The 71,533-nt window shown below is 44.0% G+C and overlaps 2 protein-coding genes, 1 long non-coding RNA gene and 1 pseudogene across 15 annotated transcripts in view; 2 read left to right on the top strand and 2 right to left on the bottom strand.

The window, feature by feature from the left end:
- Positions 1–6,202, bottom strand: part of LOC103345341 (uncharacterized) — a 190,676-nt gene extending 184,474 nt beyond the window's left edge. Inside the window, exons 1-2 of the long non-coding RNA XR_007915471.2 lie at positions 5,848–6,202; positions 5,664–5,758 (exon numbers count right to left, since the gene is read on the bottom strand). This is a non-coding gene — a long non-coding RNA (uncharacterized lncRNA). The remainder of the gene's footprint in view (positions 1–5,663; positions 5,759–5,847) is intronic.
- Positions 6,203–40,423: 34,221 nt separating this feature from the next.
- Positions 40,424–42,435, top strand: LOC103345347 (SRSF protein kinase 2-like; annotated as a pseudogene).
- An 8,866-nt stretch (positions 42,436–51,301) lies between these two features.
- On the top strand, positions 51,302–56,998 carry LOC103345344 (anosmin-1). Of its 9 annotated transcripts, none has more exons than XM_070048641.1 (8): positions 51,302–51,461; positions 52,673–52,720; positions 54,120–54,182; positions 54,297–54,521; positions 55,224–55,353; positions 55,670–55,854; positions 56,038–56,162; positions 56,357–56,998. In XM_070048641.1, the coding sequence occupies exons 1-8, from the start codon at positions 51,336–51,338 to the stop codon at positions 56,424–56,426; spliced, it is 972 nt and encodes a 323-aa protein (XP_069904742.1). In that variant the 5' UTR covers positions 51,302–51,335; the 3' UTR covers positions 56,427–56,998. The 9 variants fall into 9 exon arrangements, with proteins under 9 accessions (XP_069904742.1, XP_008247487.3, XP_069904745.1 ...); XM_008249265.4 differs by having other exon boundaries at positions 56,340–56,998; XM_017338018.3 differs by having other exon boundaries at positions 51,310–51,461; positions 54,269–54,521; positions 56,340–56,998.
- On the bottom strand, positions 56,879–67,180 carry STS (steroid sulfatase). 5 transcript variants are annotated; one of them, XM_008249263.4, is made up of 10 exons: positions 66,924–67,180; positions 62,076–62,234; positions 61,622–61,743; positions 61,353–61,475; positions 60,659–61,082; positions 60,112–60,248; positions 59,806–59,943; positions 58,876–59,035; positions 58,549–58,627; positions 56,879–58,280 (listed from the first exon to the last, which is right to left on the bottom strand). In XM_008249263.4, the coding sequence occupies exons 1-10, from the start codon at positions 67,091–67,093 to the stop codon at positions 58,173–58,175; spliced, it is 1,620 nt and encodes a 539-aa protein (XP_008247485.1). In that variant the 5' UTR covers positions 67,094–67,180; the 3' UTR covers positions 56,879–58,172. The 5 variants fall into 5 exon arrangements, with proteins under 5 accessions (XP_008247485.1, XP_008247483.1, XP_008247484.1 ...); XM_008249261.4 differs by having other exon boundaries at positions 58,549–58,670; positions 66,924–67,175; XM_008249262.4 differs by lacking the exon at positions 66,924–67,180 and adding an exon at positions 64,905–65,045 and having other exon boundaries at positions 58,549–58,670.
- Positions 67,181–71,533: the final 4,353 nt, after the last annotated feature.

The following is a 71,533-nucleotide window of genomic DNA, read 5'->3' as shown; positions in this document are numbered from 1 at the left end:
TAATATGGAACTGGGGTCAGCATTGTGGCATATCATGTAAAGTCCCCATCTGAGATGCTGGTATCCCAAATGTGCTCTGGCTTGAGACCTAAGTGGTCCACTTCCGAGCCAGCTCTCAGCTAATGGCCTGGGACAGCAATGGAAGGCAGCTCAAGTACTTGAGGCCCTGCCACCCACAAGGGAGGCTCAAATGAAGCTCTTGGCTCCTAACTTCCATCTGGCCCAGGCCTGGCCACTGTGACCATTTGAGGAATGAATCAACAGTTGGAAGATCTCTTTCTGTCTCTCCCTCTCTTTCTCTAATATCCAGACTTTCAAATAAATCAATGTTTTGGAGAATTAGTATTGGGTCAAAAAGTCCCTCAAACAGCCAAAGCAATACTGAAGAACAGCATTCTGGTATCACTACAATATCTGAATTCAAGACAGATATTTATAACAGATAGTATACTATAATATCTGTTAATACATATATAACAATATATATAATTATATTATATACATATTATTACATGTTGTATATTACATATTATTTATTGTGTCATATATTATATGTATTACTTTATAATTATAACAGATATTGTAACCACTGGCATTTAAACAGATAGACCAATGGGACAGAATAGAGGTCTCAGCAAAAAACCCATACATCCACAGATAATTTACATTTGACAAATACTCCAAAAATACACTAAAGAAATAAATCTTTTCAGTAAATGGTCCAGAGGAAACTGGGTATTCATACGCAGAAGACTGAAAGGAGACTGCCCCAACCTTACCTTAAACAAAAACAAATTTAATCAATGATCTAAATGTAAGACATAAATCTCATAAAGAAGAAGGGGAATTCTATACAACATTGACGTAAACAATAGCTTTGGATAAGATCTCAAAAGTACAGGCAATAAAAACACAAATATATAATTTTGATATCAACTAAGAAGATTCCTAAAACCAAAAACAAAAATATAAACAAAACAGCCACCAAAATGAAGATATAACCAATTGAATGAGCTAAAACATTTGCAAACTATGCATCTGACAAAGGACTGAGACACAGAATAGGTATGGAACTGGAAAAACGGCATAGTAGCAACAAAAAACAATATAGTTAGCTGGAAAAAGGATTTGAATAGGGGCCAGTGCTGTGGTGTATCGGGTAAAGCCTCCTTCTGCAGTGCCTGCATCCCATATGGGCACTGGTTTGAGTCCTGGCTGTTCCACTTCCGATTCAGCTCTCTGCTATGACCTGGAAAAGCAATGGAAGATGGCCCAAGTCCTTAGGCTCCTGCACCTTTGTGGGAAGACCAGAAGGAAGCTCCTGGTTCCTGGCTTCAGATCTGCACACCTCCAGCCATTGAGGCTTTCTGGGGAGTGAACCAGCAGATGGAAGACTTCTCTCCCTCTCTCTCTCACTATACCTCTGCCCCTCTGCAACTGCCTTTCAAATAAATAAATAAATCTTTAAAAAATTAAGTGAAGATACAAAAAGGAATTCACTTTGTTTGTTTCTACATAATCTACCAGAAAAAAAGTCATTGGGTGTCGCTCCCCCTCTTCGTGGAGGAACGACACTAAACCCTGCGCTGTTCTTTTGTCTGCTCGGCCCTCCCCGGGTTTGCTGCTGGTTCTTCCCGGGTTGGCTACTGTCCCTTCCACCTCCGTGGAAGGGCGGTTCCCCCTGCCACATTCCCCACTTCCGCAGGGAAGCGGCACACCGCCGGCCGGCTCTCTCGGGGGCTGCACAGGTATTCCCCTTAGATGTTCCTGGTGCATGCCGTCTCTCTCCTCCTTTATAGTCCTCCTCCGCCAATCCTAACTCGGCTGCCCACACGCCGAGTACGCTGCTCTCCTCCAATTAGGAGCAAGTCCTACAGTTTATTGGCTGAACTGGAGGCAGCTGTGTAGAAGCTGTTTTCTTCTCTCCCAGCGCCATATTGTGGGAGAGCAGATGCATAGAATAAGTCTTAATTCCAGTAACAGTATAGTCCGAGTTGCTCCCCACAATTGGGCCCCTGCACCCATGCAGGAGACCAGGAAGAAGCTCCTGACTCCTGGATTTGGATCGGCGCAGCTCCAGCCATTGCAGCCATCTGGAGAATGAACCAGCGGATGGAAGACCTCCCTCTCTGTCTCTACCTCTCTCTGTAATTCTGTCTTTCAAATAAATAAAATAAATCTTAAAAAAATAAAGTGATAAGTGAGAAAACTAGGGAAACTTTATAAACAAAGACAGGCATGGGTGCTGGGTGGAGCAGTTTATACACCACTTCTGATGACCACATCCCATATCAGAATGTCATGTTTGAGTATAGCTATCCCAGTTCTGATGCACTTTCCCTCTAATGCATGCTGTGGCAGGCAGAAGTTCATGCTTCTAGTATTTGGATCTCTGCCACACATGTGGGAAACCTGGAAGGACTTCTTGGCTCCTGTGCTCAGCCTGAATTAGCCACAATTGTTGCAGGCATTCAGAGACTGAAACATTAGATATAAGATCATTCTCTTCCTCTGTTTCTAGATCTTTTTCAAACAAATAAAAATCAGTAAGACTTTTAAAAAGAATTATAATAAAGGGGAATCAATTTCAAATATGCTGCATATTACTCCAAATACAGCAATCATCATCTTAAATGTGTATTAACTAATTACTCCAATTAAGAGACTGACACAGTTCATTTAAGACCAAGACCCAACTTTGGATCATCTACAGGAAAATTATTTAAATTTAAAGAGACACGGAGGGGATTTGAGGCCATGTTGCTCAAAGGAGAATAAATTTCAATTCCATAGGAAGAATAACTTCAAAATGTATATTGTACAACATAATAATAGTTAATAGCAATGTGTTCTAAGGAAAATAATGAAGAATTTAGATTTTAAGTGTTCTCGCCACAAAAAAGGCATATGATATTTTATATATATCAACTGAAGATACATAAATATATTTTAAAGGCAAACATAAAGACATAGACTAAATATAAAAATAAGTACCATGCAGCCCCATGAAGATGCCAGTGGAAAGCAAGTATTGGCTCTTTCTGATGCCCTGTTCCCGTTCTGATGTTGTTTAGGGATCCTACCCAGAGTCATCTCATTAACATAGACTTAGCTACCATCTGAAATGTGTGTGTTAGGCAGGAACAGAGCCAGGCCTACCATTCAGGAAATTCCAGAGGTCTTAGGATCTCTGAGCCAAAAATGACAAAGTCAAATAAAGTTTTTATTATACCAGGCATGAAAATAATCTCAAATTTAAACTTTCTCAGCCAACAGAAGCTGATCTTCCTAGACATTCAAAATTGACAAATTATACTCTGATTAAACCAAATCTGTGGATGCAAAATGCATGTGCATTTGCTTTTCAAATCTGGCACCACTTAGCTAGGTCAGGTCTTTCTTTACCTTTACAAAAGATTTCCTTTCTGCATAAGGCAGATAGAACCTAGAGGGCATAACTCATTTCTGTCCTGCCCCTTCAATATCAGCATCAAATTAGCTGACACTAATATGTCCCCCGAGGTAGGAACTGCACTTGGGAGAAGAAATTTTAGTGTCCCAATGGGTTAGCAACATTGATGGAGGGTATACAGTAGATACCATTTGCCTTGGAGACATCCAATGTCCCCCTTCTTACTCCTGTTCTTTAGGAAGAAACAGCCAGGGGCTGGCACTCACCTGATACTCCTAGGGATCTGGCCCCTGGAAAATCTGTCATCACCCACAACTCAGGACAAGGGAAAGAGAGGCGTGTGTTAGGGAGACATTGCCCTGTAAAGCTTCCAAGAGGATTCTCAAACTGATGACATTTTAATAAGATGTCTGCATTTAAGGGAGATAAGAAGAAATGTACAGTATTTTAAAAAATGTATTTTTATTTGACAAGTAGGGCTGCAGAGACAGTCACAGAGAGATCTTCCACTAAATGGTTCACTGCTCACATGCATGCAAAGGCCAGGGCTGGCCCACGTTGAAGCCAGGAGGCTGGAATTAAATCAGATCCTCCTATGTGGGTGATTGGGACCCAAGTACTTCAACCATCCCTGCTTCTTCCTCAGGTGAGCATTAGGTTGGAAGCAGAGCTGGAATGCAAACCAGGGCTCTCTGACAGGGACTGTGGGAGTCCTAGGAACATCTTAACCACTACTACAAATACCCACTCCAAACAAAATTTCTTTACACTTGGGTGTCAGGTAAGCATTCTTGGCTTTCCTCTAATATGATAGGTTCATAGACAGAAAATAAGTGTTTTAAAGAGTTAAGAAATTTCCTAGTGGGGAAAAAAGACAATACTATTTTAGCAATAGTATTTTAACTGAAACTGAATGAAATATGCCATAAAGAAAATCACTGATGCTGTTGTGAACTTCAAGGAGCAGTTAACATTTGGCAAAGTGGGAGAAGATTTGGACATTTACTGATTTTTTGTTTGTTTTTAAAGATTAATTTATTTATATGAAAGGCAGAGTTACACAGAGGCAGAGAGAGAGCGAGAAAGAGAAAGAGAGAGAGAGAGGGGGGTCTTCCATCTGCTGGTTTACTCCCCAAATGGCTGAAATGACCAGAGCTGGGCCAATCCAAACCCAGGAGCCAGGAGCCTGGAGCCTCTTCCAGGTCTCCCACTTGAGTGCAGGGGCCAAGGATTTGGGCCATCTCCAAGTGCTTTCCCAGAGGAATTAGCAGGGAGCTGGAGCATAGGTGGAGCGGCCAGGACTAGAAACTGTACCCATTTGGGATACCAGCACTGCAGGCAGCGGCTTTACTCACTATGCCAGGGAAATGGCCCTGAGATTTTTTTTTAGGGGGGGGGACAGGCTTCATACTCTTTATTGAACATGGTTTATCCCTCTGAAACTCTTTGTGGATGGCTACGTGGCACAGCCGGTTAACACCCTGGCCTGAAGTGCCAGCATCCCATATGCGCACAGGTTCAAGACCCGGCTGCTCCACTTCTGATCAATCTCTCTGCTATGGCCTGGGCAAGCAGTAGAAGATGGCCCAAGTGCTTGGGCCCCTGCACCCATGTGGGAAACCCAGAGGAAGCTCCTGGCTCCTGGTTTCAGATCGATGCAGCTCCAGCTGTTGTGGTCAATTGAGGAGTGAACAATCGAATGGAAGACCTCTCTCTCTCTCTCTCTCTCTGCCTCTCCTCTCTCTGTGTAACTCTGACTTTCAGATAAATAAATAAATCTTTTTTAAGAAAAAAAATAAACTTACAGGGATTTTTAATTCCAAGTATAAGAATTTAATCTACAGGACCAAGTGGGATATTCCAAGCAATGATTAGGCTCAATCCATTCATATGATTAATGGACTATCTCCAGGGGGTCTGCTATAGAAGCCACTTTGCACTGGCCACACCAGCACTCCGTTTACTTGGCCACATGGTCTCTGCGGCACCCCAAGCCTCTGCCAACAAGAAGCCATCGCTAGATGCTGCCTCACAACCTTGAGCAGAACCTTGAGTCAAATAACACCCTTTTTTCATAATTTACCCGGTTTGAGATCTTGTGTTATTATTAACATAAAGCGACGCAGGGCCCTAGGAAGAGCTACACTGAAAGGACCGGGTTACTGACATTAAACCTTGTTTGCAATTCAGGAGACTCCGGTCATCCCTAGAGAGAAAGGTGGGACAGAGGACCCGCAAGTCAGCTTCTCACCCATGACAGCCAGATCTGAAGTCTGAATTCGAAGTCCTTCCTGTCCTCATCAACAATGTCGGCGGATTCGGGGCTCCAGAGCTGAGCCACCGTCACTGCAAACAGGGCCAGGACAAGACCCTCAGGGCTCCGGCTGTGGCCCAGCTCACATCCTGCGGGCCTGAGGGGACTGGACCTCACTCACCATTTTCCAGCTTCTGAGGAGTCCTGGTCCTGAGGTCTCCGTAACAGGGAGCGGAAAGGCTGACCACGGGAGGCCGCGACCAGGAGCAGAGCCGGGAAGCCAAGAGCAGCGGAGCCCAGAAAGAAGATTCACACAGCATTGCCCAGGCCAACCTGCTTGGGTAGTTCACACAATGGCGTGCACTTATGGCGTCAGAGGAGACGCAGCCAATCAGATGCAGCCTGCGGGCCTTTCTTGGGACTGTGCTGTGTTGCGGGAATACAGTGGGCACCCTGGGCTCAAGTGTGAAGCTGTCTCTCCTTTTCCTGGGACACGACACTGCCACAGCAGAGGGCGCCGACACCTTCCAGACCATCTCCTGAGCTACTTCCCTGTTCCATTGTCTGTGATCCTGTGAGTTGGGGCTCCTAATAAACGTTTCTATGAGTTACAATATACCCAGTGTTTGGGTTCTAGGTCTTTTCTTTATATTCTTGTTTTATTTTTCTGTGAGTTTGAGATTTTTAGTACTGATTTGAAACGGTTGAGTATTATTTCTTGGTCTCACTGATCTTTATTTGTTTCCTAGTCTGTATTTTGTCCTTCAAAAATGTTGTCTATTTGTTTTTGTTGTGCCTAGTAACACCTTTCATTGTATATATTGCCCTTGAACCTAAGAATCTTGCTTAACCCTCTCATCAGTTTCTATTTGGTTATGTTCTTTTATATATATTAAAATCTTCTTGGTGAAAAATTGACCCTTTTACCTAATATTTCCTGTTCCTCACTCAATTTCCATGACTATACCTCCAGAACAATGTCGATGAGACAGAAGGAGAGGTAGATCCTGCTCAAGTTCTTCCCTGTTCCATTCAACCTATATCAGGGCTCCTTCATCACCAACACTTCTTTCTACAGAGTAACTTTTGCCCCACCCTGGAATGACATCATTTCTTGTGTTTCCCACTTTTGGCAGTTTTGGGTACCACCCTGTGTCTTTCCAAAAGCTGCTGCTTCTGTCAGGTGTCTATGCTATTTACCTGTACCCTGTGTCTTCCTTTTGTCTCTGGGCCCCTGTGAATCCAATCCAGCCCACTATCTGCATCCCAGTGGTCTTATATATTGTCACATCAGTTGTGCCTCAAATGTCCCCATTTGTGTGACAATTTGTTTATCTATTCATTTACTGCAGGGCATCTTGGTTTCATACCTGTGAAATCCAATATGAATAAAACTACTGCATTTATGTTCAAGATGGATAGTGTGGAATATGTATTTTCACATCAACTGGGTAAATCGATATGGGAATCTTTGCTGCACTGTATGGTGATACTATTGAAGACTTTACAATCACACCTCCAGATGTCTTGTAAAGTACCATTATACATTCTGACCAATAATGAATGTGATTTTTTTCTATATTCTTGTCAATTTTACACTGCTGTGTTAATTTATTATATCATCTCAAAATATTTAGTGCATCCATCTTATTGCTGGTTTAATTTGATTTCTTTCTTTACAGTCCTTTCCCTCATCTCATAATTTTATGTGCTTTTTTTCTATTCAGCATATAATCAATGTAAAGACAATTCTTCATTAATTTGCTGTTTTTAAATTTGATAATTTATCACCTCATTGGTGAGTTCTACAAAGTCTTCATTAATTTTGCATTCAATGACTGCTGCTATTGTTAAATATTTGTTTATTTATTTATTTATTTGAAAGGTCAAGTTACAGAGAGGAAAAGACAGAAAGAAATACCTTTGACCCACTGCTTCACTTCCAAAATTGCTGCAATGGCCAGGATTGGGTTGATTCAGTAGCTTCATCTCCATTTCACTCATGGATACAGAGTTCTAAATACTTAAGCAGTCCTCCACTGCTTTTCCATATATATTAGCAGGGAGCTGGATTGGAAATGGAGCATTCAGGACATAAATGCTGAATGGCATAGCATCAGCACTGATGAATGGCATAGCAATCTGTGGCTTCACCCAATATCCTATAATACCAGCCCCATATTTTTGCTAATATTCTCTCCCAGGATAAGATGTATCTTCCATTATTTTATAAAATGCTTTTTGAATATAAGACATTTTTAATTTAATAGAATACATGTTACGTGACCAGCATTGTAGCAGAACAGGTAAAGTCTTTGCCTGCGGTTTTGGCATGCCCTGTGGACACTAGCACGAGTCCTGGCTGCTTCACTTCTATTTCAGCTCACTGATAATGGCCTGCAAAAGCAACCAAATATGACACAAGTGTTTGGGCCCCTATCACCTATGTGAGAGACCTTGATGAAACTCCTCACTGCTGGCTTCAGCCTGGCCAAATGCTGGTTGTTACAACCACTTGAGGAATGAACCAGCATATGGAAGAAATCTCTCTTTCTTTCTCTCTCCATCCCCCTCTATCTCCCTCTGTGTGTGTATATATATATAATTCTGACTTTCAAATTAAATAAATTTTTATAAAATCAAATTATGCATTATATTTTTATGGATCATATATTCAGTGTTGTATATAAAACTAATGCAATTAATTTCTTTTATTTTACCTATGTAAAAGTCTATTCACTATGTTGAATGAGTTTATATGTTAGGTCCAAAATATGTATCTCTGTTTTTTTTTCCACTTGGTCATCCAATAACACTATATCCAATTGTTGGAAAAATACATATTCATCAAGAGCCAGCACTGAGGCATAGTGGGCAAAGCCACTGTCTGGAGGGCTGGCATCTCATATGGGCACTGGTGCATGTCCTGGTTGCTCCTCTTCCTATACAGCTCTCTATTATGGCCTGGGAAAGCGGTAGAAGAAGGCCCAAGTGCTTGGACATGTGCACTGAAGTAGTAGACCTGGAAGAAGCTCCTGGTTCTTGGCTTTGGATCAACACAGCTCTGGCTATTGTGGACATTTGGGGAGTGAACCAGTGAATGGAAGACCTTTCTCTCTGTTTTTCCATTTCTCTGTTTGTAAGTGTACTGCTCAAACAAAAAAATCTTAAAAAAAAATACATGTTCTTCTCTGTACCTTTCACTAAGATCAGTGAAGTATAAATATTTACCTCCATATATTTATGCATATTCCCCTTAGCCACATTACTTCTTTACCCAGCATCACAGTCTTTTCATTACTGTATGTTTATAATAAAACATGAAATCAATAATTGTTTATTTCTCATATTTACTGTTATTCAACAATGTCTGCAATTCACAAATTCAGAAAAGTGTTGATCATTGTCTACATGACAGCTTACTGGAATTTTTATCAGACTGTGCTGAATCTTTTGGTCCATGTGGGAAGAATGAATACCTTAATACTATTGTGTTATTCAGTCACTAAGAAAACATAAAATCCATTGATTTAGGTTTTTTCATAATTTTCCCATACATTTTCTATGTATTTTCATGTATTTATACTTCATTAACATCTCCTCCTCCTCCTCCTTTTCTCCTTTTTCTACTCTTCCTCCTCATTCAGTTTCTTTTTTTTTTATCTTTTATTTAATGAATATAAATTTCCAAAGTACGACTCATGGGTTACAATGGCTTCCCCCCCCATACCGTCCCTCCCACCCACAACCTTCCCCTTTCCCACTCCCTCTCCCCTTCCATTCACATCAAGATTCATTTTCGATTATCTTAATATACAAAAGATCAGCTTAGTATACCTTAAGTAAGGATTTCAACAGTTTGCTCCCACACAGAAACATAAAGTGAAAAATAATAGATGATTTTTTTAAATGATGATGAAATCAGATCAGACCTATTGTCATGTTTAATCCCAGTGTGAGTCAAGTTGGGAGTTGATAATTTCTTTCTTTCTTTCTTTTTTTTTTTTTTTTTTACAGAGGATCAGTTTAGTGTACATTAAGTAAAGATTTCAACAGTTTGCACCCCCATAGAAACACAAAGTGAAATATATTGTTTGAGTACTCGTTATAGCATTAAGCCTCAGTGTATAGCACATTAAGGACAGAGATCCTACACGAGGAGTAAGTGCACAGTGACTCCTGTTGTTGACTTTACAAATTGACACTCCTGTTTGTGGCATCAGTAATCTCCCTATGCTCCAGTCATGAGTTTCCAAGGTTATGGAAGCCCCTTGAGTTCTCCGACTCTTATCTTGTTTAGACACGGTCATAGTCAAAGTGGAGGTTCTCTCCTCCCTTCAGAGAAAGGCACCTCCTTCTTTGAAGACCTGTTCTTTCCACTGGGATCTCACTCACAGAGATCTTTTTGCCAGAGTGTCTTGGCTTTCCAAGCCTGAAATACTCTCATGGGCTTTTCAGCCAGATCTGAGTGCCTTTAGGGCTGATTCTGAGGCCAGAGTGCTATTTAGGACATCCGCCATTCTATGAGTCTGCTGAGTATCTCACTTCCCATGTTGGATCACTCTCCCCTTTATTTATTCTATCAGTTAGTGTTAGCAGATACTAGACTTGTTTATGTGCTCCCTTTGACTCTTAGTCCTTTCATTATGATCAATTGTGAACTGAAATTGATCACTTGGAATAGTGAGATGGCATTGGCACATGCCACCTTGATGGGATTGAATTGGAATCCCCTGGTATGTTTCCAACTCTACCAATTGGGGCAAGTCAGCCCGAGCATGCCCCAAATTATACATCTCTTCCCTCTCTTATTCCCACTCTTATGTTTAACAGGGATCACATTTCAGTTAATTTTCAACACGTAAGAATAACTGTGTGATAATTACAGAATTAAACCAGTCATATTAAGTAGAACAGACAAAAAAACTACTAAGAGGGATAATGTATTAAGTTGTCCATTAGCAGTCAGGGCTATGCTGATCAAGACACCATTTCTCATAGTGTCCATTTCACTTCAGGAGGTTTCCTTTTTGGTGTTCAGTCAGTTGTCACTGATCAGGGAGAACATATGGTATTTGTCCCTTTGGGACTGGCTTACTTCACTCAGCATGATGTGTTCCAGATTCCTCCATTTTGTTGCAAATGACTGGATTTCGTTGTTTCTTACTGCGGTATAGTATTCTAAAGAATACATATCCCATAATTTCTTTATCCAGTCTACCGTTGATGGGCATTTAGGTCGGTTCCAGATCTTGGCTATTGTGAATTGTGCTGCAATAAACATTAGGGTGCAGACCGCTTTTTTGTTTATCAATTTAAACTCCTTTGGGTAAATTCCAAGGAGTGGGATGGCTGGGTCGAACGGTAGGGTTATATTCAGGTTTCTGAGGAATCTCCAGACTGATTTCCATAGTGGCTTGACCAGTTTGCATTCCCACCAACAGTGGGTTAGTGTCCCTTTTTCCCCACATCCTCGCCAGCATCTGTTGTTGGTAGATTTCTGCATGTGAGCCATTCTAACCGGGGTGAGGTGAAACCTCATTGTGCTTTTGATTTGCATTTCCCTGAGTGCTAGTGACCTTGAACATTTTTTCATGTGCCTGTTGGCCATTTGGATTTCCTCTTTTGAAAAATGTCTATTGAGGTCCTTGGCCCATCTCTTAAGTGGGTTGTTGGTTTTGTTGTTGTGGAGTTTCTTGATCTCTTTGTAGATTCTGGTTATTAACCCTTTATCTGTTGCATAGTTTGAAAATATTTTTTCCCATTCTGTCGGTTGTCTCTTCACTCTCCTGACTGTTTCTTCTGCAGTACAGAAACTTCTCAATTTGATGCAATCCCAATAGTTGATTTTGGCTTTGACTGCCTGTGCCTCCCGGGTCTTTTCCAGAAATTCTTTGCCTGTGCCAATATCTTGAAGGGTTTCTCCAATGTTCTCTAATAACTTAATGGTGTCAGGACGTAGATTTATGTCTTTAATCCACGTTGAGTGGATTTTTGTGTAAGGTGTAAGATAGGGGTCTTGCTTCATGCTTCTGCACGTGGAAATCCAGTTTTTCCAGCACCATTTATTGAATAGACTGTCCTTGCTCCAGGAATTGGTTTTAGATCCTTGATCAAATATAAGTTGGCTGTAGATGTTTGGATTGATTTCTGGTGTTTCTATTCTGTTCCATTGGTCTATCCATCTGTTTCTGTACCAGTACAATGCTGTTTTGATTACAACTGCCCTGTAGTATGTCCTGAAGTCTGGTATTGTGATGCCTCCAGCTTTGTTTTTGTTGTACAAGATTGCTTTAGCTATTCGAGGTCTCTTGTGCCTCCATATGAATTTCAGCACCATTTTTTCCAGATCTGAGAAGAAGGTCTTTGGTATCTTGATTGGTATTGCATTGAATCTATAAATTGCTTTTGGGAGAATGGACATTTTGATGATATTGATTCTTCCAATCCATGAGCATGGAAGATTTTTCCATTTCTTGGTATCCTCTTCTATTTCTTTCTTTAAGGTTTTGTAATTTTCATCGTAGAGATCTTTAACGTCCTTGGTTAAGTTTATTCCAAGGTATTTGATTGTTTTTGTAGCTATTGTGAATGGGATTGATCTTAGCAGTTCTTTCTCAGTCATGGCATTGCTTGTGTATACAAAGGCTGTTGATTTTTGTGTATTGATTTTATATCCTGCCACTTTGCCAAACTCCTCTATGAGTTCCAATAGTCTCTTAGTAGAGTTCTTTGGATCCTCTAAGTACAGAATCATATCGTCTGCAAAGAGGCATAGTTTGACTTCTTCCTTCTTGATTTGTATTCCTTTGATTTCTTTTTCTTGTCTGATGGCTCTGGCTAAAACTTCCAGAACTATGTTAAATAGCAGTGGTGAGAGTGGGCATCCCTGCCTGGTGCCAGATTTCAGTGGAAATGCTTCCAACTTTTCCCCATTCAATAGTATGCTGGCTGTGGGTTTTTTATAAATTGCTTTGATTATATTGAGGAATGTTCCTTCTATACCCAATTTGCTTAGAGTTTTCATCATGAAAGGGTTTTGAATTTTATCAAATGCTTTCTCTGCATCAATTGAGATAATCATATGGTTTTTCTTCTGCAGTCTGTTAATGTGGTGAATCACATTGATTTGCGAATGTTGAACCATCCCTGCATACCAGGGATAAATCCCACTTGGTCTGGGTGGATGATTTTCCTGATGTGTTGTTGTATTCTATTGGCCAGAATTTTATTGAGGATTTTTGCGTCTGTGTTCATCAGGGATATTGGTCTGTAATTTTCTTTCAGTGCTGCATCTTTCTCTGGCTTAGGGATTAAGGTGATGCTGGCTTCATAGAAAGAATTTGGGAGGACTCCCTCTTTTTCGATTGTTCTGAATAGTTTGAGAAGAATTGGAGTCAGTTCTTCTTTAAATGTCTGGTAGAATTCAGCAGTGAATCCATCTGGTCCTGGGCTTTTCTTTGTTGGGAGGGCCTTTATTACTGTTTCAATTTCTGTCTCAGTTATGAGTCTATTTAGGTTTTCGATGTCTTCATGGTTCAATTTTGGTAGATTGCATGTGTCCAGGAATCTATCCATTTCTGATAGGTTTTCCTGTTTGCTGGCATACAGGTCCTTGTAGTAATTTCTGATGATTCTTTTTATTTCTGTGGTGTCTGTTGTTACGTTTCCTTTTTCATCTCTGATTTTATTGATTTGGGTCTTTACTCTTCTTTTTTTAGTTAGTTGGGCCAATGGGGTGTCAATTTTGTTTATTTTTTCAAAAAACCAGCTTCTCGCTTGGCTGATTTTTTGTAATGTTTTTTTTGGATTCAATCCTGTTAATTTCTTCTCTGGTTTTAATTATTTCTCTTCTCCTACTAGATTTGGGTTTGGTTTGCTGCAGTTTTTCTAGGTCCTTGAGGTGCGCTGAAAGCTCATTTATTTGGTACCTTTCCAATTTCTTGATATAGGCACCTATTGCTATAACTTTGCCTCTCAATACTGCTTTTGCTGTATCCCATAAGTTTTGATATGTTGTGTTGTTGTCTTCATTTACTTCCAGAAAGTTTTTGATTTCTTTTGATTTCTTGAATGACCCAGTGTTCATTCAGGAGCATGTTGTTCAGTCTCCATGTGTTTGCATACTTTCTGGGGTTTCCTGAGTTGCTAATTTCCAGCTTCATCCCGCTGTGGTCTGAGAAGCTGCATGGTATGATTCTAATTCTTTTAAATTTGCTGAGACTTGCTTTATGGCCTAGTATGTGATCAATCCTAGAGAAGGTTCCATGCGCTGCTGAGAAGAATGTGAAGTCTGTAGATGTAGGGTTGAAAGTTCTGTAGATATCTGTTAGATCCATTTGGGCAATAGTGTCAATTAAATCTGCTGTTTCCTTGTTGATCTTCTGTCTGGATGATCTGTCTATTTCTGAGAGTGGAGTATTGAAGTCCCCCAGTACTATTGTATTGGAATCTAAATCTCCCTTTAAGTCCCTTAACATATCTTTTAAATAGACCGGTGCCCTGTAATTAGGTGCATATACATTTATAATAGTTACATCTTCCTGTTGAATTGAACCCTTAATCATTATATAGTGCCCCTCTTTGTCTCTCTTAACAGTTTTTGTGTTAAAGTTTATTTTGTCTGATATTAATATGGCTACACCTGCTTTTTTTTGGTTTCTGTTGGCATGGAATATCTTTTTCCAACCTTTCACTTTCAGTCTGCATGCCTCTTTGTTAGAGAGATGTGTTTCTTGTAGGCAACAAATAGTTGGGTTTTGTTCTGTGAGCCAGTCAGCCAAATGGTGTCTTTTAACTGAAGAATTTAGACCATTAATGTTCAATGTGACTATTCATACGTAGTGACTTTGCCCTGCCATTTTCCTGGAAATATTTTCTAGTATATGCTTTGAGCTTCCCATGCTCTTTTACTGGTAGGTGTTCTTCCTTTCCCTTCTTTCATATTGATGGCCATGTTTCTGTGTTTCTAAGTGTAGCACATCTTTAAGTATCTTTTGCAGGGCTGGACGAGTGGCCACAAAGTCTTTCAATTTCTGTTTGCTATGAAAGGTCTTTATTTCACCTTCATTCACAAATGAGAGCTTGGCAGGATATAATATTCTGGGCTGGCAGTTTTTCTCTCTTAGCACCTGTGCTATGTCTCGCCATTCCCTCCTAGCTTGTAGGGTTTCTGATGAGAAGTCAGCTGTGAGTCTGATTGGAGATCCTCTGAGAGTAATCTGACGTTTCTCTCTTGCACATTTTAGGATCTTTTCTTTATGTTTCACTGTGGTAAGTTTAATTACCACGTGTCGTGGTGAGGATCTCTTTTGGTCATGTTTATTGGGGGTTCTATGAGCTTCCTGTACTAGGATATCTCTGTCCTTCTCCAAACCTGGAAAGTTCTCTGCTAGTATCTCACTAAAAAGGCCTTCCAATCCTTTCTCTCTCTCCATGCCTTCAGGAACTCCTAGAACTCGAATGTTGGGTTTTTTAATAGTATCCTGTAGATTCCCAACAATATTTTTTAGATTTCTAATTTCCTCTTCTTTTCTTTGGTTTGACTGTATGTTTTCCTGTGCTCTATCTTCTAAGTCCGATATTCTCTCTTCTGCTTCACCCATTCTGTTTTTAAGGCTTTCTAATGTGTTTGTCATTTGATCTATTGAGCTCTTCATTTCATTTTGATTTCTCTTCACTATAACACTTTCCTGTTCTACTAGTTTCTGAGTTTCATTTTGACTCTTCCTTAAAATTTCATTTTCACGAGAGAGATTTTCAATCTTGTCCATTAAGGATTTCTGTAGTTCAAGGATTTGCTTTTGAAAACTTCTAAATGTTCTTATCATAAATTTTTTGAAATCCGTATCTTGCATTTCTTCTATCTCATCATCTTCATACTCTTGGCTTGGGGTGTTTTGCTTATTTGGAGGCATCATAGTGTCATCGTTGATCTTGCTCCCTCTATTTCTGTGTTTGTTACTCGGCATAGTTAATTCTTCTTGCGTCACTGTGCGTTTTTTTTTCTTTTTTTTTTTTTTTATACTGTGTCCGTGTTAAGTGGACTGCCTGCTGTTGGAGGAGCCTTGGAGGCTTGAGATGGGTGCGGCCTGAGAGCTCTGCCTGGTTCTTCCTGGTTAAGGGTGTGCAGAGGTGACACCCTCAGGTTATGCGTGGTAAATCTCTCTCTTTTTATTTATTTATTTATTTTATTTATTCAGGGGGTAAGTAACACCGCAGGGCAGGGCTGTGCAGAATTGATGGTATTTAGCTTCCAGTCTTTGGCTCTTCTGGACTCCCACTGGGTTGCCTAGGCTACTGAATTGTAGTGACTCAGTTCCTTAGCTCTCCCCCATTGATATGTAAATCCAGAGAGGAGGCCTGCTCTTTGTCTCTTGGGAATTCTTCAAGCCTTGCAGCCTTGTAACCTTTGCAAGGTTAGGGGGAAGAGAAACCCCGAAGCTTTTTTTTTTTTCCTTCTTTCCGGTAGTGAGTTTGCTGCACTTTCCGGCCCCCCTCTAGATTCTGACCCCCGTTTCCCCACCAATGTCTCGGGTTATTGAGCTCACCTCCCCTTCCAGCGCCGATGTGTGGACTCGGAGCCCTGAGCGTCCCAAGTCTTCCCGCTGTTGTCTGTGTGGCATGTACTCCCCTTGGAGCACTGGTGCGCAGACCCTGGGGCTTCTGGGGCTCGGTCCCGCGACTTGGCTTCCGTGCGGTGGGCGACCTTGTTCTCCCAGTAGGTCCTCCGATTCATGGCTGCTCCATCCAGAAGGGTTTCCCCTGCAATTTTTTTTGGTTCTATTTTCTGCGGCTACCGTAACTCCCCTTTTATTAAACTAAATTTTCCCGGACTATCGGTGCGCGCCCTCACTATTCCGCCATCTTGGCTCCGCCCCCCTCATTCAGTTTCTGCTTCTACTTCTTTTGCTTCCTTTTTTCTCTCTATCACACTATATGTCTGTATTTCCACTTATATATCTAGCTTCCCTTTCCCTTGTTTCTCTTTTTTTCTGTATTGTTAATAATATTGCTTCCTGGGCCAGTGCTGTGGCACAGAGGGTTAAAACCCAGGCCTGAAGTGCCAGCATCCCATATGGACGCTGATTCAAGACCTGGCTACTCCACTTCTGATCTGGCTCTCTGCAATAGCCTGGGAAAGCAGTAGAAGATGCCCCAAGTCCTTGGGCCCCTGCACCACCATGGGAGACCCAGAGGAAGCTCCTGAATCCTGGCTTCAGATTGGCACAGCTCTGGCCATTGTGGCCAATTAGGGAGTGAACCATCAGATGGAAGACACCCCCCCCTCTGTATTTGCTGTCTCTGAGTAACTTCGACTTTCAAATAAAAATAAATAAAATCTTAAAAAAATTGCTTCCATTTCAAATCCCAGTTGTTCATTGTTGGTATTTACAATAGTAGTTTATGTTATATATGAACACTTAATCCATTTCCTATTATCTTCGTCAATTCTCATTGTGATTTGGGTTATGTGATCTACATCTTCTTGAAACCTTAAAATGACATTGAACTATCAGAATAGTAGTGACTTAGAGAGAACATGGGATGAGAACCCAGGACTACCCCTTAAACTGTTAATGAAACTTGGAATAAGTGTATTTTCACAATGCAGATGTGTTTGAGTGTATTGTTTAAATTGACCACTTGATTTAGAAGTTTTCTTGGAGATATACAAGAAAAATATTTTTATATGTTTTCCAGTGGCATAAAGTGTTGCATATATTTTGACAAAATGTCCAAGTCCTTTGAAAACAAGGAGTCGTACATCATTATGCAGAATGTTAAGCTATTTCTTTGGATGCCTGCATCCCATATCAGAGTGCCAGATCAATTCAAGCTACTCTGCTTCTAACCAGTTCCTGCTAATGCATCCTGAGAGGTGAAAGTTGATTTACCAAATGCTTGGGTCCAGCTACCTAAGAGACCCAGATGTAGTTCCAGACTCTTTACATTATCTCACCCAGTCCTGCCTATATTTGGGTATTTGGAAATGGAACTAGTGGGTGAGGAATTCCTTCATGCTCCTATCTCTGTCTAATTCTTTCAAATAACAAAAAAAATTGTCATTGTTGTGCAAATAACTTTGAAATCTATAAGCATGAGTCTTCAAAAAGTCCATGAAATGCATATTATGAAAAAATGTGGGTTTTAAATTAGCCCAACAAAAACTTACATCACTGAAATACTTTTTGAAAGAGAGAGAAATATTCCAATTCTTTGTTCACTTTCTAAACACCATAATAACTGGGGTTGAGCCTGATCAATGCCAAATTTGAATCTACCACCTATTGCCTCCTGGGGTGTACATTATCAGGAAGCTAAAATTAAGAAAAGAGTTAGACATGATACTGGATGCAGCTTTCCAAAATCGTGATTAACTGCCAGGCCAAATGCCTGCTCTGAAATTTGTCTTTTAATTCCATTTTCCTGGAAGATTTTACATGCCACTATCCTTACTTTTGGGGGCTCTAAGACACACAAGTTGAGATTAGACCTTATAATAAAAATTTCCAGTGAGTTTTTAGACTTTGGACATCTTAGTGATAGCAAGAAAAGGAATTGAAACAATTGAATCAATAAATGAGAATGCCAAGATGGTATGGAGTCAAAGAAGAGAATCAGGGCTGAGACAAAGTCTAGTTCAGTTCCAATAATAAGACACTGGGAGGGAGTAGCTAGATTAAGTTTAAGAGCCAGAAAGCATGAGATTTCAAAAAAAAAACTTTGTAAAATTGAAGATCCCAAAAGACAATCATAATTATGTTTTTCTGTTGCTAATAGAAAACAGGGGCAAGTGCCGTGACATAGCAGGCTAAGCCATCGACTGTGACACTGGTATTCCATATGGATATTGGTTCATATCCTGGCTGCTCCATTGCCAGTCCAGCACCCTGCCAATAACCTGGGAAAATAGCAGATGTCTCAAGTACCTGGATGCTTGCCACCCACATTATAGATCTGGAAGTATCTCCTGGTCCCTGGCTTCACCCTGATCCTGTGATGGCTGTTGTGGCCATCAGGGGAGTGAATCAGCAGATTGAGGATCTCTCCCTCTCCCTCTCCATCCCCCTCCCCTCCCCCTCCCCTTCCCCTCCCCCTCCCCCTTCTCCTCTCCCTCTATCTCTCTCTGTAACTCTGACTTTGGAAACACATCTTTCAAAATTGAGATACGATAGGAATGCTCAGTAGGTCTGTTTATTTGGAAACATCTGGTCTTTTAAGATTTACTAACATAGAGATCAGCCATTCCAGTGGGAGAAGTTACTAGTGATGCTTTTAAGTCAAAGCATGAAGAGTGTATGAAGAAAGGGCAGCTGTTCTCGCTGCATCGTTAGGAAGGGAAGAAGGAGATGGTACTGAAGTGTTGGGCATTAGGTGCACGGGTGGTTTCTTTCCCATAAAGAAGTCACACACTGCATTTACATGGTGAGAGGAGAACTGGACAAACAATGGAGAACTTAAAGATGATGGGAATTTCATTTGTAATTAGCTACATGAAATGTTAAGAAAGTAAAAGGAATACAAATTAGTAAAATAACAAAAGAATATATCATGGTTAATTTAATTTTGAAAACAATAAAATGAATAAAAATGTGAATGAATTCTGATATATTTGTAATTTCTATGGCAGCAGAGTTTTTTTGTGTTTTTTTTTGTGTTTTTTTTTTTGTTTGTTTTTAGTCATTCCATCTGTTTTGTTAACTGGGAGAAATATCATGAAACCGAATTTGTGGAAGAAGGGTTGAAATATTTATGGAGCATAAAGAAATAGTATAATTTGCTAGGTATAATAATGTTTATAGGTGTACATTAATATCACTTAGAGAATAATAAATCTAATTAGATCAGGGTTGGTATCCTAATAGATACTCTGTCAGGTGCATGCATGGAGTAGGCAGATAGATTTGAAATCATGAGGCTCAGGTGCTTAATTAGCAGATATGGTGAATGAGAATATGCAGCCTTGATAAACATATGAGAAAATGAATAATTGAAATAAAATAGGAAGTATAAAGGAGGAGAGGCTGGATTTATGGAAGGAAAGTGGACCCATTTCAGGAATAGAACCCTGTGATGAGAATATTGAGTCAGGGCAAGAACTGTGTGATGGCCGGCACCACGACTCAATAGGCTAATCCTCCACCTGTGGTGCCAGCACACTGGGTTCTGGTCCCAGTTGGGGTGCCGGATTCTATCCCAATCAATCCTCTTCCAGTCCATCTCTCTGCTGTGGCCCAGCAGTGCAGTGGAGGATGGCCCAAGCACTTGGGCCCTGCACCCACATGGGAGACCAGGAGAAGCACCTGGCTCCTGGCTTTGGATCAGCGTGGTGCGCCGGCTGCAGCGGGCTGGCTGCAGAGGCCATTGGGGGGTGAACCAATGGAAAAGGAAGACCTTTCTCTCTGTGTCTCTCTCTGTCCACTCTGCCTGTCAAAAATAAAAATAAAAAAATAAGAACTGTGTGAATAAGCTAGGAGGTGACATCTAGATAATATGTAGGTCTGTTGTGCACCCCTCAAGGTGAACATGTTTAGGAATCAGACTTTTTGAAACAGGGAAACTTAATTTCCAATTTTTACCATTCCATATTTTAGCTATGGATTTTTGTTAGAGAACAGAACTTTGTGATTTGCAGTTCTAATTTGGAATTAGCTTACTGATTCTTATAGAGTATTATAGAGGATTAAATAAGCAAATAAATAAGAGGATTAAATCCTTATAGAGGATTAAATAAGCAAATATATGTATAATCCCATGAACAGAGTATACATTTTTCTTTAAGACACCTCAGTACCCATTGGTGAAGTTCATCTTACTCCTTGTTTTAACACGCAGCCACCATTGATTCATGCAGCACATATACTTACTTGTAGGGCACTAGGCACAACTCTAGTTATATGCTTTAGATACTAAGATGAAATGCAGGATATTACTGGTTAGAATGATTATTAATTTAGGACAAGGCTTCAGTTACCACTTCAGAATAACAGATGGAGCCAAATACACTTCCCCAGAATCTTTCTCTAAGTACTAATGTAGGATACCATGAACAGGTCATAAGTCAAAACACCAGCTTTGTAGTCTGGGGACACTCACCATTTCCTATAAAGAGAATTTAGGACTAGACTTATAAAATAAGAATCTCTAAATCGGGGTCTGGGTTGTGATGCCATGGGTTAAGGTGCCCCTTTCAATCCTGACCTCCCATATAGAGTGTCTTTTGATTCCTAGTCTGGGTTCTAGTTGTTCTGTTTCTTATTCAGACCCTTGCTAATAAACTTGGGAAAGCAACAGAAGATGAGTCAAGTAGTTAGACTCCTGCCTCTCATGCAGACAGTCTGCATGGAATTCCTTGCTCTTGGCTTCAGGCTGGCTCTGCCCTATCTGTTGTGATCATTTGGAAAGTGAACCATTAGAAGGAAAACTTTCTGTCCACCTTTGAAACAAATAAAAGAATGAATAAATAAATCCATCTTAAAAATTAATCTCTGAATCTTCAACATGACCTACCTAATAATGAAATAGAGTTCACAGTCTCCTGGTCAGAAATCCAAATACCTGAAGGTATGGGTAGAGTTGTGATCAGAACTGAGGAACCAATATTATCTGAATTAACAGAAGAGGTAACCCAAGATTTCTGAGGTCAGAATTCCTAAGAAGGAACTGAGCACCAAAGGGGAAACTTGTTGAAATGAAATGGACACTATGAGAAACAGTGACTTGATCAGCTCTTGTCCTGACGGTTGATGTACAATGTAACACTTTATCCATTTTAGTACTTTTTTTTGTTCTAGTACCATTGGTTGAACTCTGTAATTAACACACAATTATTCTTAGGTGTTTAAATTTTAACTGAAAATGATCCCTGTTAGGAATTTGGAAAACATTATGCTGAGTGAAATAAGCCAATCCCAAAGGGACAAATACCACTTGTTCTCCTTGATAGGTGACAACTAACTGAGCACCAAAAAGGAAACCTGTTAAAGTGAAATGAACACTATGAGAAACGGTGACTTGATCAGCCCTCACCCTGACTGTTGATGAGCAACTTGATATGTTATCCCTCTTAGTAATTTTTGTTTGTTCTACTTAATACTTTTGGTTGAATACTGTAATCAATACACAATTATTCTTAAGTGCTGAAACTTAACTGAAAAGTGATCGCTGTTAAATATAAGAGTGGGAATAAGAGAGGGAAGAGATGTGCAATTCGGGACATGCTCAAGCTGACTTACCTCAAATGGTAGAGTTAAAAACATACCAGGGGACTCCAATTCAATCCCATCAAGGTGGCATGTACCAATGCCATCTCACTAGTCCCAGGGATCAATTTCTGTTCACAATTGATCATAATGATAGGACTAAGAACCAAAGGAATCACATAAACAAGAATAGTGTCTGCTAATACTAGCTGATAGAATCAAAAAGGGAGAGAATGATCCAACATGGGAAGTGAGATACACAGCAGACCCATAGAATGGCAGATGTCCTAAACAGCACTCTGGCCTCAGAATCAGCCCTTAAGGCATGCGGATCCGGCTGAAAAGCCCATGAGAGTATTTCAGGCATGGAAAGCCAAGACACTCTGGGTGAAAAAAAAAAAAAAAACCTAAATGAAAGATCTCCACGAGTGAGATCCCAGTGGAAAGAATGGGTCATCAAAGAAGGAGGTACCTTTCTCTGAAGGATGAGAGAACTTCCACTTTGACCATGGCCTTGTCTAAAAATTATCAGAGTCAGTGAACTCAGGGGGCTTCCATAGCCTTGGCAGCTCATGACAAGAGCCTAGGGTAATTACTGATGCCATAAACAAGAGTGTCAATTTGTTAAGTCAACAACAGGAGTCACTGTGCACTTACTCCTCATGTAGGATCTTTGTCCTTAATGTGCTATACATTGAGATTTAATGCTATAATGAGTACTCAAACAGTATTTTTCACTTTATGTTTCTGTGTGGGAGCAAACTGTTGAAATCTTTACTTAATGTATGCTAAACTGATCTTCTGTATATAAAGAGAATCGAAAATGAATCTTGATGTGAACGGAAGGGGAGAGGGTGTGGGAAAGGGGAGGGTTGCAGGTGGGAGGGACGTTATGGGGGGAAGCCATTGTAATCCATAAGCTGTACTTTGGAAATTTATATTCATTAAATAAAAGTTAAAAAAAAATTCCCAGATGGAAACGACTATTTTCTGATTTTGCTATTCTTACTTTTATTATACAACTTAAGTACTAATAAAAAAAAATGTAATGGCTATTGAAATGCCAAAATGTGTATTTAACTTTTTCAGATCTAATATTTACAAAATATAAATGAAACAACTCACTTAAAGAAGCTCATTGGTATTTGCAGTGGGTTGCAGGTGCTTCCTCCTGGCTCCCTGGTCTCCCATGCAGGTGCAGGGCCCAAGCACTTGGGCCATCCTCCACTGCCTTCCCAGGCCACAGCAGAGAGCTGGACTGGAAGAGGAATGACCGGGACTAGAACCCGGTGCCCAAATGGGATGCTGGCGCCACAGGCGGACGATTAACCAAGTTTGCCTGCACCAGCCCAAAAGATGATTTCATACAGCCCTTGCCAAAAAGTGACTCTAAAACCATGGGTAAACTAACTATTCATTGACTAAATAAAAGCAGTGCACCAGAGCCTTGTTAGTAAAATGGGAAGAGAATGTCATATTTTTACTGATTCATGGACAATGATAGATGGCTACATGGATGCCTATCTAAAAGGAAAAAATAGAAAATTCATGGACAAAAATTATGAAAATGATGATAAAATACATGGGGCAGTGCTTAAAATAGTATTATCTCAGTTTTTCATGTATATGCCCATGCTGCTATGAACTTGCCTGAACATGAGTACAATGCCCAAATAGACAGATGGGCTAAAATCACATAAAATATGGCCAAATAACCAGAATAATATTTCCTGGAAAAATGGGCTCATCATTGTTCAGGTCACCTAGGAGTCCAAGCTATGGCAAGGTGGGCCTTTGCCATAGAATTGTCACTTTACCTATCTCTTTCAAAGCAAGTTAAAAATGTAAAATATTTCCAAGTTTGTTGATTTGTAAATATCCCATTCAAAAGAAGACCCTGCAAAGGAATATCTAAAGCCCCAAATGTGACCATAAGTAAGGAATTTATTCTACCAATATTAAATTAAGCCAAAAGTTTGGATAAAGAGGCATGATGAATATAATCTTAAGGCCACTGAGGTAGTTACTGAAAATAAAAATGAATGAATGAATGAATGAATGAATAAAATTGTAATAGTCCCTTATTCAGGCCAAGATAAAATATTGCCTACTGCTCAATTATTTTTGAAAAGCTTTATTTATTTCATTTGAGATGTAGAGGTACAGACAGTGAGAGGGAGAGACAGGAGAGAAAGGTCTTCTTTCCATTTGTTCACTCCCAAAATGTCAGAGCCATGCTGATCTGAAGCCACCAGCCAGGTACATCTTCCCCATCTCCCACATGGGTTCAGGGGCTCATGGTCTTGGGCCATATTCTATTGCTTTCCCAGGCCTTAGCAGAGAGTTGGATTGGAAGTGGAGCAGCTGGGACTAGAACCAGCGTCCATATGGGATGCTGGCACCACAGGTGGAGGATTAACCTACTGTGCCTCTGTGCCAGCCCCAACTACTGCTCAATTCTTTACTCATGAATAAAAAGTATTTTTGCAGGACTGCTCTTTATGAGTTAGAATTTTGATTTGCAGATATGGACAATGAAAACTCTCCTCATTTCTTCTCATAATATGAGATGTTTTCAGGATGAATCAGCTCTTCCAGGACCAGACAAAAGAAACTTAATTGCAATGATCACTAAATGTGTTATGCTTTAAATATGGCCCTGAAAAAAGTAACATTAACTATGAGAAAAGTTCTTCATGCATCTATGAAACATATTTTGTGGCTGAAGAAAATATTACTGTAACTGTAGAGTCTCAATACCATCTGATGCAATTATACTTCACAGATTGTTTTTTTTCAAATACACCTTGAAAAGAAGATACTACCTTTAAACAACAATGTCAAATATTTCCAACAATGTTTAATTTTATTTTTGTATATTATAATTCTCAGTTGTCATTTTGCTTTGAAACATGTTCTTTTACAAAATGGGCAGATCACATTTAATTATTTATGCTTCCCCTAAAATACAAGAACATTCTATTATTCAGATCCCCAAATCATATGTAAATATAATTCAAAATGTACAAAAATACATGATGATTATTCTCCACTAAAGTAACCTTAACATTGAAAAACACTTTCTAACTATTTGTCCATCCCATAATAGCCAATCTGGAAATAACTACTAATGTTACTAAAGTTTCTCAATTTTATGATGTGTTCCCTACTAAATATGCCTATGTTAATTCACAATAAAGTGCATAATGTGGGGAGCAACTGAGACTAGACTAAATTACTGGAACTAGGACTAATTCTACGCATCTGCTCTCCCACAATATGGCGCTGGGGAGGAGTAAACTTCTATGCAGCTGCCTCTCGCCAATTTGACTGATAAGCTGCAGGAGCTGATCCTGCTCCTGATTGGAGGAGAGTAGCATGCTTGGCGTGTGGGCAGCAGAGTTGGGATTGGTGGAAGAGGACTATAAAGGAGGAGAGAGACAACATGCACCAGGAACATCTGAAGGAACACCTGAGGAACATCTGAGCAGCCCCCGAGAGAGCCGGCCGGCGGTGTGCTGCTCCTCCGCAGAAGCGGGGAAAGCGGTGGGGGGTGCTGTCCCTCCACGGAGGTGGAGGGGTCGGCAGCTAACCCGGGACAGTGCCATTCCTCCACGAGTGAGGGGCTGGCAGCCATCTTTGGGAAGGACCAGCAGCAAACCCGGGAAGGGCCGAGCAGACAAAAGAACAGCGCAGGGTCTAGTGTCGTTCCTCCGTGAATGGGGGAGCAACAGCATAATACCTGTTAACCACCAGGACAGGTGTTAAATAGAAAAAATATTTTTCTAATATATACCTGTAGAGGATTTGTTAACTTTAGATAATAAACAGGAAAATTATGTTGGATTTTTTTTGTATAGGGACCATATAACATTGCTGTGTATACTCAACCCAAGTGCTGTGTCAATTTCATGTTATTTCTTTTATATTACTTCAATATTTTCACTTTACCCTACATAATTGGAATATATACGGGCCCTGATAATCTTAATAACTATCTCAGTGTACAGCAATCTGATCATGGATTGACATGTGAATGACATAGTAGACAAATTACAACATACTTATTAATGCATTCTTCTAATCTATGTGTTTTACATTGTATCCTATTACTAACTTTTCTGTGCTATATAAAATATCTCCTCAATAGTTTTTTTATAAGTAATAACAAAAGAAAGCAAAGGATCAAGGTAAAGTAGTTCCTTTTGTTGGTTGTCTGCTGCACCTTGAAATTCTCCACTGGCAAGAATCTTTTTATACCTCCCCTGATTAGTTAGGTGGTGTCATTTCCTGGACCTCTAAATCCTCACTCCTTTGTAATATTTAATGTTTCATTATGATCCCTTGCAAATATATTATGGAATGCTTCCCTGGTATCTGCCTTCAGCTAATAGCAATTAAATTAATTATAAGTTAGAACTCACATAATTGCCAAAAAACTAAGATATTTCACCCTTAGTTATTAATGACAATAATTCTCATTGATATGATTTCCTTTTTTAAAGCACCTACTGCAAAAATTTTCTTTTCAATCTTTAATTCTTTAATTCTTTTTGTTAAACTTGTTATTTTTTGTAATGTTTATCCATAAACCAAAATGCATCCAACTGCAGCGCCAGCATCCCATATGGCTGCTGGTTCAAGTCTTGGGTGCTCCTCTTTCAATCCAGCTCTCTGCTTATGACCTAGGAAGACAGTAGAGGATGGCCCAAGCACTTCAGCCCATGCACCCATGTGGGAGACCCAAAAGAAGCACCTGGCTCCTAGCTTCAGACTGGCCCTGCTTCATCCATTGTAGCCATTCGGGGAATGAACCATTGGATGAAAGACATTTCTCTCTTTCCCTCTCTGTCTGTAACTCTGCTACTTAAATAAACAAATAAAATTTTAAAATGTTTAGCTCAAAGTTATGTCTGGCCTATGCAATGAACATCTCTGATCTTAAAGGTTAGTGGAGGGTTAATATTAAATTAAGGATCTTGGGTGGTGCTGTGTTGTAGTGGGTAAAAGCCACCACCTGCAGTGTCAGCATCCCATATGGGCACTGGTTGTGGTCCGGGCTGCTGCATTTCCAATCCTGCTCTCTGCTTGTTTTGACCAGATAGTGATCTGGCCAAGAGTTGTGCACAGACTTCAATATTAGAGGTTTGAGTCATGAACAAACATCCACGTACCCATGAAAGTGGAAAGATAAGATTTATTTACAAAGATTCTCATCTGTTAGATAAAACCACAGCACTGGAATAAAGCATCATGGGCAACACATGTAGCATTCGGGAAGCAATCAGTTCCACCCCACCTTCATTTGTTTTAATTCTTACTTTTATATCCTTATGTAATCCCTTACCTGACCTTAACCATAGTAGTGTTTGACAATCAGCCAGAGGCAAATGTTTTTAATGTTGTTTGTGAACTGGCCTGGCCAGAGCCATATTCCCACACAACTTGATTAGAACATTGTTTGGAAGAACAGAGGATGCCCTCTATTCCCCAAACACCCTCTGTTCACCCAAGGTTGTACAGACTCATCTCCTTATCTTTCTTAATTCTTGTCCTTGAGTCAAACTTTTTCCTTTTACTTTTTCATTCTCTTTACATTGCTGTGCCTGAGAAAGTAGTAAAAGGTGGCCCAAGTGCTTGGACTCCTGCACTTATGTGGGAGACCCAGAGAAATCTTCTGGCTCCTGGTGTTAGATTGGCTCAGTCCTGGCCATTGCATCCCTTTGGTTAGTGAGCCAGCAGATGGAAGAGCTCACTCGCTTGCTCTCTCTCCCTCTCTCTTTCTCTCTTTCTGTCTCTGCTTCTCTGTAGCTCTGCCTTTCAAATAAATAAATAAATCTTTTTTTAAAAAAATCTCCCATGTCCTTGTTTGCACTGTAAACTCAAAAGCCTAGAACTATGGATGCCATTTTCCTTGGGGGCTTAGCTCACCTACAGAGAAAAATAAGCTTTTTTTAGTGAGATATGGATCAAGGATAGATGTTCCCACAGGTCCCTAACCAGTTTCTGAGAGAATAGACTCCATACCTAGTCACACAAGGACCATTGGATGGATGCCACCCTTATTCATAAGAATTTTAAGGGAACTTAAAAGGGAGAAACTTTACAAGCTCCCCTGTGGAGAAGATATTCTGATTGTCACCTCACAATTGGGACCCTGAAGCACATGTTCTGGGATTCCCAAGCCATGAATCTTCCAGCATTGTTATCTTTCCCTCCATAAGTAATGTTCTAATCTTCACATTTCTTTGTCTATTTAATTGTAGATAAATTTCTGATTATTCTATCTTTGTGTTGAGAGTGCTTTGTTGCCACAGATCTGACCCTGCTAAATTCTTTGGCCACAAATTGAGGTAGGCTTTTAATGATACAGTTTTTAATGTTACAGTTCACATTGTTCACATTGTTATTTCTTAAGGTCACAATATTTTCTCTGTCTTAACTGTGTGTGACAAGGCTGACTGTTCTAACTAGGAGAACTTGGTCTCATGGTTACTTTATATGTATAGATGTGTGGAATGAAGGAATGGGGTAGGCTGCGATGTGGTCAAAGACACAAACTCAATTCTCTTCTACTTTATGGTGAGAGTGTTCAGCTGTTCAAGAAGACATTACGGAAAGAATAGAAGTTACTTTTCATAGTAGCAGGGCTCTGATGTGTATTTCATGTGTTTGCTCTTTGTTTTTGGTCATGTTGATACATGAGTGTTCAATATTTGGGATCTGACAGAATTCAAGGCACTCGGTCAGTCATTCACATACACCATCTAATTAATAGTCACCAATCCCAGGAGGTAAGGACATGTATAACACTCATTTTCCAAATGAAACTGAGGCCCAGAGAGTTGAGTTCCCCAGCAAGAATTTGAATTTTGGCATTATGAGTCTATAACTCTGAGCTACTGTATGCAGACACAGAAGATCATTATATTAACTGGTATGCCTGTATGACTAAAATCACAGGCTTTCAGCTGCTAGCCAGCTCATCAGACTAAGTTTTATGCCTTAGGAGTGGTGATGAAAGACACAGAGATTGCTAAAGGAAGGGGGCAAGTCTTTGGGTGTTTGAAATATCAAAAATGAAGATTCTGGAGATAGTACACAGAAGAGACTTGATAGGAGAAGAGTTAGCATGCGTACTTGGGGAAATGTCCAGGACACAGAAGACACACAAAAGTAATGGCACTGGAAGATCCCTGCTGGATTTAAAGCAAAGAATTGTCATAAAAATTTAAGTGGGCCAGGGCCCAATTTGCTAGGCACAAGACCCCTGGTGAGGTCATGGTTAGCCACAAGCCTGGAATAATAGTGGTTAGAGCCAGAAGTTCAATAATAGCCCTACTCACAGCCTTGGCATAAAATGTCAACATCATCTGGTCTTAGAAAAATGTCTTTATTTTTTCTAAGAAGTTTTTTTCAAAATTCATTTATTTGGGGTGGTGGTGCATGGAGACAGAGACACCTGGAGAGGCTTCCACCAGCTTGTTTAATCTCCAAGTGTACACACTGGCTGAAGCTGTGTTTGGGTCTGGCTGGAATTAGGATCCAGGAATTCAATCCAGGGCTCCCATGTGGGTGGAAGGGACCCAAATATTTAAACCATCACCTGCTGCCCCCAGGGGTTTCATTAGCAGAAAGAAGGAAATTGAACCCAAACACTCTGATGTGAGCATCTTAACTGCTAGGCTAAAAATCCTTCCCTGTAAGAAATCTTGTCTTGACCAAAAGAATAACAGGATAGTGTTCATCACCCTCCCCTGCTGTGCCAGACTTTCCCATCTGTCTTCAGAGGCAGCTGTAAGGATGAAACAAGGCAGGGGAAGGGAAGCAGTGTTGTGTTGGTGACAGGTGAGTGGAGTCAGTAGCAATGGAGTTGAGTGTTTTTCTAATTGACTACTGGCCAGGTGTAGGCCCTAGATCACAATCTAAATGAATTCTATCATCCACCTCTTAGAAGGCTCAGTCAGCACCCCAGTCTGTGGGTTTGCCTTCTAGGAGTCAACCAACCACAGATCAAAAACATAAAAACATCGTGTTTTGGTTATTATTCCATAAATAGTAGAGCATAATGACTGTTTATAAAGCATTCACATTGCACTATAATAATTTAGAGCTGATTAAAGTATATGGGAGTATGTGTACAGGATATGTGCAAATGCTAAGCCCTTCCAAACAAGGTACCTGAGCATCCATAGGTCTGGTGCTAGTCTGTAGCCTGAGAAGCAGCTTGTGAAGGGCTTGTAAGGATGGCATCTCCCAAGCAGTAGTGTCATAAGATACTGGGCCTGTGCTCCCAACTCATTGCAACATGATTTAGCCAAAAATATTCCCAAAGTTCTTTAATAGAAAAGGCAGAAAAAGAGAGTTTTATCATCAAATTTTGAAAATGGATTCCAAGATGGTAGAATAAGAAAAAATGTTCTGCACTAGGCTAGAGAAAATAATAAGAAATGTAGGAAGTGAACTCTAAGGGGAGAATTGAGAGAAAACCCCAGTGGGAATTCTATTGAAGGAAGAGGAATGCTGTAGACCTGTGTGGAAGGTGCAGATGTGCAGCATGAACATGGACACAATACACTAAGCATCTGAAAGCCAGAGCAGTTAGCAGCTTAGAGACAGAGGTGAGACCAAACTGCAGCAGCCCTTGGTGATATAGTTGGAGGGAGACCATGATGTGAGTCCATCTGCAGCCTTAGGGGCTAATGGATACTCATGGATTCAGTGGGAAAAGGGGGACATGTTTCTCTCACCCCATCCTTTCCACAGCAGCACCCAGTTGGGGGAGGGCAGGTGCCATTTGGGGCTTGGGCAGCAGCTGTGGTAGGCCTTGCATGCAAGCACAGCAACTGGCTCAGGCAGGGCACCATCTTCTCAGCAGTACTGGTGATAGTGGTGGAGAGAGGGCCATGTGTGGCACTTATGCATGCATGTGATCCAGAGATTCCAGCAGATGGAAAAGTATGTGGCCCCACTGACTTTGAGCCTGGCTGGGAGGATAGATAGGGGGCTGAGTACCCATGTAGGACTGCAAGGTTCCCCCAGTCTTCCAACACACCACAAGCTCTGGGTCTCAAGCCCATGGACAGCTGGTTCAGGCAACATCTGCCTCTCTGTGGACTGAACAGACTGGCAGGGCAGAGCAGAACCTCTGCATTCAGCAACTGTGGGAGCCTTGTGTGCTGAAGCTGTGGGACTCTGTGGTTGCATGAGAGGGTGCAGGGTATAACTGGCCTTCTGGACAATCATTGTGCAGTGAAGGCAAAAAACCTGCCAGTAAAATTACAAAAGAAATCCATATAAATAATAGGAATATTTTGCAAAAAAAATGGCAGGGCCAGTCATTATTTATTAATAGTACCTTAAAAGTAAATGGCCTCATGGGACTGGCGCTGTGGTGCAGCAGGTTAATGCCCTGGCCTGAAGCACCGGCATCCCATATGGGCACTGGTTCAAGACCCAGCTGCTCCACTTCTGATCTAGCTCTCTGCAATGGCCTGGGAAAGCAGTAGAAGATGGCCCAAGTCCTTGGGCCCTGAACCCACGTGGGAGACCTGGAAGAACCTCCTGGCTCCAGGCTCCTGGCTCCTGGCTTCAGATCAGTGCAGCTCCAGCCATTGTGGCCAATTGGGGAGTGAACCATCAGATGGAAGACCTCTCTCTCTCTCTCTCTCTCTCTCTCTCTGCCTCTCCTCTTTCTGTGTAACACTGACTTTCAAATAAATAAATAAATCTAAAAAAAGAGAAAGTAAATAGCCTCAAAAATCCAGTCTCTCCAGTTACAGGACACAGAAAAGCTGAATGAATTGAAAAACATGACCTGTCTATTTTCCGCCTACAAGAAACAGATCTCACCAAAAAAGATACACACAAATGGAAGTGAAAAAATTCAAAAGATATCCCATGCTATCAAAGCATAAAAGGGCAGGTGTTGCCATAATATTATCAGACAAAATAAACTTAACACAAAAACTGTTAAAAAAGACAAAGAAGGGCATGGCATAATCATTAAGGTATCAACTCACAGGAAGGTGTGACTATAAAAAATGCATATGTACCTAATACAGAATTTTGGATATTTAAATTAAATGTTAATTAACTTAAAGGGAAGCATAGACATTAATATAATAGCAATGGGGGGCCTCAATACCCCACATTCATCAATACATGATCTAAACAGAAAGTCAACAAAGAAACAACAGAGTTAGTGAGCATTATGGACCAACTTGACCTAACTGATATCTACAGAACTTTTCATCCCACAAATGAAGACAATACCTCATATCAAACATATGGGATACAACAGAAGCAATGTTAGGAGGAAAGTTTATATCAATTGGTCCCTACATGAAGAAATTCAAAAGGTACCAAATGTATGAGCTATTGATGCATCTCAAAGACCTAGAAAAACAATAATAAACCAAACTCAAATTAATAGAATTAAAGAAATAATAAATATTAGAGAATAAATTAAAAAACTGAAGCAAAAATCAATATTGATGACCAGTGGAAAAACAGAGCTTTTTTAAAAACAGTAAATATAAGTGATACACTTTTTATCAAACTAACCAAAAAAAAGAGGGAGAAAACTCAAATTAATAAATTTAGAGATGAAAAAGGAAGTGAAACAACAGATACCACAGATAATTCATCAGGAATTAAAACAAAGAGCTGTATGTCAACAAATTGGGAACTCAGAACAAAATGGGTAGATTACTGGACAAATACAGTCTGCCATAATTGAGTCATGAATATATAGAAAACCTAACCAGACCAAAAACCAAGATGGAGACTGAATCAGTAATAGAGACACTCCCAACAAATAAAAGCCCAGGAAAAGTTGGAAGTATTTCCACTGAGATCTGGTACCAGACAGGGATGCCCACTCTCACCACTGCTATTCAATATAGTTCTGGAAGTTCTAGCCAGAGCTATTAGGCAAGAAAAAGAAATTAAAGGGATACAAATTAGGAAGGAAGAACTCAAACTATCCCTCTTTGCAGATGACATGATTCTTTATTTAGGGGACCCAAAGAACTCTACTAAGAGACTATTGGAACTCATAGAAGATTTTGGCAAAGTAGCAGGGTATCAAATCAATGCACAAAAATCAACCGCCTTTGTATACACAGACAATGCCATGGCTGAGGAAGAACTTCTAAGATCAATCCCATTCACAATAGCTACAAAAACAATCAAATACCTTGGAATAAACTTAACCAAGGATGTTAAAGATCTCTACGATGAGAATTACAAAACCTTAAAGAAAGAAATAGAAGAGGATACCAAGAAATGGAAAAATCTTCCATGCTCATGGATTGGAAGAATCAATATCATCAAAATGTCCATTCTCCCAAAAGCAATTTATAGATTCAATGCAATACCAATCAAGATACCGAAGACCTTCTTCTCAGATCTGGAAAAAATGGTGCTGAAATTCATATGGAGACACAGGAGACTTTGAATAGCTAAAGCAATCTTGTACAACAAAAACAAAGCCGGAGGCATCAAAATACCAGATTTCAGGACATACTACAGGGCAGTTGTAATCAAAACAGCATGTTACTGGTACAGAAACAGATGGATAGACCAATGGAACAGAATTGAAACACCAGAAATCAGCCCAAACATCTACAGCTAACTTATATTTAATCAAGGATCTAAAACCAATTCCTGGAGCAAGGACAGTCTATTCAATAAATGGTGCTGGGAAAACTAGATTTCCACGTGCAGAAGCATGAAGCAAGACCCCTACTCTGGGGAGCAACTCGGACTAGACTAAGTTACTAGAATTAAGACTTATTCTATGCATCTGCTCTCCCACAATATGGCGCTGGGAGAGGAGTAAACAGCTTGTACACAGCTGCCTGTCACCAACTTGACAAGCTGCAGGAGCTGCTCCTGATTGGAGGAGAGCAGCGTACTCGGTGTGTGGGTAGCAGAGTTGGGATTGGTGGAAGAGGACTATAAAGGAGGAGAGAGACAACATGCACCGGGAACATCTATCTGAAGGAACATCTGAGCAGCCCACGAGAGAGCCGGCCGGCGGTGTGCTGCCCCCGCGGAAGTGGGGAAAGTGGCAGGGGGCACTGCCCTTCCACGGAGGTGGAAGGGACGGCAGCCAACCCGGGAAGAACCAGCAGCAAACCCGAGGAGGGCCGAGCAGACAAAAGAACAGCGCAGGGTCCTGTGTCATTCCTCCTCAAAGAGGGGGAGCGACACCCTACCTTACACCTTACACAAAAATCCACTCAACATGGATTAAAGACCTAAATCTACGACCTGACACCATCAAGTTACTAGAGAACATTGGAGAAACCCTTCAAGATATTGGCACAGGCAAAGAATTTCTGGAAAAGACCCGGGAGGCACAGGCAGTCAAAGCCAAAATCAACTATTGGGATTGCATCAAATTGAGAAGTTTCTGTACTGCAAAAGAAACAGTCAGGAGAGTGAAGAGACAACCGACAGAATGGGAAAAAATATTTTCAAACTGTTCAACAGATAAAGGGTTAATAACCAGAATCTACAAAGAGATCAAGAAACTCCACAACAACAAAACCAACAACCCACTTAAGAAATGGGCCAAGGACCTCAATAGACATTTTTCAAAAGAGGAAATCCAAATGGCCAACAGGCACATGAAAAAATGTTCAAGGTCACTAGCAATCAGGGAAATGCAAATCAAAAGCACAATGAGGTTTCACCTCACCCCGGTTAGAATGGCTCACATACAGAAATCTACCAACAACAGATGCTGGCGAGGATGTGGGGAAAAAGGGACACTAACCCACTGTTGGTGGGAATGCAAACTGGTCAAACCACTATGGAAGTCAGTCTGGAGATGCCTCAGAAACCTGAAGATCACCCTACCGTTCGACCCAGCCATCCCACTCCTTGGAATTTACCCAAAGGAATTTAAATTGGCAAACAAAAAAGCGGTCTGCACCCTAATGTTTATTGCAGCTCAATTCACAATAGCCAAGACCTGGAACCAACCTAAATGCCCATCAACGGTAGACTGGATAAAGAAATTATGTGATATGTACTCTTTAGAATATTATACCGCAGTAAGAAACAACGAAATCCAGTCATTTGCAACAAAATGGAGGAATCTGGAACACATCATGCTGAGTGAAATAAGCCAGTCCCAAAGGGACAAATACCATATGTTCTCCCTGATTGGTGACAACTGACTGAACACCAAAAAGGAAACTTGTTGAAGTGAAATGGACACTATGGGAAACGGTGACTTGATCAGCATAGCCCTGACTGTTAATGAACAACTTAATACATTATCCCTCTTAGTAGTTTTTTTGTCTGCTCTACTTAAGATGACTGGTTTGATTCTGTAATTAATACACAGTTATTCTTAAGTGTTGAAATTTAACTGAAATGTCATCCCTGTTAAATATAAGAGTGGGAATAAGAGAGGGAAGAGATGTACAATTTGGGACATGCTCAAGCTGACTTGCCCCAAATGGTAGAGTTAGAAACATACCAGGGGACTCCAATTCAATCCCATCAAGGTGGCATGTACCAATGCCATCTCACTAGTCCAAGTGATCAAGTTCAGTTCACAATTGATCATAATGAAAGGACTAAGAGTCAAAGGGAGCACATAAACAAGTCTAGTACCTGCTAATACTAACCGATAGAATAAATAAAGGGGAGAGTGATCCAACATGGGAAGCGAGATACTCAGCAGACTCATAGAATGGCAGATGTCCTAAACAGCACTCTGGCCTCAGAATCAGCCCTAAAGGCATTTGGATCTGGCTGAAAAGCCCATGAGAGTATTTCAGGCATGGAAAGCCAAGACACTGTGGAAAAAAAAACAAAACTCCTAAATGAAAGATCTCTGTGAGTGAGATCCCAGTGGAAAGAACAGGTCATCAAAGAAGGAGGTACCTTTCTCTGAAAGGAGGAGAGAACCTCCACTTTGGCTATGACCTTGTCTAAACAAGATAAGAGTCGGAGAACTCAAGGGGCTTCCATAGCCTTGGAAACTCATGACTGGTGCATAGGGAGATTACTGATGCCATAAACAGGAGTGTCAATTTGTAAAGTCAACAACAGGAGTCACTGTGCACTTACTCCTCATGTAGGATCTCTGTTTTAATGTGCTGTACATTGAGATTTAATGCTATAACGAGTACTCAAACAGTATATTTCACTTTGTGTTTCTATGGGGGTGCAAACTGTTGAAATCTTTACTTAAGGTATACTAAACTGATCTTCTGTAAAAAAAAAAGAAGAAGAAGAAATTATCAATTCCCAACTTGACTCTCACATGACAATAGGTCTGATCTGATTTCATCATCATTTAAAAAATCATCTATTATTCTTCACTTTATGTTTCTGTGTGGGAGCAAACTGTTGAAATCTTTACTTAATGTATGCTAAACTGATCTTCTGTATATAAAGAGAATCGAAAATGAATCCTCATGTGAATGGAAGGGGAGAGGGAGTGGGAAAGGGGAGGGTTGCGGTGGGAGGGACGTTATGGGGGGGAAGCCATTGTAATCCATAAGCCGTACTTTGGAAATTTATATTCATTAAATGAAAGTTAAAAAAAAATAAAAGCCCAGGACCAGATGGCTTCACTGCTGAATTCTACCACACATTTAAGGAAAAACTAACACCAATTCTTCTCAAGCTGTCAAAGCAACTGAAAGGAACGGAATCTTCCCAAATTCTTTCTATGCAGCCAGAATCACATTAATTCCTAAATCTGAAGAAGATACAACACTGATAGCGAACTACAGACCTATACCCCTGCTGAACATAGCTGCAAAAATCCTCAGCAATAGAGTAGCAAATTGAATCCAATAACACACTTAAAAGATGATTCACTGGACCAAGTGGGAATTATCCTTGGTATGCATGGATGGTTCAGCATTTCACAAACCAATCAATGTGATTCATCACATTAATAATCTGAAAAGCAAAAACCATATGATAATCTCAATAGATGCAGAGAAAGCATTTCATAAAATACAACACCCTTTCAGGATGAAAACCTTAAGCAAATTAGGTATAGGCAAATCCTCTGCCAGGATCTTATTGAATAGAAAATATTTGGGAGCATCACCACTAAAATCCAGATCCAGACAAGAACTTCCACTCTCAAAACTGCTACACAATATAGTCCTTGAATTTTAGTGAGAGCTAAGAAAAACAAGTCAAAAGTGTAGAAATTGAAAAGAAACGATTCAAACTATTCCTAATGTAGATTCTATGTATAGCCTGGAAGTTTGAGCCAGAGCTACTAGGCAAGAAAAAGAAACCAAAGGGATAAAAATTATAAAGGAGTAATTCAAATTATCTGTAAGTGTAGAAGGCATGCTACAATATATTGGGGAACCAAAAGACTCCAGTAAGAGACTATTGGAACCCATGAAAGAGTTGTGTAAAATGGCAGGATATAAAGTGAACATACCAAAATCAATAGCCTTTGTATACACAGACAATACCGTGTCTGAGAGAGAACTTTTAAAATCAATCCCATTCACAATAGTTACAAAAAGAATTAAATACCTTGTAATAAATTTAGCCAAAGATGTCAAAGTTCTCTAATGGAAAAAAAAATCATCTATATTAATGGATTGGAAGAATCACTATCATCAAAATGTCCATACTATTGAAAACAATTCACAGATTCCATGTGATCCCTATCACATACGAATAACATTCTTTTCAGAGCTAGAAAAAAAAATGATGCCAAAATTAATATACCAACACAAGAGACCCTGAATAACTAAAGCAGTATATTATGATAGAAACAAAGCGGGAGGCCTCACAATACCAGATTTCAAGATATGCTACAGGGAAGTCATATTCAAAACAACCTGGTTCTGGCATAAACATAGATGTGTAGACCAATGGAACAGAATAGAAACTCCAGAAACTGGTCCATGCATCTACAACCAACTTAAATTTGACAATGGACCTAAAATCAATCCCTGGAGCAAGCACTGGCCGGGAAAACTGGATTACCACATGCAGAAAAAAGAAATATATTCCTTACCTGACACCTTACATAAAAATCCACTGAAAGCTGGTGCTGTGGCTCAAAAGGCTAATCCTCCACCTGCGGTGCCAGCACACCAGGTTCTAGTCCCGGTTAGGGCACAAGATTCTGTCCCAGTTGCTCCTCTTCCAGTCCAGCTCTCTGCTGTAGCCTGGGAAGGCCGTGGAGGATGGCCCAAGTGCTTGGGCCCTGCACCCGCATGGGAAACCAGGAGAAGCACCTGGCTCCTGGCTTCGGATCAGCGTGGTGCACTGGCCACAGCATACCAGTCGCAGCGGCCATTGGAGGGTGAACCAACGGAAAAGGAAGACCTTTCTCTCTGTCTCTCTCTCTCACTGTCCACTCTGCCTGTCAAAAAAAAATCCACTGAAAATGGATCAAACATCTAAATCTATGACCCAATACCATCAAATCACTAGAGAATATTGGAAAAATTCTGCTCAACATTTTTATAGGCAAAGACTTCTTGGAAAAGATCCCAGAAGCATAGGCAAGCAAACATGAAATTGAGAAATGGGCTTGCATCAAGCTGAGATGCTTCTGCACTACAAAAGAAGCAGCAAAGTGAAGAGACAACTGACAGAATGGGAGAAATATTAGTAAACTATGTATCTGATTGGGTTAATATCCAGAATCTATAAGTAGCTCAAGAAATTCTACAAAAACAAAACAAAGAATCCAGTTAAGAAATGGGCAAAGGACTTGAACAGGCATTTTTCAAGAGCGAATACCAAATGGCCAACAGACACTTGAAAAAATGTTCAGCATCACTAGCCATTATGGAAATGCAAATCAAAACAACAATGCAGTTTCAACTCACTCCAGTTAGAATGACTCCTTTACAGAAATCAATAACATCAAATGCTTCCATGGATGTGAAGAAAAGGTATCCTAATTCACTACTGGTGTTAATGTAAATTGATGCAGCCACTGTAGAAGACCATATGGAGATATTATAGAAATCTGAACATAGACCTACCATTTGCTCTGTCCATCCCACTCCTGAGAATTATCCAAAGCAAAAGAAAGAAATCATCATTTGAAAGAGCTAATTATACCCCCAAGTTCATTGCAGCTCAATTCATAATAGCTAACATATGTCCATCAACTGAAGACTGGATAAAGAAATTGTGGTATATATATATATACACTAATGGAGTACTACTCAGCTGCAAACAAATGAAATCCTGTCTTTGCAATAAAATGGATGCAACTAGAAACCATTATACTTAGTGAAATAAGCCAGCCCCCAAAAGAAAGATATCATATATTCCATGATCAAGGTTAGCTAATAGAGTACCTAAATGGTAATGTGTAGGACTGAAACTGACATTTTCAGATTTGATGATTGTTTACAGTCCTGATCTTTTCTGTTGAGGAAGTGTTTTTTTCTTCATACTATTTGTTAAACTCTTTTACTTAGAGTAGGGTTAACCTTATGGTGATTAAGTAAATTGAAGTAGATCTTTGTAAAAATTAAGATTGGGAATGTTAGAGGTAGGAGGAAGAACAGTTGGAGCATGGGTGGGAATGAAGGAACTATCACTATGTTCCTAAATCTGTATATATGAAATACATCAAATTTCTGTAGCTTAAATAAAATGTTAAAAAATAATAAAATAAATAGTAATGAAGAAGAAATCAAATAAAAATAAATAAAATGGCTTAAACTCTGTGAATTCACTTCTTTTTGCCCTATTTTACTGGCAAGGTATCCATAAATTGACAAAGCCAAGCATCTTTACTCTGTTTGCTTTATTTTCTGGCTGGGAGAGAAAGCTGTAACCTGATATTTGTTTTCAATACTTTCCTGGTCTCTTCAGAGTTCTGGACTAACATTTTAGCCTTAAAAGGAGAGACATACTTAAATGGAAACATGGTTTCCTGAAATCAGAATGAGAAACGCTTCTTCCAATGAAGCCAGTGTTCCCTCCATCTTCCAGGCACTGTGCTTACAGAACTCACTGTCTTCAACTGAGGTTCTTTCCTAAAGATCATGCTAAAGGATGCTGGCAAGAGGGTGAAGAAAGGCATTGAAAAGTTCATTGGAAATTCTTCATGTACATAAGCTCTGTACCTGGGAGACATGCAGAAATGAGTATTCCACTCTTAGCTTAGCTGCCACCGCCACCACCTTCCCCACATCTGCCAGACCCCACACCCCCAGAGTCAGAGGAAGAGATCCTGGGATCAGAGGATGAGAAGCAAGAGGACCCCAAAGACTGATGAAAAGGTGCCTATCATTCAGTGAAAATTGGAGACCTCTTCAATGGCTGCTCTCATGTTATTAGGAAGCCTGGATGGAGGCATTTCTCTACTGTGTGGCTGTGTTGGGATACGCAGGGGAAAAGATCTATCGTTATGAAAGTTGTAAAAGGTGCCCAGCATCATACAGAAACAGCTTTGAGTGAAATAAAATTGTTCAAATGTGTTTGAGAAAGTATTCTCAGTGACCCACAGACATGGTGGCCCAGCTCATCAATGACTTAAAGATTTCAGGAATGAATGGAATACATAGCTGCATGGTATTTGAAGTGCTTGGCCACCATCTCCTTGAGTAGATCACCAAGTCCAACTATCAAGGCCTCCCAGTGTGCTGTGTGAAGAGTATCATTTGACAGGTCCTTCAAGGGTTAGTTTATCTGCACAGTAAATGCAAGATCATTCACACTGACATAAAGCCAAAAAACATACTGATGTGTGTGGATGATTCCTATGTGAGAAGAATTGCTGCCGAGTCCACTGAATGGAAGAAAGCAGGTGCTCCTCCTCCTTCAAGGTCTGCAGTAAGTACGTCTCCACAGCAAAAACCTATAGGAAAAATGACTAAAAACAAAAAAAAAGCTGAAAAAGAAGCAGGAGAGGCAGGCAGAATTATTGGAGAAATGCCTGCAGGAGATAGAAGAACTGGAGTGTGGAGCCGAAAGGAAAATAATAGAAGAAAACATCACCTCAACTGTACCTTCCAATGAGCAAGATGGTGAATACTGCCCAGAAGTGGAACTAAAAGTGGCTGGATTGGAGGAGGCCGCCAAGGAGGAGACTGCGTAGGACAGCGGTGAAGCTGAGGACCAAGGCAAGAAAGAAGATGCTGAGAAAGAAAACATTGAGAAAGATGAAGACGATGTCGAATAGGAACTTGCAAACCTAGATCCCACATGGATAGAATCCCCAAAAACCAACGGCCGTATAGAGAATGGCCCCTTCTCACTGGAGCAGCAGCTGGAGGAGGAAGAAGATGATGAAGATGACTGTCTAAATCTCAAGGAGTATAACCCTGATGAGCCAAATGCAGAAAGCGATTACACATATAGCAGCTCTCACGAACAGTTCAATGGTGAATTGCCAAATGGATGATATAAAATTCCCGAATCACAGCTTCCCAAGTTTTCTACTTCGTTGTTCTCAAGGTTCTAAGAACCTGTGGTCTGTGGCTCTGTCCTGTCAGAGGTATCACCACTAGCTGTGGGGAGCAACTGGGAGCAACTCAGACTAGACTGTTACTGGAATTAAGACTTATTCTATGCATCTGCTCTCCCACAATATGGTGCTGGGAGAGAAGGAAACAGCTTCTACACAGCTGCCTCCAGTTCAACCAATAAACAACAGGACCTGCTCCTGATTGGAGGAGAGCAGCGTACTCGGTGTGTGGGTAGCAGAGTTGGGATTGGCGGAAGAGGACTATAAAGGAGGAGAGAGACAACATGCACCGGGAACATCTATCTGAAGGAACACCTGTGCAGCCCCCGAGAGAGCCGGCCGGCGGTGTGCCGCTCCCCCGCGGAAGTGGGGAAAGTGGCAGGGGGAACCGCCCTTCCACGGAGGTGGAAGGGATGGTAGCCAACCCGGGAAGGACCAGCAGCCAACCCGGGAAGAACCAGCAGCCAACCTGGGAAGAACCAGCAGCAAACCCGGGAAGGGCCGAGCAGACGAAAGAACAGCGCAGGGTCCTGTGTCGTTCCTCCATGAAGAGGGGGAGCGACATAATGGTGCCGTGACTCGGATATGAAGCCTAGGCAGGGTTTAGTGTCATTCCTCCACGAAGAGGGGGAGCGACAACTAGCCAAGCAAGAGGAAAGCAGTCCATCTCATGACAGAAACAGGACTGTTTCAGCCTCCAGCACTGGGGATTTGCCAAAAACAAAAACTCAGGCAGCTGACTTGTTGGTGAACCTCTGGATCCTTGGAAAGCAGATAAAATTAGAGTAAAAATTGTTAATCTGGGAAATGCTTGTTGGGTGTATAAACACTTCACAGAAGACATCCAGACATGGTAGTATAGGTCCATAGAGGTTTTGATAGGCACAGGTTACAGTACACCTGCTGACATTTGGAGTACAGCATGCATGGAGAACTGTGGCACTTCACCAGGCTGAAGCCCTGGAGCCTGTTTGATGTACTTGTGGAAGGGTATGGCTGGCACCATGAAGATGCTGCACAGTTCACAGATTTCCTGATCCTGATGTTAGAAATGGTTCCAGAAAAGCAAGCCTCTGCTGGTGAATGCCTTTGGCATCTGTGGTTGAATTCTTAGCAAATTCTACGAATATAGCATTCTGTGCTAGCAAATGCTTTCCAGTACATTGGATATAAATGATGACTCTCATTCTTTAACAGGATTGCAAGTGAGCTGGCTTCATCCTCAGACCTTTATTTTGCTTTGAGGCGCTGTTGATTGAGATTTTTCTTTCTGTGCACTGTGGTCCTGGGGAAGGGTAGTCTTTTGTCTTCAGTTTAATAGTTCACTGACCACTCTCTTCTGGTCTCTAAGCATTGTTTCCTGCATTGTGTGACATTCAGGTGTCATTTATTTGAATAAAAATACTTTCCCATTTGTGTTTTGGCAGGTTTTGTAACTATTTATGGAGAAATATTTTAGCTGAGTACTCTATAACTTAAATCATAAGATATTATCAAGTTGGAACCAAGAAATAGCGAGGAAATGTACAATTTTACCTTCTGGCAAAGGGACATCATTCCTGTATTATAGTGTATGTAAATGCACTCTGTAAATGTTAATTTTCATTAGAAATGGGATGGGGACTCAAATGCAGAAAAGCTACCAAGTCTTGAGTGCTTTATAGTCTGAGTCACATGTAGCAGATTTTAACTGCTCCAAGGCATTGTGCAGACTTTCATTCCATAACAGTCCTTTTACCTTGGACTTGAAACGAAGTGGCTCTGGATTACAAGATGCCATTCCCCATATGGCACTTTAAAGAGGGAAAAGACATGCTTCTCATTCTAAAATATGCTTTATGATTTAGCATCCCTATTTGTATTTTTTGTGTATTTCTAAAAGTACTTTTAAAGGTGATTTTCCTTTAAAAATGTGATGACCAGGTACCATGTGGTGTGCCTCCTGCAAACACTATTAGGTTAATTTAATGTCCTAATCGATTATGATGTCATAAACCACCAATAGGATGCTAACATCAGTAATGTTATAAAAATCAGTGTGGTTTCATAAACCAACATTATAGCCAGCTCCATGACTCACTTGGCTAATCCTCTGCCTGTGGCGCCAGCACCCTGGGTTCTAGTCCAGGTTGGGGCTCCGGGTACTCTTCTTCCAGTCCAGCTCTCTGCTGTGGCCTGGGAGGGCAGTGGAGGATGACCCAAGTGCTTGGGTCCCTGCACCTGCCATAGCAGTCTTTAGGGGAGTGAACCAATGGAAGGAAGACCTTTCTCTCTGTCTCTCTCTCAGTGTCTATAACTCTGTCTTTCTCTCTCACTGTCTAACTCTGTCTGGCCAAAAATAGATAAATAAGTAAATAAACCAACATTATATCATAAAACATTGTGATATAATAAAGCTATCATGGGGACATCACAATCAATTATGATGTCACAACAATCATTGTCATGCCATAAAGCAGTACTATGATCTTATATATATATATATATATACACATATATATATATAGTAGTGCCAAATCAATCATGGACTCATTACAATTGTTACACTATAACCTATTATGCTGTCATAAACCACCATTGTGATTTCATAGTTAATTGTGATGTCATAAAATCATTTTGATATCATACAGCTATCATAGTTATATCATAATCAGTTGTCATCTCATAAATTACCATTGGTTTTAAAATAAAATCAATTTTGACATCATAAAATAATTGTTATTTCAAAGTCTATTGTGATGTCATAAAAATGCAGTGTGATATCATAAAACTACCATTGTTATGTCATAATAATTTGTGATGCAGGGACGCTTTTGATGTCATAATTTATTGAGATGTAACAAACTGCCCTTGTGATATCACAAGCCTAACGATGTAATGTCATAATCAATTGTGATGTCATAAACACCACTGTGAAGTCAAAATTTATTGTGATGGCATAAATGATCACAGTGATTTCAAAATCAAGTATGAAATTTAAAAATTCAGTGTATCATAAACCACAATTTGTAGTAGATTTTCAAGTCATAATCAATTGTGATGTCATAAGCCACTATTATTATGTTATATTCTATTGTGATGTCATAAAACCCATTGTGATTTTTTTTGACAGGCAGAGTGGACAGTGAGAGAGAGAGACAGAGAGAGAAAGATCTTCCTTTGCCATTGGTTCACCCTCCAATGGCCGCCATGGCCGGTGCACTGTGGCTGGTGCATTGTGCTGATCCGCAGCCAGGAGCCAAGTGCTTCTCCTAGTCTCCCATGCAAGTGCAGGGCCCAAGCACTTGGGCTATCCTCCACTGCACTCCCTGGCCACAGCAGAGAGCTGGCCTGGAAGAGGGGCAGCCGGGACAGAATCCGGCACCCCGATTGGGACTAGAACCCGGTGTGCCGGTGCCACAGATGGAGGATTAGCCTATTGAGCCGCAGCGCCAGCCCCCATTGTGATTTTATAAACCAGTATTATGACATGAAATCAAGTCAGCATTCTTATTTATTAATCAATTGCGAGGTTGAAAAATCAACTGAGATGTTATAAATCACGAATGTGTCATAAAACTATCATTGTGATGTCACGATCATTTATGAAATCATAAAAAACACTATAGGGCCCGGCGCTGTGGTGCAGTGGGTTAAAGCCCTGGCCTGAAACATTGGCATCCCATATGGGTGCCATTTCTAGTCCTACCTGCTCCTCTTCCAATCCAGCTCTCTGCTATGGCCTGGGATAGCAGTGGAAGATGGCCCTAGTCCTTGGGCCCCTGCACCCACGTGGGAGACCAGGAAGGAACTCCCTGCTCCTGGCTTCAGATCAGCTCAGCTCTGGCCATTGCGGCTATCTGGAGAGTGAACCAGCAGATGGAAAACCTCTCTCTCTACCTCTCTCTGTAACTCTCTGTCAAATAAATAAAATAAATCTTTTAAAAAATTACTGTAACATTATAAACAAGCACAATGGAGTCATAATCAATTGTGATGTGTTATGCCATCATTGTGATCACAAAAACAATAACTAGAAGACTACTATTGTGAGATCATAATCAATAGCAAAGCTGTTAAAATCATTGTGGTGTTAAAAACCTACCATTGTGGTATAGTAATAAATTGTGATGTCATGAATAACTTTTGTGGTGCCACAATGATCTTTGTGATGTTATAAAACTACCTCTGTGAAATCATTGAACCAATTGGGACATCATAAACTTACCATTGTGATATCATAATCAATTGTGGTGTTATGAACCTCTATGCAATATCAAAATCTGTTATTGCAACATCATAATGATGTTAAAGCTATTCTTACGTAATAAACCAATATTCTGATCTCACAAGCATTCTGTGGCATAATAAATTTTTTAAAAAGATTTATTCATTTATTTTGAAGTCAGAGTTACACACAGAGAGAAGGAGAAGCAGAGAGAGAGGCAGAGGTCTTCCATCTTCTGGTTCACTCCCCCATTGGCTGCAACGGCTGGAGCTGCACTGATCCGAAGCCAGGAGCCAAGAGCTTCTTCCAGGTCTCCCACATGGTTCAGGGGCCCAAGGACTTGCGCCATCTTCTGCTGCTTTCCCAGGCCATAACAGAGAGCTGGATTGGAAGTAGAGCAGCTGGGACTCGAACCGCCGCTCATATGGGATGCCAGCACTGCAGGCGGTGACTTCACCGCCTACGCCACAGTGCCGGCCCCAGGCATAATAAATTTTAATTCACTATCATCTTCATGTTATTGTCAATTGTGATGTCATAAAATGATTGTGAAGGATAAATCTATTGTGATATGTAAAATCTGTGATTTTATAAAACAGCCATTGTTATGATAAAATCAATTGTGACATCATCAAAATCCCAGTGATATTATAATCAATCAAGATTTGATATATCACCATTATGACATCATAAACCAACCACTGTGATGTTATTATTAATTGCCCAGTCATAAAAGCCATTGTGATGTCATAAATCTAATGTTGTGACATCATAAACAATTGAGATGTCATAAGCCTCCATGGTGATACTACAATTGGTAGTGATGTCACAAATACAATTATGTCATAGATAAGTATTGAGATGATATAAAATGCTTTGTACTGCGATAAACCTACCATTGTTATGTCATAATCAGTTGTGATGTCATAAAATACTTATGATTACATAAACCAACAATTCCTGTATCATAAACCTACCACTGCGACATTATGACCAATTACCATGTCATAAACAACCCTAGTGATGTCATAATGGTGACTGTGATCTCACAAAAATACCATTGTAGTCTCAATCAATTATGAAGTCATTGAAATAATTGGGACATCATAAACTTACCATTTTGACATCATAATTAATCATGATCCCATAAACTATCATGATGTCGTATTCAATTGTGAATTCATAAAGACTATTGTGATGTCATAAATCTATAATTAGATGTCTTAATTACTATGTCATAAACCACCACTGCAATGGCATAATCAAATGTGATGTCATAAACCACAATATTGAAGTTATAATAAATTCTGATATTATGAAAACCATTTCCGTGTCATATACTATTATCCTACCATAAATATGTAATTGTGATGTCGTAGACCAAACATTACGTAGTAAAGATGAAATGAATATCATTCTGATATCATAAAACTACCATCATGAGGTTATAATCAATTGGGATGTCATAAATGACACTGGCTGGACATGACATGAATTGCCGTTGTGATGTCACCATCAACTGTGAAATCATGAACCAATATATATATATACAATATATTCCATTGTAATGTTGTAAAACTACAAATATCATGTTATAATCAACTGTGATCTAATTAAAACCATTTTGATGTCAACAGATATCATGGCATGAAAAACCATGTTATAAATGACAAATCTATAATTTTTATGTCATAATCAATTGTGATTTCATAAAAATCTTTGAAATTTCCTAATCAATTAGGATGTGAGAATCCATTATTGTTATATCACTTATCTACCATGGTGATGTCATAATCAATTCATAAAAATCATTGTGATGTTTTACATCTACCAATCTGAAGTCATAGTCAGTTTGTGTTGCCATAACCCACCATTGTGATATCATTAGTAATTGTTATGCCATATAAACCATTGGGATCTTGTATCAGTTGTGATGTCATAAATGACCATTGTCATGTTATAACCAATTAGATGTCATAAAATAAATTTTGATGGACTAAATCAATATTATGATGACACAGCATACTATTGTGTTGTCACAAAACTACCATTGTTATGTTATAGTCAATTGTTATGTCATAAAATCTCTTGTGTTAGCATAATCAACTGAGATATCAAAATCAATCATTGTTATTTCATATGCAAACCACTTGATGTCATAATCAATATGAAGTCTTCTTTTTAATTTAAGTTATACAAGTTTCATATATCTGATGTATGCAGGTTTGGAACAAAGTAGGGCTTTCCCTCCTCCCACCCACATTTCAAACCTTCCCCCATTCCTGGGTTCCCATTCTTAATTTTTATGATGACCTGTTATCAATTCACTTAGTGATCTTATAGTTAGCCTTACTCTAAGTAGAGGATTTCAGCAAATAGTGTAAAGATAAAGAAAACAAAACAAAATAAAGCAAAACTGAAGATTGTTCATAAATGGAGAAACCAGGACTATAAACAATCATCCATTCTCCAAAAGACTATCTTGCTTGAATACATTACATTTCAGGTATTCTGTTAGCTGCATCAGATCAGGGAAAGCATATGGAATTTCTTTTTTGGGGGGACTTGCACATTTCACTAAGTGTAATGGTATAAGTGGTGATCATCTTGTTGCAAAATAAAGGATTTCATTTTTTTTTCATTTGCTTTTACAGCTGAGTAGTACTCCATAGTGCATATATACAATAATTTCTTTATCCAGTGCCTAGCTGATGGACATCTGGGTTGATTCCATATCTTAGCTATTGTAAATTGAGCTGCAATGAACTTGGGGGTACTGGTATTTCTTTCATGTACTAATCTGTTGGTTTGGTTAAATTGCCAGGCCTGGAATGGCAGGATAATATGGAAGGTCTATACTCAGGTTTCTGAGTTATCTCCATGCTGTCTTCCACAATGGTTGCACCAGTTTACATTCCCATGAGCAGTAGATCAGAGTACCTTTTTTTTTTGCCACATCCTTGCCAGCATTTGTTGATCATTGTTTTCTGTATGAGAGCCATACTAACTGGAGTGAGACAAACTTCATTGTGCTTTTGATTTGCATTTCCCTGATGGCTGTGAACCTGAGCATTTTCCCAACTGTCTGTTTCCCATCTAAATTTCCTCTCTTGAAAACCACCTTGTTTATGTTCTTTGCCTATATCTTTATTGGATTGTTTATTGTGTTATGTTGAATTCCTTGAGCTTTTCATATATTCTGGATGTTAACCCTTTATCAGTTGCACAGTTTGCAAATATTTTCTCCCATTTTGTCAATTGCCTCTTCAATTTGCTGAGTGCTTCTTTGCAGGGCAGAAGCTTCTCAGCTTGATGTAATCTCATTTGTTGACTTTGGTTTTGATTGCCTGTGCTTCTGGGGTCTATCCAAGAAGTCTTCGCCTATGCCAATGATTTTCAGAGTTTCCTCACTGTTCAATAATAATTTGATGAAACCGGGTCATAGATTTAATTCCTATATCCATTTGAGTGGATTTTTGTGTAGGGCATAAAGTAGGGGTCCAATTTCCTACTTCTGCACTTGGAGGTCCAGTTTTTCCACCATCATTTGTTAAAGCGACTGTCCCTGTACGTGGATTGATTTTGCTATTTTATTAAACATAATAACATCACAGCTTTCTGTAGACACATGGATTGAATTTGGGAGTTTTTATTCTGCCCCATTAATCTATACATCTTTTTTTGTGCCAGTAACAGGCCATTTTGATTATCCTGTAGTTTTTTTTGAAATCTAGGATTGTGATGCCTCTAGCTTTGTTTTTTGTTGTACAAGATTGCTTTAGCTATCCAGGGCCTCTTGTGTTTCCATATGAATTCTAGCATCATTTTTTTCTGGACCTGCAAAGAATGTCATTGAGATTTTGATTGATATCTTATTGAATCTCTAAATTGATTTTGTAAGTATGGATATTTTGGTGATGTTGATTCTTCGAATCCATGAATGTGGGAGATTTTTCCATTTTTAATGTCTTCTTCTATTTCTTTCTTTAGTATTTTATAATATTCATAGTCATCTTTGAATTCCTTGGTTAAGTTTATTCCAAGATATTTGATGAATTTGATTCTTTATGGAGCTACTGTGAATGGCACTGATCTCATAAGTTCTTTTTCAGCCATGGCATTGTCTGTGCATACAAAGGCTCTTGATTTTCCTGTGTTGATTTTATATAGTGCCACTTTACCAACTCTTTTATGAGTTCCAATAGTCTGAGTGAAGATTTTTGGATCTTCTAAGTATTGGATCATGACATCTGCAAATAACAGTAACTTGAGTTCCTCTTTTCTAATTCTACCCCTTTGATTTTTTTTTTCTTGCCTGATGGCTCTAATTAAAACCTCCCGAACTATATTAAATAAAAATAGTGAAGGCCTGCGCAGTGGCTCACTAGGCTAATCTCCCAGCTGCAGCGCTGGCTCCCTGGGTTCTAGTCCCGGTTGGGGCGCTGGATTCTGTCCTGCTTGCTCCTCTTCCAGTCCAGCTCTCTGCTGTTGCCCAGGAAGGCAGTGGAGGATGGCCCAAGTGCTTGGGCCCTGCACCCACAAGGGAGACCAGGAGGAAGCACCTGGCTCCTGGCTTCAGATTGGCACAGTGCACCAGCCATAGCAACCATTTGGGGGGTGAACGAACGGAAGGAAGACCTTTCTCTCTGTCTCTCTCTCACTGTCTAACTCTACCTGCAAAAAAAAAAAAAAAAAAAAAAAAAAAGAGTCGACATCCTTTTCTGGTGTCAGTTCTGGGGGGTGGGATGTTGACAGCTTTTCTCCATTCAGTAGGATGCTTATTATGGGTTTGTCTTATGTTGCCTTGACTGTGCTGAAAATGTTCCTTCTATACCCATTATCCTTGAGGTTTTCATCATAAAAAATGTTGTATTTTATCAAATGCTGTCTCTGAATCTATTGATATTATCATATGATTTTTATTCTTCAGTTTGTGAATGTGGTTTATTACATTGATTGATTTGTGAATATTGAACCATCACTGCCTTCCGGGGACAAATCCCATGGGGTCAGGGTGCATTATCTTTGCGATGTGTTGCTGGATTCGACTAGCTAGTATTTTGTTGAGGAGTTTTGTGTCTATGTTCATGAGAGAAATTGTTCTATACTCTTTGTTGCATCATTTCCAGGTTAAGTATTAGGATAATGCAGGCTTTGTAGAAGCTGTTTGGGAGGATTGCCACCCTTTCAATTGTTTTAAATAGCTTGAGAAGAATTTAAATTAATTTAAGTCCCTGCATCCAATGGCGTGGCCTCCTCTGGGCGCCGGCCCCGCCCCTGGACCTGTCACTCAAATCTCTGCAGCCAATGGCAAAGCCGCCTGTCACTCACACTCTCAGCGCCCGCCTTCAGAACTGTCACTCAAGCCCCTCCAGGCAATAGCGTAGCCCTCTGTCACTCCCAGCCGCTGCGCCCGCCCCTTGACCCGTCCAGCCCCTCCGACCTATACCCCGGCGCCTGCGCACTGTCCCCACCTCTTGCCTGTCACTCAAGTCCCTCCAGCCAATGGCACAGCCGTCTGTCACTCACACTCCCTGCGCCCGCCCCTGCCTGTCAATCAAGCTTCTGCAGACAATGCCCCTGTGCCTGCGCGCTTGTCCCGCCTTCGGCTGTCACTCAAGCCCCTCCGGCCAATGCCTTGGCCCCTGTATTCTGGTCCCGCCCCTGATGTCATTCAAGTCCCTCCAGTCAATGCTGCGGCGCCTTACGATGGTCCCGCCCAGGAATTAGATTGACAGCCCCTTCAGCCAATGTCCCGGCGCCCTGGCGCGGACCCGCCCCCGCGCTGATGGACAGCCGTGCCCATCATGGCTGCCGGCGCGGTGCTGGCCACCGGCGCGGGTCCCGGTGTGGTAGGCGCGGGGTCGCTGTGGGCCGGGGGCGTCCAGGCCTTGCGCTGCGCGGCCCGGTGCCTGAGTCTGCGGCTGTTAGAGGTACGCGGGGCCCCGCCAGGGGGGTGCGCGACGCGGAAATCCGCCCGGAACGCGATCTCGGGGCTCCCCCAGCGCCCCAGACCCCCAGTGACCCCCGCGCGTCTCCTTCAATCAGAGGCGTTGCAGAAGTGCCCGGGCGTCGGCCGTCGGCCATCTGTGTCATCTCAGAGGAGTCTCAGCCCCCAACCAGGGGATTCCCAACGCGAAAATCCTCCCGGGACGCGATCGCGGGACTCTCCCAGCGCCCCAGACCCCCAAGGAACCCAGAAACCCTCAGGGACCCCCGCAGGTCTCCTTCAACCAGCGGCGTTGCAAAAGTGTCCTGCGTCGGCCATCGGTGTCCCATCAGAGGAGCCCTGGCCCCCAACCAGGGGATTCCCAAGGCAGAAACTGGCCCCGGACGCGGTCTCGGGGTTCCCCTGGCGCCCCTAGACGCCCACAGACCTCCGAGTCCTCCACGGATCCCCTGGTATCCCCATGGGTCTCAGTAAACCGGCGGTGTTGCAAAGGTGCCCGGGCGTTGGCCTTGGTGTCCCCCTAGAGAAGACTGGCCCTCACCAAGGGGGGGGCTCCCAATGTGGAAATCAGGCCAGAACGTGATTGCGGGGCTCCCCTGGCGCCCAGAACCCTCGAGGTCCTCAGGGACCCCCACGGATCCCCAAGACTCCCGTAAACCGGCGTCGTTGCAAAAGTGCCCTGACATTGGCCCTTGGTATCCCCTTAGAGGTGTACTGGAGGTGAAAATCTGCCCTAAAGGCTATTGCTGGGCTGCTCAGGCTCCTCCAGACCCCCAAGGCTCCACAGAGACCCCCAGTGACCCTTGAGACCCCTGGGCAGCAGCAGCTTTGAAAAAGTGCCTGGGCCTCAGCCATCGCTGCCCACCATGCAGGGCCCCCAGAGTCTCCAGGGTTCCAGGCCATTCTGTGGGGGCTGGGGGCCAAGGGCATGGGGGGGCTCTGACTAGAGGAGACTTGAAAACCCCCCTAGGGTCCTAAGGAGACTGGGGGGCCCCCAGGGCCCTAAGGAGATTGGGGGATAGAAAATAAAGGAAAAAAAAGGGTGTGAATGTGTGTCTATTGGTTAATACTTAATGGGGTCCTGAAACTTGGAAAAAAAATCACTGTGGGGTGCTGTGCCTGGAGATAGGGGGTGTGAATGTGTGCCTGTTTTGTTGTTGTTGTTTTTTTTTTTTTTTTTTTTTCCCCCCGCAGAACAACGGTTCCCTGGTTTGGTGCCAGAATGACAAGCAGTGTTCAACGGTAGGATTCCTAGACGTGGATGTAATACATGTATGAAACACACGTGTTGGACACGGGAACTCCACAAGGAGCAGGTGCACAGTTGCCCAGTGTCGCTCCCCGTCTTCGTGGAGGAACGACACAGGACCCTGCGCTGTTCTTTCGTCTGCTCGGCCCTCCCCGGGTTTGCTGCTGGTTCTTTCCGGGTTGGCTACCATCCCTTCCACCTCCGTGGAAGGGCGGTTCCCCCTGCCACTTTCCCCACTTCCGCGGGGGAGCTCTCTTGGGGGCTGCACAGGTGTTCCTTCAGATAGATGTTCCTCTTAGATGTTCCTGGTGCATGTTGTCTCTCTCCTCCTTTATAGTCCTCTTCCACCAATCCCAACTCTGCTACCCACACGCCAAGTACGCTGCTCTCCTCCAATCAGGAGTAGGTCCTACAGTTTATTGGTTGAACTGGAGGCAGCTGTGTAGAAGCTGTTTCTCCCTTCTCAGCGCCATATTGTGGGAGAGCAGATGCATAGAATAAGTCTTAATTCCAGTAACTTAGTCTAGTCCGAGTTGCTCCCCACAGCCCAGGTTATTGATAGACATTCTAATGTACGATGTCAGGGATCAGCCCAGCATCTTGTCATTGACTCGGGGACCCCGTGCACCTACTGAAGACATAGATGGAGTCCCCGGGGACCCCGTGGACCTGCTGGAGACCAGGATGGGGCTCCTGGGAGACCTGGATGGAGTTCCTGGCGCAGGCTCAGGGCCCTGTGTACCTGCTAGAGACCCGGATGGCGCTCCTGGGGGCCCCATGCACCTGCTGGAGACTGGGATGGAGCTCCTGCTGCAGGGACAGGGTCCCGTGAACCTGCTGGATACCCGGATGGAGCTCTTGGGGCTCTGTGCACCTGCTGGAGACCCGAATGGAGCTCCTGGTGCAGGCTCAGGCCCGTGTGCACCTGCTGGAGACCCGGATGGAGCTCCTGGGGCCTCGTACTCCTGCTGGAGACCTGGATGGAGCTCCTGGTGCAGGGACGGGGCCCCGTGCACCTGTTGGAGACCCGGATGGAGCTCCTGGTGCAGGCTCGGGCCCGTGTGCACCTGCTGGAGACCTGGATAGAGCTCCTGGGGGCCTCGTGCTCCTGCTGGAGACCCGGATGGAGCTCCTGGTGCAGGCTCATGGCCCGGTGTACCTGCTGGAGACCTGGATGGAGCTCCTGGTGCAGGCTCAGGCCCGTGTGCAGCTGCTGGAGACCCGGATGGAGCTCCTGGTGCAGGCTATGGACCCTGTGCACCTGCTGGAGACCGGGTTGGAGCTCTGGGAACCCTGTACACCTGCTGAACCCTGGATGGTGCTCCTGGTGCACCTGCTGAGCCCCAGATGGACTCCTGTTGCCGTCTGATTAACCTTCTTTTCTCCCGACAGTGTCTGGAGCCCTGCAAGCACCCAGGGGAGCTGGAGACAGGGCCATGTCAGAGTCTCTGTGAGGTGAGGATGTCGGTTTCTGCCCCCCCCCCCCCAGCGGCTGACTGTGGGTTTCAAAGGCCCTCATGGCCGGCTCTGTCGGTTTCAAGGCCCTCCGTCTTTCTCCCCTCCCCCCAGCTGCTGTTCCCCGTGTGGAGCCACGAGTGCCTGAGCAGCTGCGCCTTGTGGTCCGCTCGGCGCTGGCGGCCAAGCAGGGGACATGTCAGGCACCGACCCGAGCCAGCGGCTTTGCTGCGGCTTGCGTGGTCAGCTGTGAGGCCGATGCCGAGTGCCCCGGGGGCCGGAAGTGCTGCCCCAATGGCTGTGGGCGCACCTGCCAGGCTCCCCGGGGGGCCTTCTGAGGTCAGCAGGGCTGTCAATCACGGTGGGGGCGGGGCGGGGTCGCTGTGAGCTCCAGGGGCCTCAGGGGTCCCTAGGGGTCTCTGTGAGTCCCAGGGGTCTCAGTAAGTTCCAGGGGGTCTCCAGGGGTCTCTGTGAGCTCCATGGGGTCTCCAGGGGTATCTATGAGTCCCAGGGGTCTCTGTGACTCCCAGGGGGGTCTGTGATGGTCCCAGGGGGTCTCTGGGGGTCCCCGGGGTTCTGACTCCCAGGGGTCTCTGGGGGTCTCCAAAGGTCCCAGGGGTTCTAAGGGGTCCCTGGGAGTCTCCGAGGGTCCCAGGAGTTCTCAGGGGTCCCCAGGGGTGTCTGTGAGCTCCAGGGGTCTCCTGGGGTCTCCCTGACCCGGGCTCCTCCACCCTAGGGGTCCCCCTAAAACCCCGGAGGCAGCTATGGCTCAGGGAGCTGGGGTCAGGGCCCCTGGAGGTCCGGTGGTCGTCTAGGTTCAACATCTCCCTGGAGCCCGTGGTGTACGTGGTGCAGCGCCTGTGGAATTATGGGATGGCGCCCAGTGAGCTTGGGGCACTGCATGGGAGACAGTAGCCCAGGTCAGTCATTGAAATATTTAGATTGGTGGGAGGGGCCTGGTGGCCATCTTGGGTCCCCATCCATCATTTTTATTTAATTTCCGGTTCACATCCCCGCCATTTTCTGTGTCCCCTGTTCCAGACCACAGACCAGCGAGTCTGGCTGCCCGATGTCCGGCCCGGCGGCTGGTACCAGTTCCGAGTGGCTGCCGTCAATGTGCATGGTACCCAGGGCTTCACCACTCCTGTCAGGCACTTCCGGTCATCCAGAGGTCAGTGCAGGGCCCCACCCCTCCAGGTTCCTCTGTGCCTGGTCGATGGGGAGCTCCGTGGCCTTGGTCCCTGTGACTCCCCACACCTGGTCCATGAAGCTCCTGTTGTCTGTGGCCCGCTCCATGACCCTGGCTCCCATGGGGGCCATGGGCCCCCAAACCCGGTCCACCGGAGCCTCCTGTGGCCGTGGCTCCCATGGCGTGGCTCCCCCACATCCGCTCCCTGTGGCCATGGCTCCATGGCCCATGCCCACGCTCAGACCAGCCCCCGGGTGGCTTTGTCGTGCCTCATGGGCCCTTCTCCACTGGGTTGCAGCTCCGTTGGCCCCACTGGCCCTGGCCGACCTGCGTGTGAACTCCACCGTGCGCGATGCCGACGGGACCGTGGCCGCCACTGTGATCTGGGAGCCCCCCGAGGACCCCGACGTCCCTGTGCACCACTACAGGGTCTCCTGGGGCCACGCAACCGAGGGGCAGTGGCAGAGGAAGTTGGTGGACGGGGTAAGCGGGGTGGGGCCGGGCTGCGGCCCCCTTGCAGGGGTCCCGGTAACCTGAGGGATCCCAGGGATCTCACTGGGATTCCAGGTAATCTAAGGAATCCCAGTAATCGGACGGATCCCACTGAGGGATTCAGGTAATCTGAGGGACCCCTGGGATCTGAGGGACCTCCCCCCCATCCCACAGCACTGGAGTTCAGTGACCCTGCAGCGCCTGCGCCCCGGTAGCGTCTACACCGTGCAGCTGCAGCCACTGGGGGCCGACGTGGCTGCGAGGCCCCAAGGCTGCCCTGCACTTCACAGCTGCCAGCGGTGAGTGACGTTTTCTGCACACCAGTAGTCCCGCCCACTCTTGCTCACGGTCAGTGACAGTCCAGATACCGGAAGTCCCACCCACTCACTTCCGCACACTGGAAGTCCCTGTGACACCTCCTGCCTCTTTCAGATGTGAATGTCATTCTGATTGACATGTGTCTATCACCTTCACAGACATATTGTCCCCATAGGGCCCCAGCTCCAGTGCAAGGCATTGACAGAGTCAGCATCACTTGGACTTCCCAGGAGCCTTTGCAGTGAGTGCTCCTGTCAATCATGGGTTATCAGCATTTTGAACGGACTTCCCAGAAGCCTTTGTGGGAAGGGCACCTGTCAATCATGGGTCACCATGGAGACACCTCATGGACTTCCCAGAAGCCTCTGCAGTTGGGGCTTCTGTCAGTCATACGTCACCATGGAGACGCCAAGAGGACTTCCTAGAAGCCTTTGCAGCAAGCGCTCCTATCAGTCATGCGTCATCTGCGTGCCTAATAGACTTCCCAGAAGCCTTTGCGGTCGAGGCTCTTGTCAATCCGTACACAGTTCCAACTCATACACACAAGACTGCCACACCCATGAACATGCATGTGCAAACCTGGCTACATATGTGTGCACCCACATGGCAGCCACACGCAGGTCCGGGGTCACGACCTTTGATGGAGAGGCAGCCGAGAGACCCCAGGGTCACAACCTTTGATGGACAGGCGGCCATGTGACCATGTGACTTTTTTTATTTAATTCTCATCCCTCCCAGTTGGGCCATGTGGAAAATTGCAAGATGGCTTTCCTGTCACCCCGTTATTTACTGACTGCAATAAACGTGGTCAGGGGTCTTGGGGGTCTTTCTGTGCGGTGGCCATGTTGTCCTGAGGGTCCAGGCTGCCCCGTCCATCAAATCCGGGGGTGGGTGGAACCCTCAGTTCCCTGGAGTTCACCCTTGGGCCCCTAGACCGGGGTTACTGGTTCTGAGCTGCTGCTCCATACTTGCTGAGTCATGGTTCTATACCTGCCAAATCATGTTTCTATACCTGCTAAGTCATGGTTTCATACCTGCCGAGTCATGATTTCTATACCTGCTGTCATGCTTCCATACATGCTGAGTCATATTTCCATATCTGCTGAGTCATATACTTGCTAAGTCATCCTTCCATACCTGCTGAGTCATGCTTTCTATATATGCTGAGTCATGTTTCTACACTTGCTGAGCCATAGTTTTACACCTGCCAAGTCATGCAGCTATCGGCTCTTGTGACTCAGCAGAAAGTGCTCGGTGCCGGGGACTGACTCTGCTGTGCAGTGACTGACAGCATGGCTTCTCTGTGACTGACAGCTGCTCCAAGAGACCTGGGGTCTCCACCTGGGCCCCTGAAGATCCTCCGAGGGCCACCCCTGATCCCCGCTCCATTCTTCACAACCAGGGCCAGATTGACGGTTTCCTGGTCCAGTCAGGGGCGGGCTCTGAGGGTGAGTGACAGGTTACTGGTACAGTCAGAGGCAGGCTCTGAGGCAGATGGACAGGTTCCCAGTCAGTTCATCTGCATCTATAAGGAACACCTGCTGCTTCGTTTGTGATGAACACTTTATGGGAGTCATTGTAGACCCTGAGCCCAGGTTCGTGTTTGTGTCAAAGATGGCCGACTGATCCATGGATGGAGCCACAGGTTCGTGTCCAGGATAAAGATGGCCAACAGCCACGGATGGAGCCAGATTTGTGTGTGTGACAAAGATGGCTGACAGCCATGTTGGGAGTGGCCCCAGCTGCCCAGCAGGTGCATGGCTATGGCCCTGAGGCCCCAGCCGCCCAGAGCTGCAGCCATGGCTTCCAGATCACGTGGCCCGGGGCCAGCTGGTTGGGGACATCAAGGGGCACAGAGCCCCGGTGCTCCGCCACCGCCTCCAGGATGGCCTCCAGGATTGCCTGGTAGCGTGGCTCGGTGTGTGGTGTGAGGGGCGCAGCCTCGCTGGGGTCGTGGGCCAGGTTGAAGAGCAGGGGTGGGTCGTGGCTCGTCACGTGGGTGGGACCCTGGCACAGGCACACGTGGGTGGGGAAGCAGCCGTTGGCGCCGGCCGGGCGGAACTTGGGTGTGAAGAAGAAAGCCTTGAACACGGCTGAGCCTGGGGGTGGATCCGGGCTGTCAGTCATGGGGAGGGATGGGGCTGGGCTGTCAGTTAGGGTGGAGGGTGGGGCCTGGTCTGTCAGTCACAGGGAAGGGCTGGGCCAGAGCTATCAGTCACGGAGGACCTGTCAATCAACTATGGATGACCTGTCAATCATGGGATTGACCTGTCAATCAATAAATCACGGGGCTGACATCTACCTCTATCCAGCATGCCCCAGGGTCCACGACCGCCCTTCCCAGCATGCCTTGGGGTGCATACTCACTGTTGCGTGGCAGCCAGCGCACAGCCTGCAGGTAAGCATTGCAGTAGTGGAACAGGAACTCGTGGGCAGACTGCTGGCTCTGTCCCCGGAGGAGGGGCATCAGGTCCCGCCCATCAATCACCCTGGGGGAGTGGGGCTTGTGTGTGACTGACTTTGGGGTTCCGGGGGGGTCTTCCTTGAATCCCAGGTCCCATATGTCAACCACCCTGGGGGCAGGGCTTGTATCTGTCAATCACCCTGAGGGGCAGGCTTGTGTGAGACTGACTTAGGGGGTCCCATGTCCCATCTGTCAATCACCCTGGGGCGGGGCCTGCATCTGTCAATCACCTGTCGTGGGGCAGTGGCGCCCCTGTGAGCCCAGCCACTGTGGGGAAGATGTCCATGTTGCTCGTGGCCACATCCACCTCGCATCTGGCAGGGATAACCCCAGGCCAGCGCAGGATGCCCGGCACCCGGATGCCGCCCTCCCAGTTGTTGGCTTTGCCACCTGCAGGGGACAGATGGGGGAGAAGGCAGCTGCTGGATCAGCCTTATTCATGGGGTCTCATTATGACATGGTCTGGTCCCATCCTATAGGTTCAATGATTCTATGTTGAACATGACGGACTCTTATTATGACAGAGTCCCCTCTCTGACCTCATAGATGCGATCTGGACCATGGGGGACTTTTATTTTGACAGTGTGCTCTAGGAGGTACTCTTATTATGACACAGACCCCTCCACGATGACCCAGATGCCTGCAGCTCGACCCTGGGGACTTTTATTATGACATGGCCCTCTCCATAACATCTTAGGTTCAATATTGACCAGGAGGGGCTTTTATTATGATAGGATGAGCTCTAGGGGAGACTTTTATTGTGATATGACTACCCAGACGCCTCTACCTCAACCACAGGGGACTCTTATTATAACAGTGTCCTTTTCATGACATCATAGATTCGAGCTGGACCATGGGGGAATTTTATGACAAGGTCTGCTCTAGGAAGGACTCTTATTATGACACAGTACTCTCCACGGCAAACCAGATGCCTCCATTTTGACCGTGAGGGACTTTTATTATAACAGGGCCTGCTCTGGCAGAGACACTAATTATGACAGCGTCCCTTCCAGGATGCCCCAAATGTCTCCATCTTGACCGTGGGGGGGCTTTTATTGTGACACAGTCCCTTCCAGGATGCACCTGATGCCTCCCCCTGGGCCTTGGGTGACTCTTATTGTGACACTGTGACCCTGAGACTGGTCTGCACCCCTGCTCACCCCTGTAGATGCCGTTGCTGCCCCCGTGGACCTCGCCCGTGGCCGTCACCTCCTCCACGTGGGCGCCCTGGTCAGATGAGAAGTAGACGAGGGTGCGGCCAGCCAGGCCCAGTTCGTCCAGGACCTGCAGGATCTGGCCTGGACCAGAAAAAAACAAATTTACGAGGTGCCAACCAGCTCAGGTACCAAGATGGCGGACAGGGACAAATTCACATTGCAATTTGAGATTCGGCCCCCTGTGGCGCCAAATTCACGTTGCAATATGAGACTCAGCCACCAGGTGGCGCCAGAGACACATGCACATACCCACGCTCCAGTCCAACTCCTCCACGGCGTCGCCGTAAGCCCCATGCGAGCTCCTGTGGGCAAACTCTGGGGAGGCGAACAGGGCTGTGTGCACGTGGATATAGGACAGCAGCAGCAGAAAGGGCTTCTGGGAGTTCCTGGAGGGAGGTGAGCAAAAAAAAAAAAAAAAAATGGGCGAAATACTTGAACAGGTAATCTTTTGGTTCATAGAAGGCAATGCAAAATAGACACCGGAAATAGGCAAGAGGGGTTCAGAGTATATCTAAAATGGCTGCAGGAAGTGGGTATAAAACACTCACAGCCAATCCAGAATGGCCACTGGAAGTAGATGAGAAAGCGTTTAGAGCCGATCCAAAGTGGGCACTGGAAGTAGGCATAAAACGCTCAGACCCGACCCAAAATGGCCTCTGGAAGTGGGCTGAAAAGCACTCTGAGCTAATTAATGGCCACCGGAATTGGGTAAAGAAGCTCAGAGCTGATCCAAAATGGTCACCGGAAGTGGGCATACAGCATGCAGATCCATTTAAAATGGCCACCGCGGACTCACCGCCGTATGAACCCCGTGGCCTCCTCCGTGAGCCTCTGCGTGAGGTTCCCATAGTCCAGAGGCTGCTGGGCCACTTCGAAGTCCCGCATGAGGAAGCAGTGGAGTGACCGGAAGTAGCGTCGGAACAGGAAGTGGCAACCCAGCAAGATGGCCATGGGCAGCAGGAGGCCCAGGAAAGCGGCAGGCGGCGGCCGGGCCAGGCCGAGGCAGCGCAGGGCGGCCAGGGTCAGGGCAGCAGCGCCCAGGGCCTGCACGGGGACCACCACGATCCAGTGCACAGCGCCCTCGAACACCGTGCCAGCCCCCGGCTTGCAGTCCCGCAGGTTGGTGGCTGGGAGCCCGAAGAACTGGTCGAAGCCGTGGACCCGCGGGTGGTGGCAGAAGTCGCGCGGGTGCCGGCAGCTCAGGCCCAGGTGCCACTTCCCTGGGACCAGAAGTTCATTGGTGACAGACAGCCTGGTCCCACCCTGAGGCCCAACTTCCAGTCACGTGACTGGAATGCCTTCTGCTGCCTTCCCCTGGATGGGGTCCATCCTTGCATGTTGCTGCTACTTGGCCGCATTTTGCCTACCTTTTTTATAAACGGAATTCCCGCCTACACCGGAAGTCCCGCCCACCCCAGAAGTCCCACTTCGGAAGTTCTGCCCACCCCGGAAGTCCCGCCCCTGCCCTGGCATTCCGGAACCTTCTGTACCGACAAGCGCTGTGGTGTAGCCGCGGGTTTTGGCCAGCCTAGCGAACGTGACCTCGGTGGCTGGGAGACCCCCAGATGAAGCCGGGAACAGGAAGACACCCACCCGCGACCGCGCAGCCATGCCTGGGGGGCGGGGAAGAGATGAAGCCCCACCTCCTGTACCCCTGCCACGCCCCCACCTCCGAGGACAAGCCCAACCCTCCCCGGCCCTTCCCCCACCCCAGGGCAAGCCCCACATTTTCCCAGCCCCACCCCCGTGAGCCACAGACCCGAGCGCACTGGGTAGCGTCCAGTCAGAAAGGCTGCGCGGCTTGGTGTGCACAGCGGAGCGGCAGCCAAGTGCTGGGTCAGTTTCACGCCATCACGTGCCAGCTGGTCAATGTTCGGGGTTCTAGAGGGTGGAAGAGACCCAGATGAACCGTGGAGGCTTCAAGATGGCTAAGGGACCCGGATGACTGTGCTACAAGCTGGCCGCCATGGAGGTACAAGCTGGCCACCTGAGAGACCCAGATGAGCCCCTGAGGCTACAAAATGGCTACCCAAGAGACCTGGATGAGCTGTTGAGGCTACAAGATGGCCACCTGAGAGACCAGATGAGCCATGGAGGCCACAACATGGCCATCCTGGAGACCCAGATGAGCCCTGGAGGCTAGAAGATGGCCGCCTGAGAGACCCAGATGACAGTGTCACAAGATGGCTGCCCGAGAGACCCGGATATCCGACCTGAGCGTCCTGTTGCCATAGCAGCCGATGTCACCAATGCCAAGGTCATCTGCCAGGAGCAGGACGATGTTGGGGGGTGGGGCCGTGGTGGCAGTGTGGGCGTGGCCTCGGCTGGGACCCAGGAAGAGGAGGAGGAGGAGGCACGCGGCTCTCATCGTCCTGCACGGAGAGACAGCGGTGTCAAGGCTCCCTGCCCCTCTCTGTTTCAAGGCTCCCGGCTCTTGTCTTCTTCAAGGCTTTCCGCCATGACTTTCATTACAATAAAACAGGGCATGGCTCTTAGCCTTGAGTGGCGGGCAATCCATTCCAATGACTGTCAGGAGGAAACAGGGCTTTGAGTTGATTGGCTTTCCGGCTTGCATCAGTCATGGGCGGGTCACTGAGTAGCTATGGACTACTTATTGATCGCTCATTGTCTATTGATCAATGATCTGTTATTGATAAACTATGGATTATTGATTGGTTATAGATTATTGATTGGTTGTCGGTTATTGATTATTGGTGATTAATTACTGTTTATTGATTAGTTTTTAAAGTCTATTTTTTATTGATCTCTGAAATTGAGGCTTAAATTTTATTCATTTTTTTGTGAGGGACCAATATCAGAAACCAATAACTGATCAATGATTGACGGATAATCACCAGCCACCAACCAATAGCTAATCAATAACGAATCTATAATTGGTAACTGATGAATAGTCAATGCCCAACAGCGATAACTAAGAGCTAACCAATAACCGATAGCTAATCAACAATTAATAATCGATAGCTAATCAACAACTAGCCAATACCCAATAACTAAGCAATAAGAACTAACCAATAATCAATAGCTAATCAACAACTAAACAACAATGAATAACTTGCTAATAACTAATAAGCAATCGGTAGCTAATCAATAAATAAACAATAATTGGCCAATAACTAATCAATAACTAACCGATAACTGCTAACCAAAAACCAATCGCTGACCAATAAGGAATAGCTGATCAATAACCAACCAATAACTGACCAATAACCAATAACTAAGCAATGGCTAATCAATAACTCAGTGATCACCAACCCATCACTGATCCATAACTAACCAATCACGGACCAAAAACCAATCACTGATCCATAACTAACCAATCACGGACCAAAAAACAATCACTGACCAATCAGCCATAGCTAATCGATAACCTGATCCAGACACGTCTTCACCGGCGGTCCCGTCTCCCACAGCAGTCAGACACGGTCAGACTCGAATGCCCATTTCCTGGGTTCTAGAACCTTCTGCACTGGCCCTGGCCAGAATCTTCTGGCCTCCAGACAAATCCGCACAGACTGACAGCTGTCAATCTTATCAACAGCATGAGCCCTGACCCAGATGCTAAGACACATTCATTGCTGGGGACACACATTCATCCCTCAAGGCTACCACACAGAGGACATTCCAGAAATCCCAGTCGCCTTCTGCTGACTCATGCTGACTCACGCTGGCCTGTGTGTCCATCAATCACTCAATCAGGCTGACCCCCAGAAAAAATGGATGGATAGTTGGCTACAAAGAAGACTCTGGAGTCCTCTGGGTAGGGTGCTGGGGGCTGAGTTATCCCAGCTACAGAACCGGGGGAGGGTCAAGAGAGGGCAGAGACTTTGTGCAGCAGGAAGGACCATGGCTCCACCCCCAACTGGACAGCCCAGAGATATACTGTAGCAATTCTAATTTGCAAAGTTAATACATTGTAGCGATTTTGATTTCAATCTCAATACACTCAATACCCGATACACTGTAGCAATTTGATACATTGTAGAAATTTCTAATTCTGCTCTAAGCCACCAACTTGATACATTGTAGCAATTTCGACACATTGTAGCAACTTCAACTCCAAACTTAACTCACAAACCCAACACATCCCAGCAATCTGATACATTGTAGCAATTTCTAACTCACAGATGTGATACATTGTAGCAAATTTAACTTCGGTTGTGATTCACTAATCTGATACATCCTAGCGATTTGATACAGTGTAGCAATTTCAAATTTAAATTTAACTCACAAACTTGATGCACTTTAGCAATTTGATACATTGTAGCAATTCTGAATTTGATTTCAGTTCACGAATCTGAACATTTTAACAATTACAGGTCACAATTCTGATACACTGTAGCTATTTGATCCACCGTAGCAGCCTCAATTCACAAACTTGACACATTGTGGCAATCCGATACAACCTGGCAAATTCATTACAATGTTGCGATTGCTTGATACAATGTTGCAAGTTTGATGCAATGTTGCGATTTTTCGGTACGATGTAGCAGGGTGACCCCAGGACTTTGGCACAGCCCCCACCCCACGCGTCCCTGACCCCCGACTCACCGCTCCCTCGGAGGCTCCAGGACACGACTTCCCACTTCGAGAGCCAGACCCTGTCTGCCTGAGGCCTCAGCAGACAGCTAGCATGTGTCAACCCCCACGTCAATCAATCATTACCACCACGTCAGAGAGAGATAGGACGGTGTCCAATGGCTCACAGCTGTGACTCAGCGAGAAAAAACTCACGGCTGAGTCTAAGGGTGACGGAGCCGCTCTGGGGGTGGCTGGGTGCACCTGCCAGGCCCCGTGGCACACATAATTAAGCTGTCAATCATCAGAGGACTTCCTGTACAGGGTCATGGAGGGGACAGGGAGCTCCTGGGGGCCCTGTGCACCTGCAGGAAACCCGGATGGAGATCCTGGTGCAGGCTCAGGCCCTCGTGCACCTGCTGATCACCCGGATGAGCTCCTAGGGGCCCCATGCACCTGCTGGAGACCAGGATGGAGCTCCTGGTGCAGGCTCGGGCCCCGTGTACCTGCTGGAGTCCCGTATGGAGCTCCTGGTGCAGGCTCGGGTCCCGTGCACCTGCTGGAGACCCGGATGGAGCTCCTGGTGTAGGCTTGGGCCCCGTGAACCCACTGGATACCCGGATGGAGCTCCTGGTGCAGGCTTGGGCTCCGTGCACCTGCTGGAGACCCGGATGGAGCTCCTGGTGCAGGCTCGGGCTTCCTGCACCTGCTGGAGACCTGGATGGAACTCCTGGTGCAGGCTCAGGGCCGTGTGTAATCCTCCCTGGGCTCTGTGTGTCCTTAACGTTCCATCCGGAGGTCAAGGCCCCTGAGCCGCACAAACAACAGCCGCGAGGAATTTGTTCCCTGTGTCAACACCCGGGGTTGTGCAAGGCCAGCATCACCAGTGTGGGCGGTAGATTCTGGCAAAGGATGAGGCAATCACTGAGCACAAATCCATGGGCCTTGGTTATTGTTTGGAAATTTGTAATACTGGAGAGGTGGAGACACCTGTCCATCACCCCGGAAAGCCTGTCAATCACTTATCAGAAACCTGGCAGTCACTCCATAAAATTTTTTAATTCGTGAAGACTGTTTAATCATTAAAAATGCTCTTTGGCCATAAAAATACCTTTTCTGACAGAAACGTACCCATGTTTCTGTCAGAAAATTTTCTGTCAGAAATTCGAATTTCCGAGTACAGAAATGGGGAATGGGAATTCTGGGAATTCTAGAAGCAGCGGCTTGTCCCTGTGCTGCCCGCTGTCCATCAATGTTGCCAGGATCCATGATGGGCGGATCCAATATGGCTGCCACTCCTGTCAGAACTTGAAGCTGCCAGCATCCAACATGGCTGCCACTCCCGTTAATACGAGAAATTGCCAGACTCCAACATGGCTGCCACTCCTGTCAGAAGAAGAAATCGCTAGGATCCAAGATGGCTACTTTTCCTGTTAAAAGAAATTGGTATCGAACTTGGCTGCCGCTCCTGTCAGAAAAAAAGAATAAAAAAGCCACAATCCAATATGGCTGCCGTTCCTGTCAGAAAAAAATTTGCCAGAAACCAATATGGCCGCCGTGCACATAAGAACGAGAAATTGACAGAAGCCAATATGGCTACCGCTCCTGTCACAAGGAGAAATTGCCAGGTTCCAACATGGCTGCCCGTCCCGTCAGAATGAGAAATTCCCAGCATCCAACATGGCTTTCGGGGCCGTCACGACGAGAAATTGCCAGAATCCAACATGGCTGCCACTCCTGTCAGATGACATTGGAATCCAATATGGCTACCGTTTCTGTGAGAAAGAGAAATTGCCAGCAACCAATATAGCTGCTGCTCCTATCACTGCCAGATTCCAACATGGCTGCCGCCCCCGTCAGAAGTCGGAATAAGCACTGGAGGCACACACTGGGGTGACTCCGCCCTCGCAGCACGAACGGCACCCAGGGGAAGTGGGGCCTCCAGAAAGTGTTGGCGTTGTGATCTGAAGCCGTGCATAAATCATGAAGGGGGAAACAATTACGTCGGGCCTCTATTATGGGATGTTAACAAACACTTGTATGATGGGTTGGCTAACCCGCCAGGGCGCTGACAGAGACGCCGCAGTACGCATGCGCCGGCCCCGCGCCTGTCAATCACTAGAGCCAGAGCCGCCCAGTTCCCCCATCAGGACCACAGTGGCATTTGCTGAGGTAACTGATCAGCGGCTGAACGCGAGCGCGCTTGCGCGGGGTTGCCTAGCAACGAGAAGGCCGAAGCACGCGTGCGCAAAGTCCCAAGCGGGCACAAACGCGGCTACGCGGGTTGCCTAGCGACGGGGAGAAAGCCGGACGGCGCGTGCGCCAAGTCCCAGCGCCTCGGAACGCCGAATGCCTAGCAACGGAGCAATGAAGAAAATGCCTGTTCGTGCTTGCGCTATGCCTGTCTCCGCCCTTGGGTGCGGCTGTCTCCAGTGCGCATGCTTAAGGCCTCCGGGGCGCTTCTTTTACTAACCCCAGCGCCCCCCAACATGGCGGCACCCGGGATCGCGCGACCTGTCACTCACCTCCTCTTCGACCTCGGCAGACTCCCTAATGGGTGCGTAGACAACCCGGACGGAGGCGCACGGGAGGGGCGCGGGACTCCGCGTGCAGAGGGGACGGGTCTCCTCATAGCAGGGACCCTCGCTGCGGCTCGGCGACCCCCGAATCGAACCCAGAGCGCAGCCAGCTGCATCTACGCGGCCCCCAGCGGGCGGCTTCCGGTCCGCCGGACGCGTGCACGGGAGGCGCGCTCCCCGGAGACCACCCCGGGCGGGCCCTGGACTCCCCGCCCCGAGCCCGAAGGCGCCAACCCGGAAATTTCCCATGCTCCTGGTTTTTTCACAGGGTCCCTGAATTTTCCCACGGTTCTTGATTTTTCCACGGTCCCGCCCGTCAGCCTCGGGGTCGCATCTGGGAAATGGCCTTGAACTGGGGTGGCTAGGGTCCGGTCCCATGCACCTGCTGGAGACCAGGATGAGCTCCTGGTGCAGGTTCGGGCTCCGTGCACCTGCTGGAGACCCGGATGGAGCTCCTGGTGCAGGCTCATGGCCCTGTGCACCTGCTGGAGACCTGGATGGAGCTCCTGGTGAAAGCTCGGGGTTCCTGTGCACCTGCTAGAGACCCGGATGAAGCTCCTAGGAGAGCCCGATGGAGCTTCTGGCGGGCCCTGTGCACCTGCTGGAGACCTGGATGGACCTCTGTTGCAGGCTCCGGTGCTTGGATGGGAGCTGAGGATGTGAGGGGCAGGGCAGCTGGCACCGGGAGCCGCGCAGATCCTCGCAGATGTCCTTGGGCTGCTGGGGTTAGGGACCAGGGCTGCAGCGTTAGAGCCGGGGGGGGGGGCGGCTGATTGACCTGCTCCCCTGGGCCAGACTCATGCCGAGTGCACCCAAAACGTTCTACAAGTTCTATGGATAGCCTTGGCTGGCCGGAAGTAAGATGTCTGGGAGCCAGTAGTGATGGTGTGGCTCCTCCTAGTGGGGTCCGGAAGCCGGAAGTGGGGGGTCCCAAGAGGTTCAGGAAGCCAGAAGTGGAGGTCATGGCTGGCGCCACGCTGGATCTCGGCTCCTCCCCTTCAGAGAACATTTTTTAAAGATTTTATTTATTTGAGAGGTATAGTTACAGAGAGTGATAGAAAGAGGTCTTCCTTCCTCTGGTTCACTCCTCAAATGGCCACAACAGCCAGAGCTGAGAAGATCCAAAGCCAGGAGTCAAGCGCTTGTCCTGGGTCTCCCACATGCGTGCCAGGGCCTGAGCACTGGGGTCATATTCTAATGCTTTCCCAGTCCACAGGAAGACAGATGGATCAGAAAAGGAGCAGCCAGGATGTGAACCAGTGTCCATATGGAATGCTGGTGCTGCAGGCAGAGCCTTAGCCTTCTACGCCTCAGCACCAGTCCCCAGAGATCACTGAATTTATAGCTGTCATCTTTATGGTAGTGTAAGATCTGAGGATTATTTAGAAGTATTTTTGAATCCTTTAAGGAGATATTTCCTGTGATTGCCATTGAATCTAACAAATATAAGTGTTCAATAAGTGGGCACCAAATGAATTAATTTACCAATTTTAGTTGGTACAGAAAGAATTTATAACAATAATTATACTCTAAGTATAAACAAAAGATACCTTCTTGAGAAATCTATGGTATGATCTATGTACTGTTGCCTTTATAGTATTACAGTGAATCTATTCATATAGCCCAAATGTCAGTTGGGATAAATTCTGCTATGACAGATCATTTTTACTTTGTGTACACTTGGTTTCACGCTAACAAAACAGGGTTGTTAAGTCATAACAGAAATTACATAACCCACAAGCCTTATAGACTCCTTATACAGAAGTATTCCCAATTCCTGGTTTGCTCCATCAATACAATGAAATGTGAGTTTGTACAAATTAATCTATTATGTTACAACCCACAGTGGCTTTGAGATTGTGAAAACTCTCATCACTAAGTTTTTTCAGTGGCTGATTTACCATTCCTCACTAAGGAAGTGACTGATGTATTAGTCCACATATCTTACAACTGGACTTTGGAAAAGCAGAAGTCAATCTAGTGTGCAACCATAGCTCCCAACATATACATATTTGCCTCTATTATGTAGCAATACTTTCCTATTATCAGAAGTGGGGAACATATGGCCCACTGGCTCTATGAGGCCTTGGAAATCATTTGGTAAAACATTAGGCAACCACAGACAGAACTCAAAATTCAATAAATCAATAATCTAAAACAGGCTAATTTTAAGTTAATAAAGTTGTTTGGCCTGTGATAAGATTATAAATACCCAGAAACCCATGTCAGGAAAATGCTTCTTTTCACCACCCATTACATGTTCAGAGTCTTTTACTTTTGCCAGGATAAAGGCGTTTCTTGCCAGTAAGTCTTTTGAGACAAAAGGGAGCTCAAAGTGACATGGCAGCAGCCATACATTAAAATTCATTGAACTCCTACATCCGTCCCTGTAGGAGCATTCCTACATTGGGATTGAGAACATCTAGGCCACATAAATTAAAATTCTGGAGAGCAGAACAAAAATGCCATGTAAGAATGATGATGATAAGCTGATACGCCTTCATGCATTCTGATTTCATGGACCAATTCCTTCTACATAATAACCTGTCAGTACCTTGAAAATCCATTAATTTCAAAGATGTAGAGTGACCCACATGATGATGCCACCTTTCAGTCTCACAGAACCATTTCATCTGAATTCATGTCGATGCTCTATTAGGATGACAAATTCTGGATGGTGTCATGTATGATAGAAAGAGTGGATGCCATTATTTAGTCACCTGCCTCATGTTAGTTGAAGTACAATGAGATTTATATTCCTAGGAAATTGTATGCATAACCTCATTGTATTTATAATCTCATGTCTGGGAAACAAAACTCAGTGATTCTTCAAATAGTAGTGATGACTGAGGAACTGCAAGAAGACAGGGCAAACTTTGATTTAATATATATATACAGAGATTCCAATCAAATCGATCAGTTTTCATCAACTACCTTGATGGTCACCTCATGAAATTGTGAAGCATAGCATCAGTGTTAGTCTCTTTGGTTGGCAGATTGTCTAAACAGCAGTGGCAGCACCTGGGTCGTCCTTATTGAAAGTTAGCCTATGCTAATAAATCTATGTTTAATAAGTCTATGATCACTTTCCATTTGAGCCACCATGGTCACTGTGTTTTTGTGTCCCCTGTGTAATAAATGGGACTGGGTAGTGGTAGAGGCCTGTTGAAACCAATGGCTCACCTCACTCTGTCTACATGGGTGCTTACTGTTTCTTCTTTCATAGTTGCTATCTAGTCATTATTAGGAAGCACTATAAAGACCACACATTATAGCCACTCTGATATGCACATTTCATGTATTCTTCTCAAAAATCCATGGTACAAATCTACGGTTTTCAATCTTCTAATCAACCATAGAAACTATAATTATCAATGTTTCTGATCATATTTTCTCCATGTATTAGATCAGGTATAATACTCAGAGATTTAAAATAGTTTGAGCAGTAAAAAATATGCTACGTCTTGAATGCCTACCTACTGTCAGTCTTCTTTCTCAGTAGCAACTCTGGTACAACTCAATAAGGAGTCTTTTTTATCAGAATGTTTCCCAGCCTACCCTGGTCACCAGATCACAGCATAAGTACTCAAATGAAAGCCTTCAATCTTGGTACAGTATACCTCTCACATTCTTAGATGACCTTTAATGAGGTTTGCAATATATTGCTTAGATCTTCCCCATTTGTTTTGTACACTAACTGGAAATAAAGTTTTTCCCATGAGATAAAGGCGAATGACAAGCATTTTTGGTTTTAAGTATAATTTTATTATTTGACGTGAGAATAACTCTTTTTTATTTGATGTTTACATTTGGTCTAAGGATATGTTATGGATTCAGTATTGATAAGAAGACTATTGTAATCAACAACTCAAATTTGTCAACTTAGTTGCACTGTTGTGCTGTGTTTGGCCAAACATTTTTATTGATGTTGTTATGTAGATATTTTGTAGATGTGATTAACATCTACCATTGACTAAGTAAGGGAGATTATACTTGTTAATGCAAATACCTCTATTAAGAACCCAAATTGATATAGTACACAAATACAGATAAAAAATATAAAATTAAATTAGTAATATACATATCTGCATGCTCTCTGAGAAACTGAATGTGGGTATGATTAGAAAGCATATGGGCTCTACTCTTAAGAATAAATTTATGGGGCCAGCGAGTGGCTTAGTAGGTAAAGCCACCACCTGCAGTAACAGCATCCCATCCTTGACTTTCTACCTACCACCTACATGTATCTTTAAAATCCTACTTTAAGTCAATATTTGCCCAATGAAATGGAGGCCATCTTACTTGGGTTTTACATTGTGAGGTCATCAGTTTCCTTAAAGTTCTGTAAGTTGTCCTGGCAATGTTCAAGTACAGTTTCTCAGAGAGACCTTAGGCTGTGGTAATCATTCACCACTTCCAGGTAATAATTTTTTTACATTTTATGGATGTTTATGGGACTCTAAATTTTCCTTTAATTATGAAAGCTAAAGATGTTGAAGACTATTCTGTTGTCATTGTCTTTGATATTCTTTTTCTTTGGAGTTTTTTCAGTGTTT

This window comes from Oryctolagus cuniculus, chromosome 1 (assembly GCF_964237555.1).
Source record: "Oryctolagus cuniculus chromosome 1, mOryCun1.1, whole genome shotgun sequence".
In the NCBI taxonomy this organism is placed as follows: Eukaryota; Metazoa; Chordata; class Mammalia; order Lagomorpha; family Leporidae; genus Oryctolagus; species Oryctolagus cuniculus.
Note: the sequence above shows the minus strand (reverse complement) of the source record. Positions and strands in the feature narration are given on the sequence as shown.

Bases quoted from the DNA above. Each gene is read 5' to 3' on its own strand.
- LOC103345344 (XM_017338017.3), top strand. From the start codon at position 53,617: ATGGAGCTCCTGGTGCAGGCTCAGGCCCGTGTGCACCTGCTGGAGACC. The intron at 55,855-56,037 runs GTAAGCGGGGTG...CCCATCCCACAG, and splicing joins AGAGGAAGTTGGTGGACGGG to CACTGGAGTTCAGTGACCCT. The intron at 56,163-56,339 runs GTGAGTGACGTT...TCACCTTCACAG, and splicing joins GCACTTCACAGCTGCCAGCG to ACATATTGTCCCCATAGGGC.
- STS (XM_008249261.4), bottom strand. From the start codon at position 67,093: ATGCAGCTGGCTGCGCTCTGGGTTCGATTCGGGGGTCGCCGAGCCGCA. The intron at 60,249-60,658 runs GTGAGTCCGCGG...ACCTCCCTCCAG, and splicing joins GCCACGGGGTTCATACGGCG to GAACTCCCAGAAGCCCTTTC. The intron at 58,281-58,548 runs GTGAGTATGCAC...ATCCACCCCCAG, and splicing joins GCGCTGGCTGCCACGCAACA to GCTCAGCCGTGTTCAAGGCT.